This window comes from Nelumbo lutea, chromosome 1 (genome assembly GCF_056320005.1).
Source record: "Nelumbo lutea isolate HS-2025 chromosome 1, American lotus-T2T, whole genome shotgun sequence".
In the NCBI taxonomy this organism is placed as follows: Eukaryota; Viridiplantae; Streptophyta; class Magnoliopsida; order Proteales; family Nelumbonaceae; genus Nelumbo; species Nelumbo lutea.
Window position 1 is genome coordinate 85,695,417 of NC_142684.1, and position 72,089 is coordinate 85,767,505.

Here is a 72,089-nt window from a genome sequence, read left to right on the forward strand (position 1 = left end):
TGGTTCCCTTGGATGATTTTCAGGTTGTTCTTGGAGTGGAGTTCCTCACGCAGGTGGAAGCAGCACTTATGCCACACATCAGCAGCTTGCTTATTCTGGACGAACACTCCTCTTGTATGATTCCTATCTTGTCAGCCTTGCAGATACTTGGGAAGCAGCTTTTAGCCTTACAGTTGTACCAAGAAACCAGCAACCATGAAGACAGCGCCGCATCAACAAGGAAAAACCCCTGTCAAGTACCTCACAACGACAATGGAACTGGTTGGGAAGTCGTCACTAGGAAGAAGTCACCCCCAAGATAGTTCCATTTCCAACGCCAACGCCAATGCCAGCGCCCAAGTCAGCACCAACATCAGCATCAGCATCAACTTCAACACCAACCACATCAACAGAAGTCGACTTCACAGCAGAAGCCACAAGCGCCCGCAAGTGATGGGCCCAACAGAAGACCCAAGGCCGTGTCAAACCTTGCCCACATCTACTACCACAACCCCCAGGGAGAGTGAGTGCCACCCAAGCCATCTAGGGATCACATTCACATCATCCCTCAGGCTAATTCCCGTAGTAGCCTTGTGAGTTACCCTTGGGGAAAAATGTATGGGAACCCACACCTTAATAATCCAAAACACCATTTTGATCCTTACCTGGCCCAAACCTACCCCTTAGCCAAATTGAACCAACCACTAACATACCTTGAGGCTGCCAGGAAAAGACTTAGCCATAGGAAACCCCAACAGAATGAGCCAACCCAACCATGCCACCAAAATATACACCTCGACCTTGGACAACAGCTGGTTCGGGGAGCAACAGAAGAACCTTCCTTCCGCAACAGTGACTCTAAGGGACCAGCCGAAGCCGATCTCCGAGGACATAGATCGAATTGAGTGGGGGAAAATGCCATAGGTGACTCCTTTGTCGCGCCATCAAGCACCTACCGTAAGCCATCAGAGTGCCAACCGCGTGCCTTCATGGTGTCAACATGTGTGTCATGGGTGGGCTTTGCATGTATTTTGTAAGGGGGGGCCGCCAATGGTGTTATTGTAATTACTTAGTATGAATTTTCATCCTTTTGATGTTTCCTATTGTCACTCCCCCAAAAGCTTAACGTACTCTTTGAGGGGAGGTAGGTAGTCGAGTGAGTTATGAGCATGTAAAGGTTAAGCATGAGATCCCCTCGACACCGAACTGTGTGCTTTTGCCTGCCATCCATTAATGCAATATAAGTAGCCTTTTTCTAATTCGTATGCCACCTCTGTTGCCTTTTCTTGTGTTGTTGCTTGTTGTTTAGGCTTACTCGTCGCATTTGAGTGTCGCATGGGGTCCCAATGATTAGCCCCGTGACAGCTTGTCATCCATCAAGTTAATCTCTCACCGGGCTGTATAACTGACGTGGGGTGTTATTATTGGTTAAACAACCACTAAATACAATCATCAAGTGCATCTAATTCGGCCTGACACTACGAATGCAAATGGATCCAATCCGATCTGAGATCTGAGATCCCATCTAGACCTGTTCATGGGCCGGTCGGCCCTACGGGCCAGCCCGGCTTGGCCCAGCTTGAACACGCAAATGAGCCCGCGGGCTTCACCTAGAGCCAAAAAGCCCGACCCGCAATAAATTCAAGCTGGGCTCAGAATTTGCCAAAATAGCCAGGGTTGGCTCGACCTATATACTAAACCCAAAAACCCTAATATCCTAAGTAACCCTTCTTATTCATCTCTTTCCACTTTTCCAGTTAGCCGAACTGCCTAGTGTCGAACCTCTCTTCTCTTCACATCCTCCTCACACTCTCAAGCAACCACAGAACCGGTGAACATTCACCGGTGCAACAACTTCGGCAGACCGACGGTGAGTCTTCTCTCTCTCTCTCTCTCTCTCTCTCTGACGTGAACTCTGCACCGGCGAACACAGTCACTAGCAGTTAGTTCTTTCTTCTGTTAGGTTGAGCTTCAGGCTTTTTATTAGGGTTGGGCTCGGGCCTAACAAAATAATGTTTATGAAGAGTAAAAGCCCAGCCCGGTCCAGCCCATGAACAAGTCTAATCCCATCCTATTTGGTCGATCACCCCTATACGGATCTTCGGATCGGATAAGATAATAGCATCCAATCAGAAATTTGATCGGATTCAGATCACTTCCTTATCTGATCCGATATATATTATATTTATAAATATAAATATATAATACATATATGTTGTTTATTTATTTAAATATATTTTTATAAATTTTTTATATTATTTATTTTTTTATAAAAATGTATATATCATGAAAATAATTAAAAAATATATTTATTTTTTTTGTTTTTATTTTATTTAAATTAGTATATTTTATTTTTCTTTAAATAATTTATTAATTTTTAAAGAAACACAAGTCGGATTGGATCAAATTTGACTTAGTGATAGAATTCAAATTTAAATCGAGTCTTATCAGATCCGATCGAATCCGATTTAACATGAACAATGTCAAATCTGATTTGAGTATACCTGATTCGAATATGATCCAATCCGTTTGTATCCTTACCTAACACTATGGCAAGTACAACGATGTAACGACTATAGAAGATATTGAATATAGACCCTTACGATGTATGAACTTAATTATGATAATTCGAATATAATAATGGATTGAATTTGGATATTCTATTCAAGTATATAGTTATATACTTTATATATTTTATATTTTTACTACCAGAAACCCATGCAATGCACGAGATTTGTTAAGAGAAGGTTAAACAATAGAAACACATACTTTTAATTTTTAAATAATTAATAATTATTTATATTCTGTGTTCGACTATGATATGGAAAAGATATGATATCTAAAATTTTTTTGACCAATGAACAGGTATCATAGACGTGGTAGCCAATCAGGTGTTATTTATCAAAATTCATGGGTGGATTTTGATTAATCAAAACTCTTCTTATACCATATCTTTCCCGCATCATAGATTTTTCTTTATATTTTATGTACTACTTTTAGTAATCATTTTACAATACAAAAATAATAATAATTAATTTCAGCTAGGGTTGTTCATCAAACTGATGAAACCAACCAACCTAACCAACTTAAACCAAGTTGGTTGATTTTCTAGTATTTCTTGTCAGCTTTAATTCAACAATTTTCTAACATAACCAGGTTGGATCAGTTTCACTTTGGCCATTTATATCAAATAACATGGCCATATATATATAGTGGAAAAATTCTCATATTTCATAGTCTAAAATATTTTATATCATAAATTTAATTTATAAATTTATTTTTTTAATAAAAACATTGTAACTTTTTAAATTTAAATTTAAATTTTTAAGTTTAAATCTTTTGAACTGATTAACCAAACCGAAAAACGACCCAAACTGGTACAACCCAAGTTAGTATGGTTTTCACTAATTGTCAGTCAACTTCGGGTGACCAACTCCCCAACTTGACTAGGTTGATTTGGTTGGCCAACCAGCCTATAACCAAACAAAACCAACCCATGAACACTCATAATTTTAGCTAAATTAATAATTTAATATGTATCTAATAAATAATAATAGTTTAATCTACAATAATAATTGAAAATTTATTTAAAAAATACATAATTATTGAAAATATATTGATAATGAAAATACAATAATTACAAAATATAATAAATACTAAAAATATATTAAATTAGTCAATAAATAGTGTAATATCAAATAATAGTTTAATATATAATACATATTAATCAATAAATTATAACAAAATTACAATAAATACAATAAGTACAATAAATTAAACTTAAAAAGTTAAACATGGTAGTTTAATCTCAAAAAATTATTGAAAAAATTCTATTAAATAAAAAACAAAATAGATTTATACATAATTATTTAAAATAAATTTATCACAAAAATAAATAAATAATTAAAATATAATAAATGTTAATTTTAGTATATATTAATATATAATAAATATAGATTATGATTTTAAAATTATTATCAATAAACATTAATTTTTTTGGAAGTTATTTTTCTAGAATTGTTAATTAATATAAGTGAAATTAGTCATTTTGCAATATTATTTAGTTATTTAAATAATCTCATTATTTAAATTTGAAAATATTAATTATTTATTAAATTTAATAATTCAATAAACAAATTTCAGATCGATTTTCAGACGCAACATCAAACGGGTTTAGTGCCTGAAAAGTAAGTTTTTTAGAAAAAAGTGTTATCAAACGCCACCTAAGTCCAAAAGTGTCATGTTTTGGTTATGTTTAACTAACCTTATGACAATATTAATTAGCCAAAAAACGAACAAACTAAGACAAGACTAACTAACTTTAAAACATTACCCTAGTTCTAGGTTCTCTTATTTGCTTTAGCAAAATGATTGTCTCCTTTATCTAAGGGATGATCATTTTCAGCTTGGCCCAACAAAAGCATGGCCTGAGTTGGGCTTGGGTTCAATACTTCAAGCATGACCCACACATATTTATGTATAAATAAAAGTCATATGCCATAATCAAGCTTGGCCCAATGCTTATCACGAGTGTTAAGCCCATCTCGACCCATGATTAACCATAATCCATAGTCATTTTGTTCTCATCAAACTTTGTCAATTCATAACTTAAATTCGATTTTTGTAACATTCTAAGTAGGCCTATTCATTTCAACTCCAACGGTCCAACCCCAACAATAAATTTATTAATGTTTAGATTTACTAACATTTGTGAGATTTAAATTAAATAAAAGTAATAGCTTTATAATTGTTAGATAATTTTGTATTAATTTTATAATAATTTTAAAGTAACTTTTAATGGATATTAGGATTTAATTTATTTACTATTTTATTATTTTATTAAGATAAAAAAATTTAATAAATTTTAAAAATATAGTTTTATTAATTTCAGAATTTCTATTAGTAGAAACTATTTTTTGTTAAATTTATTCAGTTTATTATAGTTTATTAATGTATTTATTCTATGAATAAAAATTTTAATTTTATCAATGATAACAATTAATAATTGCTTTATATGTTATATAAATAAATTACTAAATTGTTTAAATATTATTGATTAACTTTTATTTTTCAAAACAAATGTAAATAAATTATAATTTTTATGATTTTTTATTTGTACTAATTAAATTTAATTTTTCTTACTAAATAATATTAAAATGGATTTTTGTTATTCCTGATCAGTATCCTATACTTTGGGGTTGTTTCAAGTTAGTCCCCGAACTTGAAAACATGTCTCTACAGTACCCTAAACTTTCAGATTGTGCCTAATATGTCCCTATTGTTAGTTGATTGTCAATCAACACCGTCATGCACATTTTAATGGTGAATTAATGATGCTTCTAATCAGTGCCCTGTACTTTGGGGGTTGTGTCAAGTCAGTCCCCGAACTTCAAAACATGTCTCTACCATATCTTGAACTTTCAAATTGTTTCTAATAGGTCCCCATTGTTAGTTGACTGTCAATCAACACCGTAAGTGACATCAGGTGCACATTAAATAATTTTAAAATAACAAAATTAACCTTTATGGTATTTTTTTTACCATTTTACCCATTTCATCTAAGTGTTAAGGTCATTTACGGGACCAAGCACATTGGGATTGCACATGAGTTGATGACTATCCATACCTTACTAATCACTAATGAGCTTTTCAAAATAACGTGGAGACAAGAAAGAAATATGATAACTTGGTAAACTCAATCGAGAAATCAAGAGTGAAGGTTTGTGTATTTTTGTCATCCACATAACAAGTCATTGAGTTTGTAGGAACTCAACATTAACGAAAGCAACGATTCTCCGCTATAGTCGCCGCACCTAAAGCACTACCATTTCAAGCTATTCAGTTCTTGAATAGATTTATGTGGAAGCGGCAAATAAAGAAAATTAGATGGCACCTAATGGGTATTTCTATAATTTCACTTATAACGGATAGGGACCTGTTAGATACAATTCGAAAGTTTAGGATATTGCAACGACACATTTTGAAGTTTGGGGACTAACTTGACACACCCCCTAAGTCTCCATTTGAAAGCGATGCAAATACAAATTTGTAGTGTGCATAAATACACTCATTCCGGTTCATGAATGCAATTTGGGTTCACCTGTTTTGTACTCTTGCCGTTTGTATCATTTGAGGCAAATACTTATACAAAATTGTTAGTGTTTGGTAGAATTATGTGAGCAAACATTAAGTGCACCAATTAACGATGGCTTGGTGCATTGAAATTTGGTCAAACGCGACAAACATCTGAAATAGGATTATATAGAAACCATATCTAAACCCTGCAAAAGACAAACACCATTATTCTACAACTCAAACACACAAGCGACTACAGATGAGTTGGGCAAACGTCGGTTATCTAAGTTCCAGATCATGAAAGATCGAGGGAAAACCACTGATCTGCGTCTCCACACATAATCAACAAAATAAAAAGAAAAAAAAGAAAAGAAAAACTAAATCACTGATATGCCAACCCACTGTCTATCTATCGGCAAATGCATATGGTTTGCATATTATGTATTGGCAAACATACATCTGCAATGTCTTTGTTTGCAGATCTATATAAAGAAAAAAATGAGGTTGGATTTGATAGTAGTTGAGCCATAGAAAGAGATCGACTGTGTCTCTACTGGAGGAAGTCTGCAAAATAAAAAATACCACACCAGATGAGCGGAAGAGAAGAGAGATAGGCCATGGATGGTGATGACCATGCATCTGTCGGAGAAGAAGAGAAGTCACCGTTGGTGGAACCCTGGGAGCGGCGTCTCTCCTCTTGCTCGATTGATACAATGAATAAGTCTGTTTACTTTGGTTTTCAAAAGCATAAGTTTGTATCCAAAAAGTGGATACAGAAATACACTATCTTCACGACACAAACATGTCAGAAAAACATTTTTGCTATCTGAACTGACACGTTTGTGTATGGCAAGCAAATGCTCACAAATCTGAATCGGGGTATACATAAATGCTCTGATTCGGTTTTTGTATTGCAAACAAATGGAGCTTACAATACATATACTGAATCAGGGTATTTACGTACTGCGGTTTGTATTTGCCTGACATGTAAAAAAGTAATGATTATCATATCGAAAATGTATTTTTTGACGTTTCTATATTCTGAAAAGAGAGAATTACTGTACCTATTTTTTTGGATACAATTTTATATTCTTTTGATAATCAACTTTTTAACTGAAGTTAAGGCATTGGAGTCAGAAATTCAGAAATTTCTTTTTTTTTCGAAAATAATGTGAATTTTAAAAACTAAAAATTATAAAGACCCCTCCTTGTACATTTTTTTTGCAACAAAGACCCCCCTGAACTTTAGCCATTAGACAAAGATCCCCTTGACCGTTTAAGTCAAATGACGAAAAGCATTAAATTATCAAAATACTTCACTAAACTTTTTAAAATTTCTTTTTTTTGCTCTTTTTTTTTTTCTTAAAACCTATTTAACCTAGTAAATGGATATCTGGTCCTGCAAAAGAAATTGTTTATGAAGAAAACAGAAGTGCATTGTAAAGATAATTATAGAAGAAAATGGATCTATGGTCTAGGAATAATAAAACAGTAAGGTAAATCGTCGTACCCAGCCTTTTTGAAGAAATTGTTCAGTTCATCCCATGAAGCCAAACAACTCAGAACTGTTTTTAACGAACTGGGTGCAGGGTTGTGGAGGGCTTCCTGTGTCATATATGACCTTATCTTGCAAGGTGCCTTCTAATCTAAGTTTCAAAGGTGAAAAGGCTGCAAAAAGATTGGAAGAGTTCTACTTCAGATTTTCATAAAGAACGAGGAACAAAATTAATAAATTCAATCATCAGAAAGTGTTTCTTAAGTACTATCGGAATTCTGTACCTTTCATTGCATTTAACAAAACTGTGTTGTTAAGATCCTGTAAAGAGCAGAAGAAATATGCAGATTTCAGAAAACCATCAAACTCAGAATTCATTTAATAACTTATATCAACTTTTTTTTTTTACTTTCACGAAAGGAAAAAGAGCAGATCATCATATTTTGAAAACCAAACCCAAGTCAAATATTATCATTTCTAACATCCTGATCCATAAAAACAGAAAAATGAGGTAGAAAAGAACAATCTTACCAGGAATAAAAACCAAAGAGGGGAGAGAAAAACGGATTGAGAAACCCATATTAAACAGGGTATGGGATTTGATAACAGGAACTATAGATTAATAAAATTTCTAACCCATTCATGAAATTTAGATGGAAGATGAAATTGATAGTCAGTAGATAGAACTTGCCGGATTTAGCATAGAAGCATGACTCCAACTGCAAGTCTCATAGTCACATTTCTCTGGTGGTCACCAGTCCATTGTGGGACAAATAAAAACATTGTCTATCCTCCCAATGGAAGCGCTTCCATTAATTAAGACACTACCTTCAATAGTTCCACCTCCTGATACATTCTATGACACCACTGTTATCGAACTGCGAATACAAAAAACCAACCAGAAGCTGAAACGGAGAACCCATTACGGGATTCGGAGTTTCAATCAATGCTGAGGATTCTAATCCTTCTCAATGGGCGAAAACCCCCATGAAAGCGCAAAACTAGTTGAGTCTAAAGCTGCCCATTGGAGGGAAGGAAGAATGGTAACTAATTAGTTTCAAGATATTGATTTGTACACAGTACACACTATACTCAACAATAACATATTGATCTCCCTTGCAACTGAAGCTCGTGAGGGAGAAATCTCGTGCGACTGAAACTTGTGAGGGAGATGACCCTTGCTACTGTAATTCGGAATTTGCGACTGAAACTCGTGAAGGAGAAATCCGTGTGGCTGAAACTCGTGAAGGAGATATCCTTTGCTATCGTAACTCCCGGCTTGATAATGGAGGAGAAAAATGGAGGGAAGCTTCAGGTAAAAGAGTGGAAAATAAAACAGTACGCGCTTTGTTCGATTTTTAAGTTGTTTCTTATTTCCCATCCCCACTCTCTTTCTCTGATATTTCAATACGAAATTTGAGATGGGTGTTGATGTGATTTGTTTTTCCTAGACTGGGGGAAGGGTTAATGGAGGAATTGTCATTATCTTTGATGTTATTTTTCTTGCTAGTATTAGGGAATGCCATGCATTGTATAAAATGAGTGAATGCCATTCCTTAGATTTAGGGTTTGTTTTACTTCAAAAAACTTTTCATGTAAAGGGTTTCTTTTCTGGAGGTATTTATTACTGTTTCTTTCATTTAGTGGGTAGGTGTCTCCTATGGCGCTCGTTTAAATAATTATTTGGCGTTCAGTTTATAGAGTGTCAAAGGACATTTAATTTATTCTGATTTCTTGAATACCATGGTGTGACTGAATGCCTGTGTTGATGAAGTTAAAGTTAATAGACGATTGCCTGCTATGATTCAGTTATTTCGAAGTGAAAATGGAAAAAAGATTAGGAGAGGGCTAGACTTTTACATTTCTAAGGTTTTTTATGACATATATGAGATTTATGAGCCTGTTAATCCTATGAATGACACGGAGCCCACAGCAGAATCCTCCTTTTAGTAGCAGATTTTGGCTCTCCTATCGTATATATTATCACGATTCATGGAAAACATTATACAAATGTTGCAATGTTGCATTGACACAGCATGTCATGCCTGACTTACAGAATTTTGATTTGGTCAAGTCTTACATCTAAGGATTGCATTGGGCTCAAAATTGTCTTGGGAAGTTTGTCCAGATTGGAGATGATTGTGCATGCTTGCTTTATAGTACATATAAGGATGACATCTGGCCTAGGATTGAGTTAGGGAGTTTGTATGGAGGGTCACTATGCATGTTGTCAAGTCTTAGGATAAGCAGAGCTACACGTAGAATAGTTTGGTAACATATGGTTGTTCCAAGTAATCGCATTTATTGTAAATTATTTTACAGTTTATTAACCTCTTTTCTTTCACTCTTTTTTGTGTATGTGTGTGAAAGAAAAAGAGTGTAAACACATTTATTATAACACACACGCGTGTTAAATGTTAACAATTCTAGATCATATAGGTATGGTACTCTTGGCCAGAAAATATTCTTTGTCTGATCTTACAGTGTAATTTCAGGGAGATTTCAAAGTTAAAGAGGATAAAAAACATAGAGCAACATATCAGGCTCTTGCTGATCCTGAAAAAAAGCTCCAATTCTTCACAGCTCGACAGATAGCATGTCGTTTACTTGGAAGTAGGGGTTATCTTTGTCAGAAGGTATACATCTATTCTAACATTAAGATAAAATATATAATGGGCCTCTTATTTTTTTTATCCTTGGTTAAGTGTTTCTTGCTAACATAATGAAGAATTGGTGTTGAAGTGTCATTATATGAAAAATAATAGTAATATTAATACCAGTAGCATTGTTATTGACTTTAGTTATATTAACTATGTTGTAGTGTTGGCTTGCTATGGAAGATTGTATGTGTTCAAAAGTCACACCCTGCTCTCTGTGTAATGGAATTCGGTTCTGGTTGTATATGCATCCAAAGGTTTGAATCTTTTACCCATTTCTTAAACATGTTCCATATATGCATATAATTTTCAGGTAACATCAACTGTCCTACAGGATTTTCTACGGCAAAACAATACTGGAAAGCTGTTGTGGCAAATATTTGGTGTTCATGCTGCAACACTTTGCCTATTTGGCATTGCTGAACAGGAAGAAGTGATGTGGAATGCATTCAAAGTTGCAGGTTTGATGAATCTAGTTATATGCTATATTTGTCATGTTAAAATAATTTACTTTATAGAAGGAAAACACAACAATGCAATGGTATTACTGTTTCACAGATACTTGTTCTGTGGACCTATTTTAAATGGAAATCCTCCTTTTCTACTGGTATTTGTTCACTCGAAGAGTTGTCCTACTCATGTTTATCATGAATTAAATGTCTTTCAGCCACTCTTCAACATGTTCATGCTGCTATGGCTTGAACTTGGATGCATGATGCAACTAATCTTCATGCCTTCATTTACTATCTGAATAATTTTTATGATGCATTCATTTGATATTTTAAGGTGAGGTTTTTCAAAAAGCTGAATTTAGAAAATACAATGAAGAAATTCAAACGGATAACTGAGCAGATGAATGTAATTATACAATGGGTGGGAAGGGAGGCAAATGCTTTTGCTGATTCTCTAGCTAAGCAAGGAGTAACTAGGGATCAGTTGTACTGGGCCCATTTGTAACTTTATGTTGTTTCTGTATTAATTAGTGAGGCTGTACCTCATGCCTCATACTGGGATGCTTGTAACAAACTCTTTATCCTTTGCTTCTAATGAAATCTAATGAATTTTTATCTATCAAAACAAAAAAAAGGGAAATACTCAGCATAACAAGGGAGATTGGTGCTTGTTTCAAGTGGACAAGAAGGTCTGCTAATGGGGTTAGCAGATACATGAGAAAAACAAGGGACTGTTAGGGAGAACATGTTTTGAGCTTTGTTTATAATTAAATTGTTTTCTTGGGTTCAACACCCTACTCTAGGGGTTGACAGTTGTAACTTGAATTTTCTTTAATGAAGTTTCCATTTCCAATAAAAAAAATTATTTCCTTTTTGTATTTCAATCCTCTTTTGTAGAGATATGCACATAAATAATTCAATTTCCAGTTAAATCTGATGTAACTTTTGGAGGTTCTCTTGGTCTAATGTCATTTGTCAACAATATTATAGGTTAGAATGTCAAGTGTAAAATGTATATATTAGTGGCGGAAATGATACAATACAAATACTTGGGTACTTCTTGGTAAAATCAGTCTACATTGTTGCAAATCAAGATACATTTTATGTCCATGTGAAATCGTGAAATTCCTTTCATCATATGCCATATCCATTGTTAAATTATTAGTGCTTAAATCATTTCTTGCTACTTTACCCATGTCCTTTTTGGTCTACTTCTACCCCTTCTAGTCACTTTAACTTGCAACAGATCATTCTTCTTATAGGGTCCTGTCAAAGGTCTTCTATGCATGCTATTGAACCATCTTAGTCTAGCTTCTCTTATTTTATCACCTATTGGAGCTACTCATGGATTCTTTTAAATGATCATATCACTAGCTGTCCTTTCTGGCTTTTGCATTCATTCATCTCAGAATATGCATTTCTGCTGCACTATTTTTTTGGACATGAAGTTTCTTGACTGCCCAGCATTGCTCCATACAGCATAGCTGGCTTTACAACTGTTTTATAGCATTTTCCTTTTAATCTAAGTAGTATTTGGCTATCACATAAGGTTCAGGATGCACTCCTCTATTTTGCCCATCCTGCTCTATTATCGGCAACATCCTCCTCATTCTGAGGGTGGGCCTTGGCACAAAGGCTGAGCTGCTCCATTGCGACCTGGGTGACCTGCAAATCTTGGAAATAACCTCTCTGTATGTGCAGGGGTAAGTCTGCATACATCTGTCCCTCCCCAGACCTCGCATTGGTGGGAGCCTCATGCACTGGGATGCTCTTTTTTTTTTTTTTGATCATCTACTAGGTTGCTCTTTTACGTATCACATATTCTGTTTTAGTCCTAATTATTTTAAAACCTCTTGTTTCTAAGGTATTTGTCCTTAAACTTAATTTTGCATCTAATCCTTCATTAGTTTTCATTAATTAAAAATCATAAAGTGAATAGTTGGGCAACTGGCAACAATTATTGATCTAAAAAAAAGTTGGGCAACAATGCCTCTTGCAGGCTTATGGGCTATTTGGCAATTGAGGAGTGGTTGGACTTTTGAACATTGCTTAAGAACTGGTTTTCCACTCTAAACTGCTTTAGAGGGGAGGAATTTCTTCTTCTTTTTTTTTGAGAATTAGGCTTTTTTGGGGGTCCCTAACATGTGTTTGATCTATAGAATCTCTTTGTGCAGAGGACCATTTCGTAACTTTATAGGATATTCGAAGTGGTAACTTTAGGATTGTAGACCAAATGGTAACTTTATAAAGATATTCCAAGTGAATATCCTTTCTTTCTGAAGAAGTTTTTGCTTTTCTACTCCAGTAAAGGAAATCTTCGTTCTGGGAATGGCACTTGTCAAATCCCTTAGTATGATGTTGAAGTTCGGCCTGTCCTAGAAGTCTGTTTTGTTTGTTAGCTGAAAAGTAAAGTAAACAGCAAGAAGGAAGATAGGAAAGAAGAAGGAAGAAAGAGGAAGAAGAGAAAATGTCTGGTTCGAATTAGGAAAAAGTCAACCCTAGTTTCGGCGAGACCTGTTATTATATTATTAATATAATTGGAAAAGACATAAGTGCCCTTATTTAAGTAAGAGGCACTCGAACTAACATAATAGTACACATCAACATTCTCAACAGGTACAAAGACCGAAATACCCCTTCACTAACACTCCCCCTTAAGCTGGTGAGTATATATCATATAATCCCAGCTTGTTACATATGTAGTCCACTCTCCCCCGACTCAAACCTTTTGTAAACAAGTCTACTCACTGGTTTCCCGTATTAACATATACAGTCTCTATCACTCCATTCAGCACCTTCTCTCTCACAAAATGACAGTCAACTTCGATGTGCTTGGTTCTTTCATGAAACACCGGATTTGAAGAGATATGAACCGTTGCCTGATTGTCACAGTAGAGCTTCATTAGAGTACTGATGTCATATCCTATCTCCTGTAGAAGGTTCCTTAGCCACACTAATTCACAAGCAATATGTGCCATGACCCTATATTCTGCTTCTGCACTGTTTCTTGCCACAACTGTTTGCTTCTTACTTTTCCATGTTACCAGGTTACCCCCCAGAAAGGTGCAATAGCCTGTGGTAGACCATCTATCAGACATAAAACCTGCCCAATCAGCATCGGTGTATCCTTCTACTTCTAGTTTTCCGCCACTTTTGTACAGCAAACCACGACCAGGAGCTCCTTTCAAGTACCTCACAATCCTTAGCACTGCATTCCAATGTGAGACCAAAGGTTTCTACATGAACCGACTCACCACACTAACTGCAAATGAAATATCTAGCCGAGTAATTGTTAGGTAGCTTAGTTTGCCTACAAGTCGTTGGTATTTGCCAGGGTCTTCAAATACTTCACCTATATTACTGCTCAGCCTCGTATTTGTTTCCATAGGTGTCTCAGTCGGTTTAGTACCCAACAAACCTGTTTATTCCAGTAAATCAAGCACATATTTCCTCTGACACAAATTAATGCCATGCTTAGATCTTGCTACCTCTATGCCCAAAAAGTATTTCAATTTGCCAAGGTCCTTTGTCTGAAAGTGTTCCTGTAAGAATGTCTTCAATCTATCAATGCCCATTTCATCATTCCCAGTCACAACGATATCATCTACATACACCACCAGTAGTATTTTGCCTGTCGGAGAGCCATGACTGAAGACAGAGTGATCAATTTGGCACTGTTTCATACCAAACTTCTTAACCACCTCACTGAACCTACCAAACCATGCTCGAGGGGACTGTTTAAGTCCATATATAGCCTTCTTAAGTCTGCGTACCTTACCATCCTCCCCCTGAGCAACAAACCCTGGTGGTTGCTCCATGTAGACCTCGAGCAAATTACCATGCAAAAAGGCATTTTTGATATCTAGCTGATATAGAGGCCAATCATACATAGCTGCAAGGGAGATGACAACATGAACTGACCCTATCTTAGCAACCGGGGAGAATGTCTCTATGTAGTCAATGCCATAGGTTTGGGAGTACCCTTTTGCAACCAGTCGCGCCTGCAGGCGCTCAACACGACCATCTGGCAAGTACTTAACGGTATACACCCACTTACAACTGACAACCTACTTCCCAGGAGGAAGAGCGGTGAGGTCCCAAGTGTGATTATGATGGAGGGCAGAGAGCTTTTTTTCCATAGCACGGCACCACTCTAGAGAGGTAAGGGCTTCCTGGACATCCTTAGGAACAACCACTGAGGATAACAAAGAGATGAACTAGTAATGGGAGGCGGAGAGGTGAGCAAGGGAATCAAAATTGGAAATAGGGTGAAGGGTGCAGGTGCGTTTACCTTTCCGTAAGGCAATAGGAAGATCAAAGTCGGAGGCTGGTGTCGGATCTGGAGCTGGATCTGTTGACGGTGATGAAGTCGGAGGAGTCGTAGCCGGTACACGTGGGCGATGTGTATACACGTGACGGATAGGTGGACGGTCAACGGACGGTGGCACCGGAGGCAAGGATGTAGGCACGACTGGAACCAAAGCAGGGGGATCAGCCACAGGAAGGGGAAGAGGAGGAGGTGATGTGGAGGAAGTAGCATCACCGGACCCCACGAAGAACTGAGTAGACTCGAAGAAAGTAACATCAACACATACCAAGGAACGACGAGAACTGGGATGGTAACACTTGTACCCTTTCTGAGTCCGTGAATAGCCAAGGAAGATACACTTAAGGGATCGTGCATCTAACTTGCCAGTCCCGGGACCCAGATTATGGACGAAGCAGACACACCCAAATACCCGAGGAGGAAGCGGAAACAGAGACATGTTGGGGAACAAGACACTAAAAGGAGAACGGCCATCAAGAATAGACGTGGACATCCGATTAATTAAGAAACAAGAGGTGAGCATTGCATCACTCCAAAAGGGTTTGGGAACATTCATGTGGTGCATGAGTGAGCGTGCCGTTTCTACAAGATGTCGGTTCTTTCTCTCAGTAACCCCATTTTGTTGTGGGGTGTAGGTACATGAAGTTTGGTGTATAATGCCATGTTGGTCCAAGTATTCTTGAAAAGATGAAGACAAGTATTCACGACCATTATCAGAATAGAAAATTTTGATGTGGATGCCAAATTGATTGCGGATCTCAGTATAAAATTTCTAGAAGATGACAAATAATTCACTTCTTTCTTTCATTAAATAGAGCCATGTCATTCTTGAAAAGTCATCAACAAAAATAACAAAATATCTGTATCCATTATATGACATCACTTTATAAGGACCCCAAACATTTGAATGAATTAAAGAAAAATGACTCGACACACAGTTATCAACCCTAGAACTAAAGGGAACACGATGGTGTTTCCCAAATTGACACGACTCACAATTTAGAACAGAAAGTTGACTCAATGAAGGGACCAAGGACTTCAACACTTTCAGCGAAGGATGACCAAATCTACAATGTCACTGGAGAGGAGAAATAGATGACTGAAGGGCTGTTGACGTTCTTCCACCACCATTAAAATAATACAGTCCATCGGCTTCATGCCCTCCACCAATCTTCATCCCCGTCTTGAGATCCTGAAAAACGCACATAGAGGGGTAAAATGTAATGGAGCAATTAAGGGACTTTGTCAGCTTACTAACAAACATAAGATTAAATGGAAGCTTAGGTACATATAAAACAAAGGATAGGGATACAGGGTCTAGGTCAACATTACCAACACCACAAATAGATGATGTGGAGCCATTAGCAAGGGTAACAGATTGTGATATTGAGCAATGAGTGAGAGATGAAAACACACTTGGAGTTCCTGTCATGTGATCGGAGGCTCCAGAGTCAATAATCCAGAGGTTGGTGTGGATGCCAAACAAGCCATACCTGAGTGTGCAAAGGTAGTTGTGTTCTGCTGCGACGTGGATTGAACAAACCATTCATACTCATCACGAGGAACACTCACCATCTCCTTGCCTGGACCATATGAAGAGGTAGAAGGCATCTGGTCAGCTGACCGGTTCTCCTGTCTAAAGCTGGAACTAGTGTCACTAGTCATGGCATGGTTGGCCCACATCGAGGGTGGACCATGTAAGTCATAGCAGTAGTTAATAGTATGTCCATCCAAACCACAATGAGTACACCTCCGTGGATCCAAGCGACGTCCTCTACCACGAGCTCCCCCTGAATCTCTACCTCCAGTACGACCACCACCACGGATATGTGTAGATCCACCACTACCACTTCGGCCATACACTGGACCATTACTGCCACCATGGCCAGGCTGGGCTCCTCGAGCCCCACTTCTGCCACCTCGACCTCTCGACACTGCAAATGCTGATTTATCTAAGATATTAGAGTTTTCCATAGATCCAATCGAAGTCCTCCGAAGACGAGCAAACAACTCCTCTAAAGATGGAAGGGCAGATCCTCCTAGTATTTGGGCTCATACTGGTTCATACTCAGACTTCAGCCCCACCAGAAATTGAGTCACATCAAGTTGCTCTCTCTGTTGCTGTTGAACCTTGACATCAGAGGTGAGAGGATGATAGACATTTAACTCATTACGGATATTTCTCTACTGGCATAGTACTCCTCAAGGCTCTGATTTCCCTACTGCAGATTGAAGTATTCTTGATGTAGTTGATATACTCTAGTTGTATTATTCTAACCAGAATACAATTTCTTAGCATGATCCCACACCTGTTTGGCTGTGTCAAGAAACATGAAGTTCACACTGATTTTGTGTTCCATACTGTTCCACAACCATGTGATGATCTGTGCATCTTCCTGTTCCCAGTCTTTGTACTCCTGAGAATTAGTGGGGGGTTTCTCCTCTCTTATGTGTTTTACCTTCTTCTTCGCCTTCAGAAAAACCTATACAGACTTGGCCCAAGGGACATAATTCTCTCCATTCAGTTTAATAGAGGTCATTTGGACATTCAGGTAGTCAATAGATATCATCACACTAAGTTTACTATCCCTGTTATCTACCATTGCCGAATTCCCTTATCACTGAATCCTGAGCACTACACACTGCACACTGCACACAGACACTTCACCGAAATCTGCACACTGATTTCAACAATAATAAAGGCTGAAAGCCATACTTGTAACACCACAAACCCTACTCTACAGCTACCGGAAGTTTCACCATTAAGTAAACACTACTTCCCTTCGAATCACACACAAACCAGCATAAACCCTAGCATACTGCAATTTGAAAACCCATTATACGATCTGTACCACACCTCTCATGTGTTCCATAACAGATATTATTCATAAAAAAAACTCATTACTTCATCGCCTAAAGGCCAACCACACGAAGGAATGAAACACCACTGCACCACACGCACCAGCCCTACATTAATTAGGGGAGGGCTTAGAAACCACAGCAACCAATCACCAACGACACCACCGGAGGCATAGAAACCTCCAAGGGAAGAGGGCGATCACTCCTTTTCAGCCCTTTTCCCAGTCTCCAACCAATGACTGAGAAATCCAAGAGAAACCCTAGTTCGAATGCACAGAAAACAGAATTCTAGCAAGTCTGATTTGATTAATGTGGCTTTGATACCATGTTGAAGTTCGGCCTATCCTAGAAGTCTGTTTTGTTTGTTAGCTGAAAAGTAAAGTAAACAGCAAGAAGGAAGAGAGGAAAGAAGAAGGAAGAAAGAGGAATAAGAGAAAAGGTCTGGTTCGAATTAGGAAAAAGTCAACCCTAGTTTTGGCCAGACCTGTTATTATATTATTAATATAATTGGAAAAGACATAAGTGCCCTTATTTAAGTAAAAGGCACTCGAACTAACATAATAGTACACATCAGCATTCTCAATAGGTACAAAGACCGAAATACCCCTTCACTAACATATGAGAATGTCCTTTTGTTTCTTAAATTACTATTGCTGGTTAATACAATTTAAAATGCAAATTGGCAGTTTAGCAAATTGATTATTTTGATTTTCTTTCTGGAGCTTTCAAGTCGGTGTGTCTTTATTGTTGTTCACTTTATGGTTTTTGTCATTTAATTTAGTTTCTTTATAATTTTATGTTTTCCATACTAAAAGTCTACATTGGGAGACCTTGATTGACAACTGATTATTCTTCAGGTAAAAGAAGGGTTTGGTGTCTTTATCCTAACAAGAATGCAGCTACCAAATCAGTTCATGATATCTTTTCTCATAGTTCAGCAAATTTAGAAGGCCAGTCACCACTGGTACGTTATGATATGTTGAGTCGTGCTAGTTTTCTCATCATAAAGTCATGGTACCGAATGCCATTTTTTTCAACTTCCATGTTTTTAGTGATATATTATTTGAACTTATAAATTTTGTATTTTTTTTTTTTTGTGGGGAAAGAAAGAGCATAGCATAAGATTGAGAACTGAATACATCAATGCATAACAGTCTTACTGCTGCACTCTAGATCCTGGAGGTGAAAAATTTGTTTTTTATATCAGTGTTTGTTGAGGCAGGGTAGTCTTTATGAGTTGTATACATCACTGGATATTAAAATGATTATGTATGAATATGCATATTTTATCTTAACAGAAGGTTTTTGGGAAGTAATGTATGATGGCATTTCTTCTGATGCTCAACTTAACTAAATAAAACCTAATCTCAACCATATGGGGTCAGCCACATGGATCCTGTTTTACCATCACACTTTTTCTAGGGCTGTATCCGTTGTTAAATTGTGAGCCCTGAAATCATTTATTACAACCTCAACCCATGTAAGATTGAGAACTGAATACATCAATGCATAACAGTCTTACTGCTGCACTCTAGATCCTGGAGGTGAAAAATTTGTTTTTTATATCAGTGTTTGTTGAGGCAGGGTAGTCTTTATGAGTTGTATACATCACTGGATATTAAAATGATTATGTATGAATATGCATATTTTATCTTAACAGAAGGTTTTTGGGAAGTAATGTATGATGGCATTTCTTCTGATGCTCAACTTAACTAAATAAAGCCTAATCTCAACCATATGGGGTCAGCCACATGGATCCTGCTTTACCATCACACTTTTTCTAGGGCTGTATCCGTTGTTAAATTGTGAGCCCTGAAATCATTTATTACAACCTCAACCCATGTTCTTTGGGCATGCCTCTATCCTTTTTAGACCCTTTGTCCCGCATAAAACCCTTTCTTCTTTGGTTGATATGGACATGAATTAATAGGCCCGACAATGGGTCCTTGGCCTAGGATACAGTGATTTGTTATTCCTGCTAGGATCTGAAGTTAACTTTAGTAGGTCACCTTAACAACATAAATAAAAAGTGAAATGAACCTTTGTTTTGAATTCATGAAATCTCTTTGTGCAAGTGCCTTTTGCCTTTTCTTACTTTGATATCTCTTACTTCTTTCAGTTCCATGGCGTAGTAACTTTCATGTTGGTTCCAAGCACAGATGAAAGAAGATGAGCCTTTGAACTTTGTGCTTATAGATGGTACATGGAGCAACTCAGCTGCAATGTTCAGCCGTTTGAAGGTACGATGTAAACACTTCTGCTAGTGTATTAAAAGGCAAAGTCATTAGGCCCAGCATCAAGAATAAACCTTGATGCAATAAATTCATTTAATATTTCTTATATTCATAAAAAAAAACCTTGATGCATCATTTCCTCATATGTCAATTATCAAAATAAACATTTTATTCCAATGGGATAAGCTGAAAAGGCGTAGAGAAAGCTTGAAGAAGTTACTGAAATATTCTATTACATATATTTCTTTGTGCATGCTTGAAGAAATGCATCACTTATTTTCCAATGCAAATATTTATTTAAAAAAGGACATTGTAGAAAGTTTTGAAGAATTGCAGGTCATTAATAAATATCAAATGATAATCACATATCATTATGTTGATATAAATTATAAACAAGCTGTTGTGGAAAAGCCATAGAAAACCATATGGCAGATCAGCAACTCTTCAGCTTCAAGGCCTTGAAATAAGGTAAAGTGCAGTCTAAAAGAGTCGAACTTTTTGTTTTTATACATGACAATTGAAGTAATTCAAACAAACCATATGGCAGATCAGCAACTCTTCAGCTTCAAGGCCTTGAAATAAGGTAAAGTGCAGTCTAAAAGAGTCGAACTTTTTGTTTTTATACATGACAATTGAAGTAATTCAAACAAGTAAGTGAAGGAGAGGAAAAATTTGAATAGAAAATACTCACGAAAGGAAAGAAAAACTCTCCACTGAAATACTTAGCCCCCAAACTGCAACAAGGATGGAGCCGCAATGTGCTCCTTCCTGGCTAACAGACCATCAGCTAGCTGATTGGCTGATCTCAAGATCAAGCAGAATGAGGTGTTCCCACCAGCCAATTGTACTCCTCAACCAACTTGCAACCACTTGTAGATCTCTCTCCCTCCCCCTAGACACTATAAAATCCAAGATGGAGATGTGAACCACTAAAATTGACATCCACTCAACTTTAATGGAATCACCATTACCAGCAGGACCAAGGCAAACCTGTAAAACCTTTCTTCATAGTCCTGAAAACACCACCTACTCTTGAAAGTCCTGGATTACTCAAGAAAAGTTTTAAGTTCCAAACCAGGTCTTTGAAGATCTCTCAAACCTTTATAAGGATTGACAAGGTATTAATTTCCAATCTAAAGATCCTCTATGGGCTGTATATGCTATTTATACATCATACATACAAAGGGCGGACCATGTAGGCCTTGTAAATGGGATTTTCGTCCATCTTATTTGATTATGTAATAGAAGTACATTGTCTATCAAGGAAAAAATACTAGAGAAATAAATGTCAGAAAAGAAAAGCCTGACATGAAGGCCTCTTTCATGTGTAGTTCACCAAACTTCACACGGGGCATGGATTTCTAATGGTGTACCTTATGACATTTTTCTTGCCCCTCACCATGAGGCAAGCCTTGGATGCCTATTAAAATGCTGAGGAACCTAATATACATCAAAGAGAAACTCCATGGCTAGGCAGTAATGGCAGGAGATAGGATTTTTTGGATCCTGCATCCTGATTCTAGATCCTCATCACATTCTTATTCTTTATTCATAAAAAATGTCCATCCCCAATAAAAGGACTTATTTGGGCTTTGAACTAATTTTTACATGGTGGCTTTTATTAATTTTTTGATAATAAAATAAAAATTCATTAAAAACGAAAAAGAAAGTAAAGGGGGAAGGTGATGAGAAATCACCCGAGAGAAGAACGAACAACCCAACAACAGATGCAATACACTCAAATTAAACACAAGACTCACATAAACAGACATGACTTGGAGAAACAACTCTCATCCACACTAACACAGAAAGCAAACAAATCAATTCCAACAAGACCTCTCAAAGACAGGATAATTCCTCCCCGTTGAGTTCTTCCTGACCTCCTTTGGTCCACTTCTCTCCCTCTTCCTCAGAATGGACTTTTTACATGTCTCCTCCCTACTTTTCTCAAAATCTTCGAAGGCTCTTTTAGCAAAGGCCTCACTTCCCAAAATAATCCCAAACTCTTACCAATCTCCACATCCCCATCTGCAAGTATCTTCACATCCAAACCTCCTTCACGTTTTCCTTCCAAAAGCTAGCCAACCTCCACTCCCTCGTCCACAATAAAATTAATGCTCACACCACCCGACTTCCTTTCTTCCATTCCTTGAACCAAACAGCCATCTCTTCCCAAAGCCTCATTCGTTCCCTCCTTTTCCTTGTCCCCAGAAACCAAACTCCTTTACCCCTCTTCAAATTGATTCTTAGCACACGCTTTCTTGTCGCTATTTCCATGCGAGGCTAGCTCCTCCTCAGCCTCACCCCTTTGACATGAATTCTTCAATTTTCTCCCCTTTCTCTTATATAATCTCTTATATTTCTCTTCTCAAACTAAAGGTCTCAGGGTCTTGTCTTAGTTAATCCGAAAATAGGGTCTTGTCCAATCTTTTGTATATTGGTCTACGTGTCTCCATATGCAGTCAAGTTGCACAGGGACCTGAGAAAAAACATAACATGATAGATCCCTGCACTACTAAAATGAGGAAGAACAGTCAATAGTTTTTTCAGTTGATTGTTTCAGACAACCTGCCACATTTTGCTACAGAGAAATGTTGCTAGTGACAAGATTTACCCACAGAAGTAGTTTGCACACAGGAGCATGCGAAGTTAATCTGGGAAGAGGAAGACATCCTCTGCATTTCTCTGGCCTTGCCAGGCATGTCTGCGATGCATAAACTTCGGTAAGTTGCAAATCGAAATCCCTCTCTCTCCTGCAAATTTCTGTCTTCATGTTTTTTTTTTTCTTACAACTTGAAACATTCTGAAGCAGGCCCCAACCATCATGGGATCGTACCTGTACAGCAGCAGCAGCCATCGGCCTTCTATCAGAATTGCACTTGCTTAATCAGTTTAGTTCACATGGCCTAGACAAACAGGCAGCAGCACTTGAGGATGCCTTGGAGGTCTTATTGGAAGCCCTTACAACTCGGCGTCTTCGTATGGGCAGGTCCATTACTCGTAAAGATAGGCACAGCAGCAATATCAGATAGCAGATTGGCTGTAACCGCCATCTAAGGGATGATTCAATTGGGTTGATGCTCCGGTGAGTCTTGTCATCGGGGGCTTTGGTCTCCCCTGAATTGCTATGAGCAGATCCTTGAATATACCCAAATAAAATGGAAAAAAGGAAGAAAAATTCTATTCATACCACACACTGATGAGTATTAGCTTTGGCAGTTGCCCTAATTAGTTTAAACCGCAGCTAACTTGCATAAACAATTTCTTACTCCAAACTGAACATGGTCACTTTTTGAAAATATTGATATCAAGAATGGCAATATAAATGCCATTCATCATCATCATTTAAGCCTTGTCCCAACTATATGGGGTCGGCTGCATGAATCCTGTTTTGTAATCCCATTTTGTTTAGTGCCATATCCAATTGTTAATTACGGGTGCTCAAATCATTTGTTACTACTTTCTGTCTAACCCTAATTTTTTTAATCTCCGAGATTCCAACTGAAGAATACAACTCACTGGGGAGTAGTTTTATTCCATTGGTCTTCCGCTTATGATCTACTGCAAGTCTGCAACTTCTCTCCAGGCCTATGGAATAGATAACTATTATGATGTAAGTAGATTAGTCTTGCTTTAAAATCAATGCATCTGAAAATTCGTTATATATTCAATATTTCAAAGAGCGAAAAATATATTTAGGTTTAGAAGTTTTTACATGGATGAGTTCCATCTCTTGTGATAGGGTAGGACTGTAGGAGTAGGATGCGAATGGTTCACATTTACCACGTGTGAGCAATGGTTAAAAACATTCCGAAGTTCTAACTCTTGGTATTTAGCATTTTGCTAGGTTCAAAAACTGTTATGTATTGTATGACATCCATCAATCCCAAATCTACATACGAGGTTACAACCAATCGGGACTTTGGTTTAGGATTCACTTGGACAATGAGTCCCTAGAAATCTTTTGGGTGGGTTGGGAAGGGGGTTATTTAGATGTATCTATTTATGACAAACGAGCCAATTGGGGGATGGTTCACTTGGTACGTTAGCTGGTTCATACCAGTAGAGGCAGGGATTAGAATCCCTATCGAACAAAAAAATGTATGACAAATGGAGTACACCCTTATTGTCAAACAAAAATCACATGATCATAATTGATGAGTGGTGATTTGGTCCTTTAATGATATCACGACACATGGTACTATAGAACTATCCACCGATATCTCGACGCCATGCAAATAGTGCTCGGACACCTGGCATTTGCTTCAATGTCCTCAGCCCCACCTCGGTAGGATGGCCTATGGACAGCTCGGGAGATGTCAAGTCAGCATAAAGAGGCAATCTGCCTTCGCTAACTTAGCCCAGATCTAATTAGTGACTTGCCCGATGTCACGAGCAAATTCCTTCTCAAGTAGGTAACTTTCTCTGATTCCCTAGGGATCAAGAGGACATGTTGATGGGGCTGATCTTGGTCCTGCCCACCTCAGACAAGACCACATAAGCATTGTCAGCTTACACAAAGTCCGTCTTTGGGCGTGGAACCACCTCCGAATCTGATGGGTCGGAGATCTCAGACACGTTTCGTGGAGCTCACGACAGCTTGCCTATATAAAGGCGTCCCAACAACCAGAGAAGGTATTCGCGATTTAGCTCTCTAGCACTCTAGCTCTCTTGCTTTATTACAATCGAATACCGGTTCACTAACTTAAGCATTGGAGTGCCCACCTCGGGTCAAGAAACCCATACACTCTGATATCTATCTTCTTGTAGTTCGGTTGCACGACCTACCTAATCCGACGTCCAAGCTGCCCACCTGTAGGGAGTGTCAAATCACACTACATCAATTGGCACCATATGTGGGAATACATTACACAAAGCTGAGTTGTCACCTTCTTACTAAGATTTCGACCTAATGGCATCCACAAGCAACAACCCTATCAATAACGCTAACAACAACAATGCATGTGTTGACATAGCAGTCACAGGGGGTAGGACCAGTCCACCATGCACATTGAGTTCCCCTCGTTCACTATTGGGTAGTTCATTGTGCCCTGACCCTACCATGCGTTCCTGTCATGCAAAATCCCAACCTCACTCTGCCTACCATGAATGCGCCTCTTCTAGTGGTTGAGTCTTTTGCGGTTCCCATTGGGATTGGTGGCTGCCAATTTCACGAGCTGGTGTAGTTTGTTCGCAAGGTAGACCTATAGATGAGAACATGGGAGGACCGTTTCGCAGCATTGGTCGGGATGCAACAACAACAATAACAAGCCATCATATAGAACATGAACCAAAATCAGCAACCTGATGACTAGAACCAGAACTAGGTACTAAACCCACCTTGCCGTTACGATGATCAAAGTCAGGTTCCCGCCATGGAATCAACTCAAGTTGTGACGTCTAAGGCCACCAACTCCACTGAGGGGTTTAGGAGAAGACATCGCAGACATACACGCCACCATGTAGGAAGGAGCCACCTCATCCTCAATGAGAACGAGAAGGCAAAGAAGGAAGAAGAAAAGGAAGCGAGCTAGATTGCCACCTCGTCAACACAGCCAATGATCCACACTTCACCACTGGCCCCTGAGATCTTCATGGTTCCATGGCTTAAGAATTTCAAGGCCCCTAGCTTGGAGTCCTATGACAGAACAATTGACCCGGTTGACCACTTTGATAGATTCTAGGCCTTGATGTAGTTTTATGGGAATAGTGACATGAGCCTATGCATGGCCTTTTTGACCACTTTCTGGGGCACAACTCGGATGTGGTATTCGGGATTGACCACGGATTCAATGAAGAGTTGGAGCCAGTTTGCCAGTCTCTTCACCACCCACTTCGAGATGAGAAAGCAGTGTTCGAAGTCAGCGACCTACCTCCTAAATGTGGTCTAGCGACCTGATAAGAAGCTTTGGGATTTCATCAAGAGTTTCAACCTGAAGCGATTACAGATCTCGAACCTCGACCCGACCGTCCAACTCACCGCGGCAGTTAACGACGCCCACACCCCAACTTGTGTTGGGAGGTCAAGTTGAACCCTCCAGTCTCTATGGAGGAGTCCCTCAACCAAGCTGCTACGTTCACGAAGGTCGAAGAACTGCTTGGGTCTTAGTTAGAGATGAACGGAAAGTAGAAAAGATCAGAGGATGAGCTGGGGAACAACAAACAGAGAAAGAAGAGTAGGTCACTGAGGCATAGCAAGTCCCCATGCAATCGACAAAGTTCCCCATACCAAAGTAGTAGATCTTCAGGCTAACGTTCTCACACCCCTCCCATTCAGAACCGGAGCTACACCACACTAAATGCGAAGAGAGGGAAAAATCCTAATGCAGATAAAGACAACCGAGTACGTCAGATGGCCACCTTGGATGAGAGGGAACCCCGCCAATAGGAACCTTAAACAAGTTCTACCACTTCCACCGGGACATCGGCCACGATACAAAGAATTGTCGTAACCTCAAGGACGAGATCAATGAGTTGATCCACCAAGGTTACTTGAAATTCATCAAGCAGGAAGATCAAAATTGACCTTCTAAATAGCTAAGAGAAGTGCCACAGTTGAGCAGGGACCAGCCTCCACGAGACCCACCAACATCAGAGTGGCCTATCTGTGGTGTAATCAACATGATCGCGGGAGAACCTATCGAAGTATCCTCATGTGGAGGAAGTTATCTACTTCACCATCAAAGTGCCCGCATGGTGACACCCTTGTGGTCAAATTAATGATAAACGACTTCGAGGTAAAGTGGATTCTGGTTGACTCTGTCATCTTGGTAGACAACATCTTTCTAGAGGCATTTGAGCAGATGAAGCTGGAGAGGAAGGACCTACTCTCAGGCCAAATTCAATTTCTAGTGACAGCGGGCTCAGCTCCGAACTAGGTGCACTTTGACTATGACTTCTTAGTGGTCACAACTCCCTCGCCCTACAATGCCATCTTGGTCTAATTGATCCTACACTCCCTTAGAGCAGTAGTGCCAACCTACCATATGCTGATAAAATTTCTGATAGATTATGGAGTTGGAGTGGTGTGAGGTGACTAGCTCGAGTCTCGTAAGTGCTATGTTGCAGTGCTGAAAGGGAAAGGTAAGCGGGCTGTCGACGTTGACTTGGAGCTGCCCCCAGAGAATGGTGACGAGAAAGCTCACCCCATGGAGGACACCATCCTGGTGCTGGTCTCAGACACCAACCCCATGAAGACAGTGTAGATCAGAAACTGCCTCAAGGAGCCACTATGATATGAATTGGTAAGTTTTTTTAATTCAGAATTAAGATGTTTTCACTTGGTCGACAACATAAATGCCTGGAATAGACCCCTCTATCATAACTTATAGGTTGAATGTTGACCCTTTAGTTAGACCAATCTGGTAGAGGAAAATGAACCTTGCCTAGGAGTGGTGGAGGATAGTGGACAAGGAGGTAGGGAAACTCCTCGCAATAGGCTTCGTTAGAGAGATCCAATACCCAAGCTGTATTACAAACCCAGTGCTCATGAAGAAGGCCAATGGCAAGTGGCGCATGTGCGTCAACTACACAAACCTTAATAGAGCCTACTCAAAGGACAACTTCCCACTCCCTAGGATAGATCACTTGGTAGATGTGACCTCGGAGTTCAAGCTATTGAGATTTATGGATGCTTAGTCCAGCTACAACCAAATATAGATGGATCCAACCAACTAGGGTAAAACAACTTTTGTAACCAAAACGAGCTTGTATTGTTACAAAGTAATGCCTTTTGGTTTTAAAAATGCTGGGGCGACCTACTAGCGCCTTGTAAACAAAATATTTTTTGATTTGAATGAAAATAATGTAGAAGTTTATGTTGATGATATGGATGTTAAAACCCAAATTTTGATCTCTTTAATTTTTTACCTAAACTGTGCTTTTGATATTAATAAGTGCATCTTTGGAGTCACGTCGAGCAAGTTTCTTGGGTACATAGTGAACCAAAATGGCATCGAAGCCAACCTAGATAAAATCCAAGCCATCCTAGATATGAGACCCCCTAGGTTGAATAAATAAGTTCAAAGGCTAATAGGTCGGATAGCCACCCTGAACCGATTTATGTCCAAGTCAGTTGGGTGATGTCTTCCGTTCTACAAAACCATTAAAAAGAATCAAGACTTTTAATAGACCAAAGAGTGCCAGATCACGTTTGATGAGCTGAAAATGTACTTGAGTTCACCACCCTTGTTAATTAAGCCAAAACCCAAAGACAAGCTAAAACTCTACCTCTTTGTGAGTGATGAGTTAATCAACTCAGTCTTAATCTATGAAGTGGACCGAGTGCAGTGACTTATCTATTATGTTAGCAAGGTCCGATAGGCCACCGAGACTAGGTACTTTAACATTGAAAAGTTGGCTTTCTCATTGGTGCTAGCAGCTCACAAGTTGCACCCATACTTTCAGGTACACACTATCGTTGTCCTCACTGGTAGACCCTTGAGGAAAATTTTGCAAAATCCCAAGGTGTTAGGGAGGTTGACGAAGTGGGCGATTGAGCTCAACGAATACGACATTCATTTGAGTTGCATCTTGCAACAAAGGCCCAGGTCTTGGTTGACTTCGTTGTTAAGTGCACGTTTAGCAAGCCGATCCCTAGGGACGAGCCTGTCAACACCTAGGAGGCTTCAGCCAGTGTGGCACTCATCTCGACCTAGGATGAAGAGCCCTAGATCCTCCATGTGGATGGTGCATCCAACCAAAGAGGAAGTGGTGCCGGACTGATTCTTTACAGACCTAGCAAGGTCAAATTGGAGTATGACACATCCTCCAATTTTCATCCCATGGAATAATGAAGCCGAGTATGAGGCATTGGTAGTCGGGTTGTTGTTGAAAAAGGAGGTTGGTGCAAAACATCTCGTCATTTATAGCGACTCACAACTAGTGATGAACCAAGTGAACGGGCAGTATGAGGCCCGAGAGCATGTCATGTTGGTCTATTTGGCTAAAGGTTAGAGAGCTCCTGCCCAATTTTCGCTCTTGGTACATCCAACAAGTTTTGAGGTCTGAGAACATCGAGGCCGACGTGCTTTCAAAGCTGGCTAGTGCGATAGACATTATGAAGAGAATCTACATTGAAGTCTTGTCACGACCTATCATAGCAAGGGTGGTAGAAGAGGTCACTCCCATCATGGTTGCAAAATTGAGTTGGATAAATCCGCTTGTTGACTATCTATGCCATAGGACCCTACGACCAGAACACAATGTAGTTCGGAGGGAAGAGGGGCAATCAGGTCGCTATGTGATCATTGACGAGCAATTGTACCACAAATTGTTCATGCTTCCCTACTTGCGTTGCTTGTGCCCAACAGATGTGAACTAGGTGTTACGCGAAATCCACGAAAGTCTCTATGAAGAACACTTGGGGAATAGGGCATTGGCCCAAAAAGCCCTACAACAAGGCTATTACTGGCCTACAATGAATGCAAGCGCTATGGAGTTAGTTTGGAAGTGTGACAAGTGGAAACATCATGCTAACATACCACACCAACCCGTCACTGACCTGAGGTACCTTACTAGCCCGTGGCCATTCGCATAGTGGGGATAAATATCTTCAGTCCGTTCCAACCTACAACCGGATAGAGGAGGTTCTTAGTGGTCGCAATGGTCTATTTTACTAAGTGGGTGGAAGCCAAGCCACTAGTATCCATAACAGCTTGCAACGTCCAAAATTTCTTCTGAATGAACATCGTCTACATATTCAGACTCTCTAGGGTGTTGATATCGGACAATGGGAAGCAGTTCAAAGACATCAAGTTTTAGAACTGGTGTGCTGAGATGGGGATCCAACAAAATTTCATCGTAGTGACCCACCCTTAAGCGAACGACTAGGTCGAAGTGACGAATAGGGCAATCCTCCATGGACTGAAACTCGGCTCTCTCGAGCTAAGGGTTTGTGGATGGGTGAACTGCATAGTGTTCTCTGGGCCTACAAAACTACCATCAAGACAACAATCAGGCGAAACACCTTTAACTTGACGTATGGGATGGAGGTTGTCACCAACCTAGATTGAAGTGTCAACCTTGCAGTCTAAGACATATGACAAAGAGTCTAACAAGGATGAGTTGTGGATTAACCTTAACCAAGTGGAAGAAGTTCGTGATTTAGTCTACATTCAGACCTCGACATACCAGCAACAAGTAACTTGATACTATAGCACCCAAGTGAGTTAAGAAACGCCAATTTCGAGTTGGCGACTTGGTACTCAGGAAAGTTATGGTACCTGAGATCGATGAAGGAAAGATAAGTCCGAACTGGGAAGGCCCTTATAGAGTTATCAAGGTGATCAAAAAAGGCATGTACGCACTCAAAACGTTGGAGGGGAGGTAGATACACCGTGCGTGGAACATTGATAACCTAAGGAGATACTATTTATGGGGACTTCAGTGTTCCGAGTTACGTCCAAAAAGTCAAGATTCACTAAGTGTAGACTGCCTGCTACGGCAGCTTGGTCAAGTCAGCCTATGTTGTAGGTAATTCAGCTAAGCAAAAAAGGGGAACCCAAATCACTTTCAACTCTAAGGTCCCCTAGGCCGACCCCGAAAGATGTTAGTAGTTCGGTAGTGTTTTGACTTAATCAAATTCTAAGGTACCTTAGCTCTACCTCTATGGACGTTGGCATCCCAACAGCGTTTTGACTTAGAACTGTAAATGTAGTCGCTTTGGGTACCTAGATGAAATTGTAAGCCTAGTTGCTCTAGGCTCCTCGGCGTCAGGGCACCTCACCATCTTGGTTCATACCCTACATTTAGCCTTTTTTTTTTTTTTTACAACAAAGGGCGCAAAAGGAGGCAAAGCACATACAAAAGGAATTGATCTCTTCATTAAAAAAGGGGGAAGTATATGGCTACTAAAAAAAAAGAGGGAAAAGAAGAAAGAACTTTTCTAAGATAGCCAAACTCGAAGGCTCGACATACAATATGTACATGGGGGTCCAAGAAAAGAGGCAAGAAAGTCAAACATTTTGAGGCTCCTCGATGCTCATGGCATCCCCACCATCAGCGTTAGTACCAATTTTGCCGCTCGTGCCACCCTCAACATCCACTACCTCATCTTCCTCCTCGGAGTCAGGTTCCTAGTCAACTCGACCCTTGCCAAACTTCCCTTAGCCTGACCCAATAGGGAGTGTGCTAGGGTGTTCGCCAACCAAAAAGAAAAAGAGAAGAAAGAGAAATGAATGGAGAACGGGAATCATGACAAATAAAATGGGGAAGGTCGAGAACATACACCATGAGGCAATGCATGAGCTTCCCGCTGAGCTCACTAGGATGTGATTCATGGAGCTCCGCAACCTCTTCTGGAAAGACGACCTCCTTGCTCTTGACTAGGGCAGTCTGGATAACCATGATGGTGCGCTTCTCCTTGACGTCTAAAGTTGTGGTCGCCTTGGCCCCAAGTGGTGGGAGAGGCTCCTTGGAAGTCTAGGTGGCATCGGGACTTAGCGAGGTCCCCTCTGGTTAGTCTTCCTCAATGAGGTCTACCACCAGCATGACTTTGACTACACTCTGCTTGGTAGGCTCGGGAGCAATGATTAGAGGAGCCTCTAGGGGAGTCACCTTCCTCTTCTTCCTCTTCATAGCTTGGAACAACCCGAAAGTTGGCATGCCCGGCATGTTTCTTGCATGAGAAGTCCGAACATAAGTCAAATCAAAAGAGGGAAAGGAAAGTCCCCGAGCCTGGAACGATGACCTACCTAGAGGACTCAGCCAAGCTTGAATCAGCTTCTCCTTGGCCAAGAATTCACTCAGCTATGACCTCCTGTCCACTAAGACCAACACCCTTACCTGCACTTGTTCACTCAGTGTATCCTCCATGGTGCCCCTAGAGTTCCCTCTCTCTAGGTCGTTGGGATAGGCCATCTGCCACTTTGGTCAAGGAAGAAATACTTCCTCTTCTGGTCTGCTACCTTGGAGGGGAAGTCATTCAAAAGCTTACACTCGGAGCGGTAGGACAGGTAGTAGCTTTGCACCTCGGAGGGATTTCGTTTTAAATGGAATATGCCGGCGAAGGTCTTGACATTTAAAGGGATGCCAACATAATGACTGAAAGAGATGGTGTCGACCAAAGTCCTAATAGAATTGGGGTAAAGCTGGCCAATGCTGACATTGTAATAGTTCAATACCTTAGGAATGAACAGATGAAGGGGGAACCGAAGACCCACCTTCAAGGCCTCCTCGAAGACGGTAATCTCGTCCTCATCATGCTCCCAAGGGTACCGCCCAAGGGGGGAGGGAATAGCTGAACTGATATCTGATCCTATATTGGGACACTAGCTCGTAAACATCCTCAACAGTTAGCTCATTGGGACCAAACTCAGACATACTCTTAGGTGGTTGATGGGAAGATGGGGCCCTCTTATAGGAACCTCATCGTTCTTGGTCCGAGGTCCCCTCTTCGGCCTAGTAGGACAGACCCCTCTCTTCCTCAGACTCAACACTAGACATAACAAAAAAAAAAGACAAGACAAGGAAGGGTGACTCACCTAGGAACAAATAAGACCGACCTCGCTGATGACACCAACTACTTTGACAACGTCGAGCTCCTCAACCTCAAAATGCACTAGAACTTCAAATTCAGGGACAAGGGCAATGGGCCCCCAAGGGTCTTGTTTATAGATAGATGAACCGAGCTATAGACGCTTGAGATCGGTTAGATCTAACGGTTCACAAGGATGTGATGGTTCGCATTCCAAGGCGTATTTAGTTGAGCACGTTTTTGACGTTTGCGGGACTTAATGACTGTGTGGCATTCGTATGTGCCTGGATTCTACCTTATGTTCGAGCCGGACCAATCGAGCCAATCCAATCTTGAGCATTGGCTAGACCATGGTCTAAGCCAAAACTCGGGCCAAATCACCTTGGGATTAATACTACTCCCTCGCTGAGCTGGTCATGTTGGACTTGGGAGTGGGGGCAATTGATAATAGGTGATTTTGTCCTCCAATGATATCAAGACACGTGGCACTACAGAACTATCCATCAACATCTCGGCGCCACACAACCAGAGCTTAGACACTTGGCATCTGCCTCAATCTCCGTGGCCCCACTCGGTAGGACAACCTACGGACAACTCAGGAGATGTCAGGTTGGTGTAAAGAGGCGATATGCCTTAGCTGACCTAGCTCATACTAATTAGCGACTTGTCGAATGTTATGGGCGAATTCCTTCTCCAGTAGGTAATTGTCTCTGATTCCCCCGGGATGACGAGTACATGTCGATGGGGATGATCTTGATCCCGCTCACTTCAACGAGACTAGATAAGCATTATCGGCTTACACAGAGTCCATCTCTAGGCGTGGAACCACCTCGAATCCAATGGGCCAGAGATCTCGAATGCGTTTCGTGGAGCTCATGGCAGCTTGCCTATATAAAGGCGTCTCAGCAACTAGAAAAGGTATGCGTGATTTAACTCTCTAGCACTCCAACTCTCTTGCTTTATTGCAATTGAATGTCAGTTCGTTAACTTAAGCATCGAAATGCCCACTCCAGGTCAAACAATCCAAACACTTTGATATCTATCTTCTTGCAGTTCGGCCACGTAACCTACCTAATCCGACGTTTGAGTTATTCTTCAGCATGAAGCATCGGATCGTGCTACATGGACAAATTTATTATGCAATAAAAGTATGATATTGGAAAAGGTTCAACCAATCAAAACCCCCTTGTGAATTTTTGAAAAATGCTATTACCAACTGATTGGTTATAAGCCTTTTAGATAACATGCCTTTCGGATATCATAGTAAATACATGTAGTCACCATATTTAATTAATGTATTAATAAAGCCTGCACTGAGCCCGGCTAGCTAGACTTGGTCCATGGTCTCAAGTGGTATTATATGCTGCACTGGCCCACTATGAATGGGCTACGGCTTATTCTATTCCATGAACAGTTCTGGTTTGGATGTGGATTCATTTGGTTGACATGGATGGATTGACTCAGTTATGGAGCCCCCGGAATTATCATAAATGGCATCCACATCCATGATTCATGGCTCTGTCGTGTGTTCTTGAAATAGTTGACTGTGATTTAAAGCTATCCCCATGCCACCACCTTTTGCCTACCATTAGCCGCGTCAAGATAACCAGCCGCCCAGTTCCTTAATGCAAGATTGTCACTACATTGACTTTATAGTATTAATTAATTTATTATTCATTTTATACTTAGCTAATTAATTTAATATTTGATATATAAAAAACTTGTTTTTCGGATGTTGATTTAGTGGGTCTCTGATTTCTGATAACCTTCGAACCATAAGTTATAATAGGTCTGATTTAATAAGAAGTGGCTATGTGCGAAATGCACCCAACCTATTTTAGATGGTTCATAATAATTAAAGTGCTTTTTTATTTTTAAATATTACAGAGGCTTTAAAAAATAGAAAATAGAAAATAGATTGGCAGTTTTGAGATATCCGACTGTAGAAAGAACTTTTTCAAATTTTCATATATCAGAGTTCAGTTTTCCCAAATGCTACATGAGCTTCATGTTTACAGCCCACCAGTACATTTTACTTTGTGCAATTCTTCATTCTAAAGTCAATTTTTTTGTGGTTATTTATTTGCTTTGAATTTAGAGATAGGGGTGTAAATGGTATTTGAAAATTCGATTTTGAATTCGAAATTAAACATAATTGAATCGAATTTGGATATCCTATTTATACCGAATAATTAATTGAATTTAAATTTGGATATTCCCTAATTCAATTCGATAAATATCTGAAATCAACCAATTATTTAATTCTTATATACAATATATAAAATTTTAAATGGTTTATATAATTTATATATAATAATTAAATTGTATAAATAATTTATATATTTATTAATTACCTAAAGTAATTAATTAGTCGAATTCGAATCAAATCGAATATTCAAATATTTAATCAGATTCGAATTCGAATATTAATTTTCAATATCCATCAGATATTGAATTGAATTTGGATATCAAATTTTTTAATGGGATTCAAATTTTGTGAACAAATGTTTTTAATAAAAAAAAAGGGAAAAATTCTAAATTGGTATCCTAAATTTAGGGTTGGGTAGGTAGTTAAATTAGTATCCAAACTTTAAATCGTATCACTGCATACCTAATCTTCCATCAACTGTCAATTTAGTCCCTATTGCTAAATTTGGGATGATATGTGTAACTTAAAATTTTTGAAAAAAGTCAAAACTACCCTTAAAGGCACTGTTTATTGCCATCAAGGTAGAAAGTTCATTGTCTAACACGACAATCCACAGCACTCTAAAACAGAATACCCACTCACTTACAACCTACGGCACCAAAACCTGCGTAAGTGAGATGAGAGTGTGGAGTCAGCATAACATGCATGCTATACATCAAAAATGTGCAAACAATCACTGGTTTCAGAATCATTAACTAGACAATTTCTTTGAGAAGAATAAAGAAATACAAAATAAACTCCGAATACGAAGGGACTGAGTTAGCTTCGACGATTTCTCGGAAACTGGTTCAGCAGTACCCTGACCACCAGTTCCTATAGTTGCTCTACTCCATAAACTCACCCGACTGAATTTTGGCCTGGATTCAATTGAAGATTTGAAGGAATATGGGAATTTCAGACGATTTCTACCTTGGACTGTTCGCTCTTTGAACGGCAATGGTAATCAGAAATGTAGACAAAGAGACGTGCAAAGGATCGGGGCTTTATAGGCGTGAGATCTTCTTGAAAATAGTAAGAAAAGGGGGTATCAGACCATGGAGCAGTGTTCGATCACTGAAGACAGGAACTGATATGGAGAAAATGCCGCTGATGGAAGCTCTCTATTCCCATCCAGGAGATGGCGAGCGGTAGCAGAGAATCCCTCTAGCTCTATGGGAGAGAGGTTGACGGTGGGAACGAAGAGGAAGGGGAGACGGATTCACGGTGGGAACTCGTGATGCCTTCTTTCACTGAGGAAAGAACTCGTGACGCCATGATTGTTTAAGGGGAAGAAAATGATGTCGGCTGTTCTACCAAGGATGGTTCTGATTCCCGTAAGGTAAGGAGTCTTGAGAATGCTGAAGAGGCCGATTCGGCCTTGCCGACAAACAATTCCATGGAAGATCTGTCTGCTGTTCAGAGAGCAGTAGCAAGACTGGTTTGTTAATCTTTTTGTGAGCGATAGATAAAAAAAAAAAAAATAGATGGTAGGTGAAGGGCATTTTTGTCTTTTTATACAGGTACTAATATATGAAATTTTCCAAAAGAAAAATTAAGAAAACTGATAAATGTTGAGAATATATCGTTGGTATATCAGGGTTAGATTATAAAATTTTGGGTATTCAAAAAAAATCATTTTGTATTATGAACATTTCTTTTATAAGAAATTAGATAAATATTGAAAATAAATCTAGCATTGCTATAACAATAAGATAATGATCTTAGCTTCCGATTGTTAATTAAGTATGGTTTGTATATTAGGGTTAGATATAACAATATTGGGTATTCAAAAGCAAAGTATTGTAAACATTTCTTTCATGAATTTATCTTTAGTTCTTTAGCCATATATTGCAATTATATCAACACCATTTCTAAACATCACAATTGTTGCTCATTATAACAAAAGAAACCCCACACAACATTCCTTACTTTTACAATTCAAAAGTAAGATAGTAATTGAAGCATCCATTAAATTGGAAAAAAAAAAAGCTTTATCTTCATGCCTTCTCTACCATTTCAATCCATGTTCTTGTTCTCAATTAGCTTGTCTGTTGCCTTCATGTTGATTTTAATTAGAGCTAGAGATTGAAATAGGTTTCAACCATGTTAAAGGCAGAATGCTTAAGGACTCCAGCTAAAATAGATCTGATATTTGATTTTGGATGGAGACTTTTCATGGAAAAGTTGATTTGACATGTCCATTCAATCCCAACAATATTGGAATATGATAAACCATTTTCCAAGTTGTATACACCCAGCACCATTTAGGCAAATTATGTCTATTAATTGATTAAGAACAACAGACAATCACACTGGAAGTGGAAGCCAGTATAAGATTCAAAATTTCGTCACATATCAGTTAATACTATCCTATCAGTGGGACTTTTAGGGGTTTGACCTATTTCAGATGAGCCGGCATCATTTATTGCTCATCTTAAACAAAGGACAATTCTTATTCCTGTTGCCTTCCACATTCCTCAGTATATTCACTAGGACTGCATTTGGGTTGCAGAAGCAAAATTCATTAGGGCTATCCCATCCAAAGTAAGATTTGAATAAAACCCAATACTTCTATATCTAGGGCTGTTCCAGACAGCCCCTTGTACATAATAATATATGGTCATTATTTTAATCCTCAATCCATATATTTTATTTCATATTCTTGTTAAAAATAAGAATCCCAAAATGATTTGTCCTTCCATTCATGATAAAAAAAAAAACAACTTATGGACCATCTGAAACACGTTTAAATATGTACTAAATGGGCATTTTAGTCATCATGAGCCATTAGAAATACGGCTATATTTATTTTATATATATTAATTCTTATTAAATCAAACCTATTATTACTTTTTTTAAGTTATGGCTAAAATATATGATACCTTATTTAAATATTATAACCGAAGCTTCAATGATTCTAATAATACACAAATTCAAAAAGCAATCCTCTAGGGCCAAAAAATCCAGTTGGGGCAATTTCTCGATGATGGGCCACTCTATTAAGCTTATGATGCATGCCATGTCGTCACTTCCTTTAATGTCAAACTCGCACTTTCTTCACATCTTTCTCTTATTCATGAGTATAAAAGTCAGTTAAAAAATCAAACTACTCAACAGTGTATCTATGGCCAATGTTTTAAAGGCTTAGCGTAGATTGGTGCATCGGCCCTCTTGACCCTAATAACTATGGTAGTGCTGTAGGGCTGTTTTATTGGCATGCAACTATTAAGTATATACATAGGCATTTTTCACTTTTTATCAAATCAAAATTCTCTTTGGATTCAAGTACATTGGTTTGTATGGTTTACATGAAAATCACTTTTAGAATAAATATCATTTGGATGCTTCCTGTTTAAAGAGATTTTTTTTTTTTGGGCAGAGCACAATAGATCAGCAATTAACACACTAATAACTCTTCAAAGTCGATAAAAATCGTTAGCGGGACTCGCATCTCCATTGGTCCAATTAATGTACCAACTAAGCCATTAATCGGTGCCCTCTAAATAATTCATACGAAACTCATTCTGATTACATATAGTATGTGTCTGATTTCATTTACATTTTTTTCATTTAATTTTTGTACTTTATTTGTTTTTAAAATGGAGATAAATAATAATTATAACCATTTATGGCAATTAGGCATCATATCAGTGTAATAGTGAAAAAACGTTTAATCATTTGTGGGGTTAACCTTGACTGTGAGGGCCCAACAACATAGGCTGTTGAGACAGTTTCTGGGCTGGGCATGTTCTGGACAGTTCATTTATTCATACCCATGCTTTGGTATTTGGTCAAAATAAATTAAGATGTAATTACTAATTTACTCATTCTCATGGTAATCTAAAATTTCTATAAACCGTCTCAACAGCCTATGCTGTTTCTCCAACAACTAAAGTTTTTCTCTATTTATGAGAACTTTAAAAAATAATTTCCCCAAATGATAGATGTGCACAAAAACCAAAGTCCACTTTACCATTCTCAATAAGTATGAAAGAACAAAAAAAAGGAACTCCTGAAGTGGTATCTATATAACAACATTTATTAAATAAACACCCATCAAACCAAACACCTTGATGGTGGTAATAATCTAATTGTACCGACTGACGGGCCAATCAAACTGGTAGATGTCAGTGAGTCAATTAGGACAAGCCATAGTGCTCAACCCTAAGCCGATATCTCAACTCATTGAAGTCTTGATAGGCAAGAAAGATACATAGAAGACGGACCTAATTAACGAGGGTTTATTGATTTCCACTGTTTCAATGCTAATCTAAGCAAAAGTCATATTGAGTGGTGCAACATTGATAGCATGCCTGAGGGGTTGTTTGTGGGCTTGGGATTGGCTTTATCATCCTTCCACGTCACTGAAAATGGAAGATTTGAGTAATGAAAGCATCAAGATGACTCACCACCAAAAATTGCTACTTAAATATTTGAATTCACCTTCGAAGATTGAAGCAGTCCGTAGCCCTCTCGGTGGCATGCCCCCACAATTACTTTACATCTCCATTGCTGTGTTTTCAAATGGTAGTGGCGACTGAAGTTTCAAAGGCGTCTCCAACTCAAAGCCAAATTATTATGATTTTTTAACCGTTGTCGATTCGGATGGTTGAATCATTTGACCTAAAAATCATCCAAACAATTGGTCCATTTGATTTGTACAATGACCTGAACAGTCAAATTATTGGTCCGATCCAAACAATCATTTCTAATATTTTTATTTTTAAAATTATAATAAACCATCCGTTCGAACTAAATAATTAAACCACTGACCCAGAAACCACTTGTCAAGTGATTAGGAGAAACTACATTTATAGGCCCAGCTGCTTAGGTTTCTTATTAAACAATAGATCAAAAGCCAAGTTTCAGAAGCTTCATTGATTTTAATGATAATTTGTTATACAAGTTAACTGATCAGCATCCATCACCTGAGCTCGCTCTATTAATAATATACAAATTGTTAGATTTTTTTTCAATCTTTTCTTCTGAGAATGGAGATAGCTACAAGTATAGGCATGCTTTGTATTAAAATATTAGAAATTAGAACTTGTGAGAAAAGCTCCTAAGTTTCTCTAATAAGATGGAATAATAATAATCTTTGAGTCCAACCTTTCCTCTTTAGATTAAAATAGTCCAATATTTTTCTTTGTACGTGATTTTCGTCCGTGGGAATTAGTATAGCAGCCAAAATGGACCACGTGTTAGCTTTTCCATCCCTGGTTTTTCGAAGATAAAGAATACCTATTTCATAAGGGGCTGTTTGGTTTTATTGTCGTTTATTTAATAATTATTTTGTATTTTTATTGAAAAAGAAAATCTGTTGAAAAATGTTTATTGATGCATTTTAACAATTAATCATCATAGGTATAGTTAAGCATCACATAAACTTTATAGATAATAGTGAAATATTACTCAAGTATTAAAAGAAACATTAAAATGAAAGATAGTTTTCATATATACTGAGACAAAGGCTTATTTAATAACCAATTGAATTAAATAGCGCAGGAGAAACACCTATTTAACATTGAGCTTATACCATTTTTTAAATAAACAATAATGGAATCAAACACCACCAAATTATGTTGTCTGCTTCCATTTTCTTTACAGTAGTAATTCTTGGATATAACTATGGTAAGAGATGATCTTGCATTGGGTGAAATTCCCCCTCTAATTCCATGAGTTTACAAAATTGGCAATTGCTTTGGGTAGAGACATGGGCACCAAATCAGCTTCAGCTCTTGAAAAGATCAGGAAGAGGTCAATTTTCCGTAAGAGAACATTCCTGACAAGCTAGACTAGGCCACGCCAAAGGCCCATCCCAATTATTTGGGGTTGGCTAAACTTGATGAATTTATTTCGTCATCCCCTAAATATTTAGATTCTGGATCTTCCGCTCATGGAAATTCTGCCGTGAATTGGGAACATATCTCTTTGCATAATATTAAGCAGAGGATGATTCCAAATTTTCATGGGTGTAATAAATTTGGGCAGAATTCTCATGGGCAGGAGATCCAGACTCAAATTGATTCCAAATTTTCTGTCCAGGAAAACTCTGTCCACGCCCACCCACAATACACTACCCCTTGTGAATTGGGAATATCTCCCCCTGTATAATACTATGTAGAGGAAGAGATGTTCTCCATGTGTGACTGCGATAATCTTCGGCAGAGTTCTCGTTTTCTTACCAACTGAACTGGTTTTAACTTCTAACTCAGGTAGGGTTGGATGGAGTCCCAATCTGAACCAATTAAGGATTAACCAGAACAATGAAACAGAGGAGGTCGGTGGGTCGGGCCAGATCAAGAACTTTCACGGAATCACGGTTAGGCATTGATAGTTAGGTGCAGGGGATGTCGGTGCTGCAAATGAAAGCCACCCAACAACTATGATATACAACCACTTAACAAGAAGGGGGGATTTGAAGAGATCATCAGTATTCATGTCTGAGAATTTGGAGAGATCAAAGATTCAAATCATTCCATTAACTGTAAAACTACAGAATAAATTTTTATGTTACAATTCAGCAACTATTCTCATGCAATTCGATCCCACCTTCACCCTATTTTTCATCATCATCATCATCATCATCTCTATCTCCTAAGTAAGAATTATCCTCCTAAAATTGTTAAAAAGGGAAAAAAAAACAAAAGAAAGGAATGGATCACACATATTTTCCTGTAAAAACACTGAAATTATGAGATGATCGTCCTTATGTGGGTGTTGTTCATCGGTGAGCTGTGACCAATGTTTCAATGAATCTCAATCCGTCGAACCTCGGCGCAAATTTGTCCGCCGGAGGCTGTCTCCGTGAAGAGGAATTGTCTCGACCGTTGCTTGATACAGAGCCCTGATCATAAGAAAAAAAGAAACCGAAGTATAAGAGATTATGTAAGCTTAACTGCTTAAGAGAAGATGATCTGCATTAACTTGAAATTAATGCAAGAACGATAAGTAAACCTTCCAAAATTAAATATAGATAGGGATTCTTCGGAAACAAATTCATTCAGAAAAAGAAAATGAAAAACAAAGCTTGGGAAAAAGAAACAGAAAGATAGTGGATTACTGTGTCTTTTACAGGGGAAAAATAATAGGAAAAGCTGAAGAAACATAAGCTCAGAGACTCGGAAGAAAATCTGTACTTCGGTAAAAAAAAATCATGAATTCGCACAAGCAATTAAATGAAAATAGAACCACAAGCAAAAACAAAAGGAATTTCTGGTAAATTCAACAAAGAGCTGCATAATATGATCAGCAGAGGAGAAGATTTTCAAGGGATACTTAATTTACCTCCCGAGAAGGTTGGATCTTCGAATTGGCATAGAAATCAGAGGAGGAAGGAGTGGACGAAGCAGAGATTGCGGTAGCAGAAGCTGCAGCCATGGAAGCCATCAAAACTCCTGATTTCTTCATTGTCGTCGAGGAATCCGAGAGATTCAGCTTTTCTCTGCCTGGGAGAGAAAGTTGGAAACGGCTTCCTCTCCGTAATTTGACGAGTTGAGTTGCGTGGAGTTCGGTGACCTGTGGTAGAATATATATAGTATTCAGAGATTCTTGCTTAATGGGTAGATTCGAATAATTACGCGGCAAATAATCTCTATTTGTATAATTACCGTATTGCCCCTAAAAATTCTTTCTTTTGACTTTTTTCACAGTTCACAGTTCGGGGATTGACCAAACTACCCTTTTCACATCAACAAAGAGCCTCAAAGCGGGGATTGAATCTCCTGGAAGCAAAAATGGTACAAATATCCGGAGAGCACGACATCCATCTGTACATTGCATGGTTTTCGAATCCTCATTGACCCAATTGATCAGATCGTTTGGCCTGAAAACTGTCTAATCAATCGATTTCATTTCACACTTCACCCATTCCTTTGCCAAAAACTATTGATTTGTATGGCAACCTACTGACGCAGGCAATCAAATTATCGACCTATTTGACCCAGACAATAATTTTTACTGTTTTTATTTTGATTTATTTTTGAAGTTGTAAGAAATCATCCATTCAGATCAGACAGCCGAACCACTAACCTGAAAACTGGTGGTCAAATGGTTCTGATTCTACATTGATTTTTAAAACATTAGTACATCCAAAATATCTCTCATATTTATATGTTAAATGCCCTAAGTACCGGTGAACATAGGGTAGAGAAAATTTTGGTGATAGAGAAAGCATGTGATTCAAGGTTGAGTCTCTTGATTTAATGTTGGCAGCAAATTATGCAATGAAACTTCCCTACAGTCGCTGCCAAACTAGAAAAGAGGAAGAAGAAGCTGCATTTGTATTCAGTTTGTGCTTTGTGCCAAAAATTGAAAGTCCATGTCTGTTTCATTAATTTCTTGATGTGAATCTATTCATTTTTTAGCAAACATTTACTTAAGTTGCGTTTGATATTGTAGATGTCATGTAAGAAGCTTCTCTCTGCTTTCCTCGTGTTCCTTTTTCCCAGTTTAACAAGGTGGTCGGTTTAACCTCAAAGGCATTGGTTATCACTGAACCAAGATGGGGTCCTTTGACTCCTTTCCTGTTCAATCAGTCAGTCTAGTTGGGTTTTCAAGACATTGATTCTCGATGTAGAAATAATAATATTTGTATTCTATTCATCAGGGTTCAAAGTATTGATAGAATACATTCGATATCGGGTATATTATATTGATTTAAAAAAAATAAAAAGTAAAAAAAAAAAACAGTTTTTTATCAATTGAAACTCTTGCAGATTTCCCATACAAAGTTCTTTGAATCATTCAATGAAAAGGTTTAATGACATGATTTGAATGGAAAGAATTTAACGACTATCAATACCTTGAACCTTGTATTCCTTTTGTGCATCGAAGTTATCAATACTTTGAACCTAGTATTCACAAATTTCTCAATGCAAAGTTCCTAGAATCAATCATACGAGAGAGAATGAGAAAATCTTGTGTTCACAAATTTATTTCTTGATACACAAATTTGACATCGAGAGTATCAACGTTTTGAACCTTGTATTCACAAACTTCTCAATGCAGAGTTCCACGAATCAATCGCATGAGAGAGAATGATAAGAGTTAAAGACATGATAAAGGATTTAACTAGAGATAAGATCATGAGAGAGAAAATGGCTTAAATATTTGAATTTAAATTTAAATTTGGATATGATAAGAAATATCAATGGATATGGTGCTCATATTAGGGCCCAATTGGTTTGTAGGAATATGGGTCTGAAATCATAATGGTTCAATTGTTTTATTGGGTGGAATTGAAATCCGGTTCCCATTCCTAGTGTTATGGCATTCCCCCATTTGAAGGAATGGCTATTTTCTTCCCTTCCCATGGGAATGAGAATCCAGTTCAGTCCAGTTCTAATTCAGATTCTGATTTCAGTTTGAACCAGATAGATGGATGGATTGGTTCATATTAAAATAAGAATTTTTTTTTTAGTCTGACTTTAATACCATAAAAACTTATAACCAATCAATCAGTATTATAAAAATGATAACCAATCAGGTGGGATCTATCAAAATTCAATAGGGGGTTTTGATTGGTCAAAACCCTTCTGGTATCATTTGGCAGCATAGCTTTCCACTTTTCTTTCATGAAAAAAGGAACTCATTGAACCCTAAATTTACTAAAATTAGAGTTAAAAAGGGAGTGTTTGATCTGACCTATGCCCATGCCCTTAATTAATCTTTTCCCAATAGTCTCTAGACATGAACCAAATAACAAAAACATAAGACAAAAGTACACCAGACAGGACCGCTTTTGTCAAGTGGAAGGTCGGCTCACAAGAAACACATCATATCAAATGTAAGTTTATTTGAGCTTCTCTCTCTATAATATGGACTTGTTTGGGGCTTCAACCTTATATGGCATATATAAAAGAAACACATAACAAGTAGCAACCATACTTAAATTGGATCTCTAGGGTGAGAACCGAGAATATGATTTTTCTTTTCCACGTGGTAGATCGCAATTGGTTGCAAACTTGCCACCTGTAAAGAGGGTAAACCCACTTTAAATTGCCACTTCAGCAATCACCTCACAAAATGGCTTGAACCATGAGGGTTGTTTTGTCAATGAAGAACCTCTCGACGATACTCACAAAAGAAGAGTACAGGGGTAAACCAGGGATATTAGATTTTGAGTCGTATGACTATGAATCTCGCCGCGGCACCTCGAGAGTTTGAGATTTTTCTTGGGCGACTTTCTGCAGGACTGGGAGAGCCTCGTGCGCGTAGCCGTAGGCTGATTTTTCTGAGAATTGGTCAATATTTGTCTGCCACGTGTATGGCAACGATAATCCCACATCATTCAGCCAACCGTCACAGGTTGGGGGTCAGATGTGAGTGGAAGATAATAGGAGAGAAAGGCTCTTCATTTTCGTTCCATAAATGTCCTTTTTCCATCGAATTACGGTTGTATCCTTCTACAGTCAGGTACTCGGGTATTTAGTTTCGTTGCAGTTGGCGCCGATTTTCTCCTATAATTAAATTATTTATCAAATAAATGTTTCTCGAAGGAAATTTATTTTTAATATTTTTACAATAGTAAATTATTTTTCACCTCAATTTATCTAACATTTAATAGTGCCTAACCGTCAAAAAAACAAAAAAAAAACATTTTTAAGCATACCTTTTTTACTTTTAAAAGAAATATCATATAAAATATTTATTAAAATAAATATCATACAAAACATTTATTAGATAAACTTCAATCAAACCAAACAGCCCCTACGTGAGACCCAAGCCCAGCGGGTCTCCAAAGTCCAAACACCTTAGCGCAAGTATAGCGGTATAGCCCATTATAAACAAGTTTTCCAATTAGGGAAGTCTATCACACTTGGACGGTTCTGATGGTTCGAAAAGGTTGAACATGTCTGCCAGGTGGACAACACAAGAACAGCTAGACATGTAAAGCGATGTAGAGGGGAATTACTAGAATTTAAATTTTAAACCAATAATTGTAAGGGCAGTACCGTCATTGCATGCGTCAGTGTTGGTGTGACCCCCGATATTTCTATTCGTGGGGCCACAGTGATCCGACAGCACTCGTGAATGAATGGCGATGGTGCGGATAGACTCAACCACTCCACACTTGACACCTAGCATTCAAACGAGTTCTCAGCCACTCCTTTATTTTTTTTAATTGTAGTGTTTGGCTTTGAGCTTTTAGAGAGTGGTGTTTGGGGACGGCGATTGAAGCTGCTGCTCCACCTCTACGGGAAAGCAGAGAGCATGATGAGAGGACAACACATACACACACGAGAGGGAAAGCACATTTTGGAAGGCTTTGGCGTATCACGTTGTCATTGTCGTGATGCTCTTTAAACAGAAGATGATTTGTTGATACCAGCTTCATGTGATCCCGCCGTGATCACTGTTGCAGTGGAATAAGAATGGTTGGGATTTGTGGATTGGGATTGGTTGGCCAGCTGGCCCCCAGCTCTCTCATGTCTTCTTCTGCTGACTCGGTTCAATTTCTTTGATCGATAGGACTGTTTGGAGAGGGGATTTAGAGCCCCATTAGTTGGTGGAAACAGTGGTTTGGAATCGGAGTCAGAATGAACTGTTTGATTTGACAGAATTGAAATTCCATTCCCATCACAGTAGTTTGGAATCGGACAACACATACATACACACACGAATCGGAATGATATTTTTCTATTTGAGGGAATGATCGTTTCTTCTTTCTTTCTTGAGAATGCAAATCCATTCCAAGTAATTCTGATTTTCATTTCATTACGGTCTGAACCAGCAATAGACCTTTCTAATTCCAATTTTGAACGATTCAGATTTCAATTCCAACCGTAAATCAAATGAACCTTTACAAATGAATTTGACAAGGTGTTATTTGTCCTGCAATTAGGATTTGATACATGTACATTTGATCTGGGCCTTTTCATTGGGACCGAATCGGCGCTGTACGGTCACAATGCCCATGATGCGGCATCGCATTGCATTGGTTTTGTTTGGAGATGTTGGGTGAGGCTTTATTAATTGTCTACTTGGGTAGGTAGGAAGAGAAATAGAAAGGGGAGATAGGGGGAACCATGCACCGAGATTAGTATCAGTGTTGTCAGATTCAGACTGGACTGAGTGGTCGAACCAATGAACCGATAACCCAGTGAGCATTCTGGGTCCCAGTTTTTAACGGTTTTACACTTTTACTAGCTGGATGATTTAGGTGGCGTTTGTAACAGTGGCTCAGCCACGATATATTTCGTTTTGAAACACGATTTAAAATATTCTTATGGTTTAGTTAATTAACTAGATGTATCCTTAAAATTTTTAAAACCCAATTTTACCCTCGTCCCCTTCCTCTCGACTTGACACCCCCTTCCTCCTCCAACCTCTCTCTCTTTCCTTTATCTTCCTCCGACCGTCTCTGTTTCTGTCAACTACCGCACTGTACCCGAAGGTTGAGGACAATGACAACATTAAACCCAAATCTTCCCCCCAACCCTTGTATGCCTGATTTATGGTAGGGGTGGTCCATGGGTTTATGAATCGTTAATGAGCTTCAACCATATTATAGTGATGTCATCATCTATCTGCAACATCACCGGCTCTTGTATTAGCATCTTTCTTCAAATTCATCCACAGACGTAGAGGCCTCATCCCCTGTTGTGATCAAAGTTAAAGGAGATGAAACAAATTGACAGGGGAGAAAGAACGAAGGGGAAGAAGGAGAGGAGAGGAGAGAGAGAGAGAGAGAGAGAGAGAGAGAGAGAGAGAAGGGCGGAGGTGTTAGACAGTCTTGTATGCCCTTAGCTTCAATCGGATTTGATGTACTTTTATTATTTAGTGGAAATAAATTAAAGTGCATGTTTGATTCATGTTGTTTGGTGTAATTCTGTGTAAGACCCTAAAACTGGACACTTATGGAAACTTATGTTAGTTTTAAATGTTCACAGCCATTGGATAAGTTTGGGGAGATTTATCCTGCCAAGGTTGATATTGATGTGCCACCAAGTGTTGGGATGGCTTGTTTCGGTCATCAGGGTAAGACCCAAGGCACATGCAGTATGGGATTGCTTGAACCCTTGAACCGGACCAAATTTCCAGTATTGCCCTAGACCTTGGAGACAGATGGGCAAAATTGGAAAGTTACACCTGACCCCTAGACTCGATTATGACACATCACTAGGTGTCGGATCGGGCTGTCTTTGATGTGTCAATCAGTGAGATCCTTAGTGGGAGTCAAAACCTGGACATGTTGGGGCAGTCTGAGAATTCATCTGAGTGAGTGGTCATAGTGACAGGATCAATCCCTTTGTCAGACAATGGTAATGATCGGGAATGCACTCTCTCTGATGGAAACCAAACTGCCGGTAGTTGATTTCAATCGTTGGAATTTTGTTTTGCAAAATTAATATATATATATACATGTATATGTACGGTTTCAAAAGATTTGCAAAAGGTTTTAATTCCCGGGATCCATGTGAGTGGAGAGTGCGGCACTATTCCTTGCAGCCGAGAGAGAGGTCTTCTCTTGTCGGGCAGTGCATGATCATTAAGGGCTGAGAGGTTAAGTGTAAGACCATTTAGGATAATACCTGATGGGCTAATCTTGCACCTGCCCACAGTCCCTGGGTTTTTATAAGATGGCTTGGCCCAGGGACCACTTAATATAAGTGTTGGGCCCATAGGGTCCATGTGATGGGCTCAAGGGGGTCACTGAGTCTTTTAGTGAATTCAGCTGGGCCTTGTAATAAAGGTTGGGCCGAACCCATGTGGCTGGTGTGTAGATCAATGCTTGGGTCCCATGCCATACAAAGAAGCCCAATTGGGCAGCAGATTGGAAACTAGTTAAACACTGAACACTTAATGGGCCAAAAGCCCATTTCGAACTTGGCTGATATGATCACCAGTTCATGGGGCGAATCTGAGATTAATGTTAGTAAAAGGATTGGGTCTTTAACCTTATCCACTCTAAGAGACCAAAATCAAATTAGATTTGAATTTGGTAACCTCCTGATAAGATCAGGAGTTAACTAACTTAATCTGCAGATAGGATTAAGATTAACCTCTATCCAAATACTGATTTGGATTGGGATAACTCCCAAAAGTATTGGGAGGTTTCTTAATCAAGAAGAAAGAGGAGAAAACCCTAGCAGAAATATCTGATTTCGAACTAGGGGGTTTGAGCAAGCAAGAAACACATCTGCAATCTGAGATTTGATCTCTCACAGACTCCAAAGAAAAGAGACAGTTCTTCCCTCTTCGTCCCTGGACTTCTCCTCCTTCAGCCGCCGCCACTCCCTGTTGGAAGATTGGATCTTTGCAGCAACAGGAAGTCAAGAAAGCAATTATTGACAATAGTCTTGCAAGAAAGACAAAAGGATTCGGTGTTCAAGGTTTCCAAAGGGTTCTTGTGAAGAATCCAGTGTGTAGGACGCACCCTGCTGGTTCCGTTCCATCCACAGCCGTGTCATCTTCAGCAGGAGCGGATCTTGGTTTCTTCTTTGGGCGTGAACACCAACTTTGGGAGATATTGTTTCTTCGGATCAGGTATAATCCTTCATGTTTCCTTTTGGTTCAGATCTGGTTTGTTTATGGTTCAAGTAGGATCCTTGAATAATGTATTCTAAATTTAGGGAATATGATTCCCAGTTAGAAGAAGGTAGGAAATTTTTTTGAAATTCGCCCACCCATTCCGCACCCTTCTTGGCGTCCATTCGATGGATCCTACCATTCTTTCAGAAGGTGGAGGGTCCCCTGCTAATGGATGTGATGAAACAGGGGAGAGAGAACAAGGGGAAGAAGAAGAAGGAGAAGGAGAGAGAGAAAGAGAGGGCCTAGAACGGCATCTCCCGAGATATGAGAGATACTCAATTCTAAGATCTAGTTTGTTTTTCTCCTCATTTTCAGTTTTCAGGTAATAGCAGCAGTCGACGTCTAAAGCAAGGGTGTTGGGCTTGTTTGTTGCATCTCAATCTCTGAGGCAACGACAAAAGCAAGGGGGTTGGGCTCTCCGGCTGCATCCTCAATCTCTAGTCCATCAGCTTACAAAACAACTCCCCCAATCGCTAGCTGCATCCTCAATCTCTGGTCCACCTCTTGTTCTACCTTCATCACAAATAGACTTGTTCATGGGTCGGGCTCGGGTCGCGCTTTCACTCTGTATTAACAAATTTTTCTAAGGCCTGAACCCCAGCTCGACCTGATCATCGAGCCTATAACTTGGGCCTGAGCCCGACCCTCATAAAAAGCCTGAAGCCCCGGCTTGGGCCCGAGCCCGAAATTTAGCCCATGCTGTTACTACTGCTGAAGCGACTGAATAGAGAGAGAGAGAGAAGTTATAAAGAAAAAAAAATGAAAAATGTATATATTAAATTATAAATATATGTATATATATACTTCAATAAATATTATATTATTTATATATTTTATATAATATATAAAATACATATTATGTATTTTATAAAATATATAATGCTGATTCAGGTCGGGTCGGGCTTTTTTGACAAATCCCGAACCCGGCCCGAAACACAGTCAGGCTTACTGTATTAGGCCTGAGGTCAGGTCCGCGGGCCTAATTACATGACCAAGCCCGATCGGGGTGTGGGTCGGGCCATCGATCTACCTGGCCCATGAACAGGTCTAATCACAAACCACATCAGATCAACTGGCGTTGCATAAATCCCCCACCTTGCTTCACCCTAATTCACACTCTAAGAATCGGAATGTCTTATTTGGATCCTCCCCTCCCATCTCAATTGCACCTAGATCTAGGGAAGCTAAAAGAAACTGACAAATCATGGATGAGTTCTCTAGTATTTTGATGAGAGATTTTGGGTTCAGACCGCAAGGCAAATCAGCTCCAATGGTGGCTAGACCTGTTCATGGGCTAGGTTGGGCCGAGCTTGGGCTAGGCTTTTGCTCTTCATTAACAAAATTTTTTCAAGCCCGAGCCCAAGCCAGGCTCTCATAAAAATCCCAAAGCCCAGGCCTGACCTGGGAGTTTAAGTGCCGGTGACCTCTAAGATTGAGAGAATGGTGCCTGAGTTGAGTTTGTCGGTTCCTGGGAGTTTGAGAGTGAGAATGGAAACTAAAAAAGTGAGAAGATAGAAGATGAAAATAGTGCCGGCCAAAGAGAGAGAGAGAGAGAAAGAGAGAGAGCTCACCACCGGAGAGAGAGATGACCTAGTTCTAGTGGTGCTATTCGTCGGTGCCTAAGTTTGCAGAGTGAAAACGGTGCGCCTGAGTTCGCTAGTTCTAAGAGTTAGAGAGTGAGAAATTGAGAATGAGAAGAAAAAGCGAGAACTTAGAAGATAGAAGATGAAAATGGTGCCGGTTGAGAGGAGAGAGAGAGAGAGAGAGAGAGAGAGAGAGAGAGAGAGAGAGAGCTCATCACTAGAGAGGCGACCTAGTTCTGGTGGCATCGACCACCGGTGCCTGAGTTCATTGGTGCAGCTGGGTTCGCCGATTCTGAGAGTGAAAGTGAGAAATGAGAATGAAAAGAAAAGTTTTAAGAATTTAGGGTTAGGGTTAGGCGATTTAGGAATTTAGGGTTTAACTTATACAAAAGTCAGGTTGGGCCAATCTTTTTTAACAAATCCCGAGCTCAACTCATAAAATAGTTGGGCTTGAGCTTTCAGGCCCGAGGTCAAGCCCACGGGCTAAAACATATGTTCAAGCCCATCTGGGAGCCAGGTTGGCCCGTCGGGCTACCCGGCCCATGAACAGGTCTAATGGCAGCATCCAAGGGAACTAGTAATCTCGGTAGTGGTGGAACCCAAAATTTTGGTAGTGGTAGAGATCATCAGCTGGTATGCTTCCAAAGACCGGCTACAATTGATGTTGTAGTGTTTCCTTCGAGTAGAGATCGGTGGCAACTACAACAAGCAAAGATCGGTGGCCACTCATCCAAGCTAAGTGAATCCACACATATGGGTTAAAACGAGGGATAAAAAGGTAATTTTATCGATCAGTTGAATGTTTGAGGTAAAGGGTAAAACATTCATTTTAGACTTTTCGTTAATGTTTAATGACACTGGTAAGACTTAGACAATTGTCAGAAACAGTAGGGGCAGCATTAGTCAACTTTCAAACAATGAGAGTACATTTAGTCAATTATCTAAACCATAAGGATAGTTTAAGAAATTTACCCTTTCAGTATTTGGTTGCATCGTGGTGTGGGCCAAGCTACACTATATTGTAGAACAGTCCAAACCATATCTTAAAATCTTGTCCATAGTTAAATCCGGTGGACCTTTTCATAACATAGTTGCCAATTCCAAAATCGATGATTCCCTACTTCACAACTACATTTTATTATCCAAACTTAATATTTTCAAAACCAATGATTCCAAAATTATGGACTTTTCCTTTTTAATAATTTCTATAAAATTATTTGATTTTGTAAAAAATATTACTCTTGGCAATTTACTAATTTTAATATATTTTTTAATTATTATTATTTTTTATAATATTTTATTAAGTTTTTATGATTTATTATTGCATTTTTTAATAAATGGTTTTCACTAATTATCTTAATTATTCATATTATATATAAATGCCTTAATTTGTATTTTCATGGTTAAATTATATTATTTTATTTATAACGTATATTACTTAAAAAAAAAAGAATATCGTTTATTCTTGATTAACAAAGATCATTTCACACATTGTTGGTGGGTGCATAGAATCAAAACATTGAGTGTGGACTGAATTGCACCACACCTTGCAAATGCCTATGAAGGTGTGGTGTGGTTCAATTCACCCATTTTTGTCCACATTGAAAAACAACTATCTTGTTGTTACTTGTGGTGTGGTGTCGACATATCCATGCCATAGGTATCGTGTAGATGATAGCACACCATCCAATTTCTCATCTACACTATAGAACACCCCGTTAACCACTTAAACCCATAAAACCGTAATTTGGTTGAACTATTTGACCAAGTTTTAATAGCATTGTCCAGTGTTGAGTATTTACTCTCTATGATGGGTTAGTTTGAATAATCTTTTCTTTCTTCTTGTTTTTTTATGTTAGTAATATTCAGTCGAACTGAGAAAAGAGAAAGAAAAGAGAGAAGAAGAAGAAGAAGAAGAGTTACTTAGATGGAGAAGACTAACATACCCCTCTTTAGTCGAATCTAACACTCCCCCTCAAGCTAGAGAGTATATATCATATAGTCCCAGTTTGTTACATATATAGCTCATTCTTCCTGAACCCAACCCTTTTGTGAACAAATTTGCCTATTGATCACTTGTTCTCACATGCTTAGTGCTTATCTCACCATGGATGACCTTTTCCCTAACAAAATGACAATCTACCTCTATGTGTTTTGTTTTCTCGTGAAAAACTGGGTTGGATGAGATGTGAATTACATCTTGGTTGTCATAGTATAGATTCATGGATTTGCTTATTGAGAACCCAATTTCCTACATAGATTCTTCAACCATACTAGTTCATATGTAGTGTGTGCCATGGCCCTGTATTTTGCTTTTGCATTACTCATTGCTACAACAGTTTGCTTATTACTCTTTCATGTCACTAGATTTCCTCCAAGAAAGGTGCAATAACTTGTAGTGGTTCTTCTGTCTAATACAGAGCCAGCCCAGTCTGCGTCGGTGTATCTAACTATTTCAATATCACCTCCTGGCTTGTACAGTAACCCATGACCTTGAGCCCCCTTCAAATACCGCACAATCCTAAGAATTGCATACCAGTGAGGCACCCGATGACTCTGCATAAACTGGCTTATCACGCTAACAACAAATGAGATATCAGGCATAGTGATAGTTAGATAATCCAGTTTTCCCGCTAGCCTTCTATACCTTCTAGGATTATCAAACAATTCACATGTGCCACTTCCCAATTTCACATTCAATTCCATGGTCGTTTGTTTCTTCCAACATGTCAACATATTTCCACGGATAGAGGTTTATGCCTTGCTTTGATCTAGCAACTTCTATATTCAGGAATTATTTCAACTTCCCAAGATCTTTTGTTTGAAAGTGATCTTGTAGGAATGTCTTCAATCTATCAATCCCAACTCTATCACTACCAATTATGACTATGCCATCCACATACACTACTAGCAAGGTCTTCTTGGACACAGAGTTATAGCTAAATACTAAATGGTCAACTTGACATTCTCTCATTCCAAACTCTACCACTTCACTAAATTTTCCAAACCAAGCATGGAGAGACTGTTTGTGCCCATAGATTGCCTTCTTGAGCTTACACACCTCACCATGGAGAAAGACATTTTTAATATCAAGCTGAAATAGAGGCCAATCATGCATGACAGCTAAGGAAATCAACACACGTATTAAACCAATCTTTGCAACTAGAGAAAATGATTCTACATAGTCTACACCATAAAGTTGAGAGTACCCTTTTGCAACTAAACGGGCTTTCAAGAGTTCCACTCTCCCATCTAGAAGATATTTAACAGTATACACCCATTTACAACCAATAACATGCTTATCTAGGGGAAGATTGGTGACTTCCCATGTATGGTTGTGATGAAGAGTAGAGAGTTCCTCTTCCATAGTTTTTCACCACCCTGGTGAGGTAAGAGGCTCCTGAACATCCTTAGGTGTGGATATAGAGGACAACAAGGTAATAAACTCACGATGGGAAGTGGAAAGGTGAGATATAGAAACATAATTGGATATGAGGTGTAGCATGCATCTACATTTACCTTTCCGCAATGCAATAGGAAGGTCAAGATCTGAAGGCAATTCAGTTATGGAAAAAGTTGTATTAACCGCCGGAATAGAAGGTGGTGAAGGTGCTGGCCTCTGTCGATGAGTATACACTTGACGTATTGGTGGTCTTTTAGTACGCTCCTGCATTGGGGAAGGTGGAGATTTAGGCATAATGGGAACCACTGGAATGGAATTATCAACCAGAAGAGGAAGAGGAACCTCTGTAGGAGAAGGAGGGATATCAAAACTAGAGAAGTATGACACCGATTCGAAAAATGTAACATCATGACAAATTAAGGATTTCCAAGTAATAGGATTATAGAATTTATACTATTTCTGGGTCCTAGAGTATCCAAAGAAGATACATTTAATGGAGTGAGCATTCAATTTGTCAAGCCTAGGACCAAGATTCTAAAGAAAGCACACACACCCGAAGATCCTGAGAATCAGGGATATGGAGACAAAGTGAGAAATAAGATAGAGAACGGAGAACGACCATCAAGAATGAATGAGGGCATGCGATTAATGAGAAAACAAGCAATAAGGACTACATCACTTCAGAAATGTTTAGGAACATTCATATGATGAAGAAGAGACCGAGCTGTTTTATATAGATATCAACTCTTCCTTTCAGTCACCCCATTTTGTTGAATGGTGTGGGCACAAGATGTTTGATGAATAATACCATGTTGTTCTAAGTATTGCTGAAATGAAGAAAGAAAATACTCTTTGCCATTGTTGAAACAAAGAATTTTAAGTGAAACATCAAATTGTGTGTACACTTCAGTATGAAACATTTGGAAAATGGAAAATAATTCACTTCTTTTTTTTTTCATTAAATAAAGCCATGTCATTCTTGATCAATCATCAACAAAGATAACAAAATATTTGTAATCATTACAAGACAGTTCTGATTGGACCCCAAACATCTGAATGAACTAAATCAAAAGGACTCAATATACGACTGTCAACTCTAGGACTGAAGGAAGTCCGATGATATTTCCCATACTGACATGACTCACACTACAAAGACGAAAGACAATTCAATGACAGAACAATAAGCTTGAGAGCTTTAAGAGATGAATAGCCGAGTCTACAATGTCACTAAAGAGGAGTCAAAAAGGTTTGAAATGCAACTGTAGAGCCACTACCGTCAAGATAATACAATCCGCCAACTTCATGTCCTCCACCAATCTTTTTCCCCGTCATTAGATCCTAAAAAACACAAGAGGAATGGTATAATGTGATAGAACAATTGAGGGATTTGATTAGTTTACTAATAGACATAAGATTAAAAGGAAACTTGGGAACGTATAAAACAGAAGACAAAAAAGAGATGTTGTGTTAACATTACTAACACCATAAATGGGAGAAGTAGATCCATTGGCAAGGGTAGCACTATTTGATATAAAGGTTGGAGAAAGGGAGGAAAACACACCTGGAGTCCTGGTTATATGATCAGAGGCTCTAGAATCAATTATCTAGGGTGAAGGTTTGGATACTAGGAAATCTATACCTGAATGAGCAAGGGTGGCATATTCTGATGTGAAGTGGCCTAAAAAAATATCTCATACTCCTCTCTTGGAATACTCATCATTTCCTTCTTAGAAGTAGTTACGATTATAGAAGATGATGGATCAACTGGTTGAGTATCACTACACTACCACCAACAACTACATGATTAGCCCATGTGGATGGTGGGCCATGCAAATCATAATAAAAGTTAATTGTGTGTCCTCTCATACAATGTCTGCATTTCGTAGTAGTGCTCTAATACCATGTTAGTACTATTCAGTCGAACTGAGAAAAGAGAGAAAAAAGAGAAGAATAGTGTTGAACTGAGAAGACCAAGAGTCTAACCCAATCGACCATATATTTAAATTTGACAAATAAGTATACAAAGACAGAAATGCCCTTGCATATGTAAGAGATACATAATTAATGCATTATTTAAATAAAAAGACTAAAATACCCCTCTTTAGTCGACTCTAACAGGTGCAAATAGGTTTTTTGTTTTCCTTTTTGTTCAGGTGCAAATAGTTGAAATCTTGGAAAATGAGTAATGAAAAGCCATATCATTAACCAAAAGTCCAAAACCATTATTTATATCAATACAGCATCTACCCCCATCACGTTCCAAAATGTTTCTACTCTTTGGACCAAGTAATGAGCATCCCCTGTGGCTCAATCTATTAAAATATATAATGTTGGATATTAAAATGTAGATTTTGACTGATGCAATGCGCGGACTCGTGTTAAAAAAGATGTCACATATTGGGATAAGATTTTAGGGGGCGCTTAACAATATAGTTGGTTTTGTTTTGAAAACAAAAACAATTACATCAACAAAATTAAAACAAAACCGATATCCTCACAAAATTGGTATACACACACCGTCCTCAGAATTAGAGGTGACCAAGAGCCGAGATGGGGTAAGTGTTACACCGGATACATTTACTGAATAAATTTATTTACACGGATAAATGAGAAATTTATAAACGAATGGGGCCTAAATATGACAGTATGGGATCAAAGTTTCGTAACTGTGGGCTTTTGCACGTGCACCTTATTCTGTCCTCACACCTAGATCCCCGTAAAGTGTAATATGCAATATTAACACACACACAAAAAAAAAAAAGATTTACTACAGAATAATTATAGACAAGTTGGTTGATTGTTAGTTGATGGCTCATTCTTGCTTGTCGCTTCTCTGTTTGTTTCATTGTTAAATTCAAGGTTTTTAAAATCGATTCCGATAATGAATCGGTCAGGAGTTCGGTTTTTGGGTTGAATGGTTCAACCGCTTGAATTGAATGGATGGTCTGTTTTGAAAAATTAAAAATAAAAAATAAAAAATCAGTCAAACCGTTGAATGGTTCAAACAATTCGACTGATCGGTCAGCGGATTGCTGATCAAATCAACGGTTTTGGGAGAAATAATGGTTTTAGGGTAAAATGGACCTGACCGGTTCTCGGTTTTCTGGTCCGGTCTGATTTTGAAAACCATGGTTAAATTGCTGAAACCTTTTCTCAAGTTTGTGGTTGTTATTGAAAACTACCCTAAAGTTTGATAGTGGTAATTATCTCCCTTGAAATTTCTGATATAGTTATAACTTGTAAGTAGACCCTTATGTTAAAATCCTCTAGTAAGAGGTATAAAATGTTCAAAATACGCATACAGTTACTACCGAGGCTGATTTCTAAAGAAAAAAACAATATAAACTTTATGAGCGACAAAAAAAGAGTTAAAATTTGTTGTTTTACCTTTGAACAATTGATATGAAGGGTAAATTTAGAAAATAAATCAATTTTGAAAAAGAGATTGGAGAAACTTGGGATAGTGATTGATATGAAAAAAATGGAAAATAAATATTTTGATCAAAAGTAACTACATGGGTATTTTGGACATTTTTATACCTCTTATTAGAGGATTCTATCTCAGGAAATTTATTTGCAACTGTGTCAAAAAATTTGAAGAAAATGATTTCAATTACCAAACTTTAAGAGATTCAACAATTTACCCTTTATATTAATAGCGTGCTTAAAAATAGGGATGCAACATGATTGACCTGAGTTATCATTTCCATTCAAAATTTGACCAAACCCAAATAGGGGTGCGACTTGTTTGACCATTTATAATTACCCGTAGGGCTGTTCATTCGGTTGGTTTGGTTTGGTCAGAAATAGAACCTAACTGACATTTAAGTTAGGCAATTTTAATGAACTGAACTGAAAAATCGGTTCGGTTTGCTTTCATATATGTTTAGTTTATATTAACAGTTATTATTAAAATATATTAATATTTATAATTAAAATACATATTATATATTATTATTAATATAAATAGTAATATTCATATATGTTAATGCTAATATTAATATTTATAATTAAACAATAAATATATGTATTTATTTTGATTAATTCAAATTTTTATTCGGTTTGATTGATTTCTTTTTTCAAATCTAATTGAAAACCAAAAACCAGTATTTCTAAAATCATCAAACGGAATAGAACAAAAAACCAAAACAACCAAACGAATTGGCTTATTCAATTCAGTTTTTGGTTTGATAACCAAATTTGAACACCCCTAACAGGCCCATTAAATTTTGATAAAACGCAACACAAGTCCTCCTAAGTTGTAAAACGTGACCATTTATTATTACAAGCTTTACATATTGTTTCTGTCCATCTCTCTAATTGTTACTAACTTTTGCTTATTATGAGTATCAATATTTTGAATTTTGGCTCACTCTAAAACATATCGAGTACACCTGTTTATGGATCAGGTAATCCGATGGCTCAGACCGACCTGATCCGTTATTTTTTGGGTTTGAACAAAATTTCAGGCCTGCGAGTTCGAGCTCAGACTTTAAATACCAGGCCCAATCATCTTTCAGGTTGGGTTCAGGCTTTCTCAAATAAGTCCTACTTGGGCCCAAGCCCAGCCCAATACTTATATATAATAAAAAAGTACTTATGTTATAATATTTGTTTCTTTAATTATTAATAAATATTAATTTACTATTAAGAAATACAAATTAGTTTATTAATTTATTAAATTATTATAATATTAATTCATAAAAGTACACTGAAAAAAAGACATTTTGTATACAGATCAGACTCAGGCTTCAGGCTTTATATAAGAGCCAGGCTTGAGTTCAAAATCTAGGCCCGATGGTCAGACTGGTCTCAGGCTCAGACCTGCACATTTTCTATTGATAAAGAAGCAAAGCCCAGCCCAGCCCATGAACAGGTCTAACGTTGAGTGAAGTTGATATTGGACATCAGAGTTAAAAAAGGTGTTGATTTTATTTTCTTTTTATTCTCTTATTCTTCTTTTGTGTTTTTAAATTCTAATTTTCCCAAAAATTAAAAGTGCCCCATCTTGATAAAAGTACTTACCACGGAGCCCACTTTCTCCGGTGGCGTTCAATTTGAATTTTCTGTAAGTGGTGGAATCAATTTCTTTGATTTTGACTGGTGTTTATTGGGTGCTTCATTCTTTTGTGGAGAGATGATGATGCCAAGTTCTTTGTTCTGGGGCATAACGATCTAGAAGATTTATATTATATTAGCTTGTTTGTGTGTCATGCATACCCAAAGCATTTGATCCCTTTTCTGGATAGAATTGGTCTCATCACTAACTTTTATTATACCTCTAAAGAATCACATTTCAATTTAGAGTTTGACTTAAGTGCACCTCTGATGGTCCTCAATTAATTTATCCTTCCTCTTCTTATGCTATAAGCTATGGATCAATTAAGGCTCTGTTTGGTATGCAGGAATAAGGGTTTAGAATTGGAATTGAAATGAGTTATTTCAATTTCAACTATTTGATTGGGCAAAATCAGAATTTATTTTCATTTCTGTTAGAATAGTATTTCTCCAGGTCATTCTCTATCTTTTCTTTGGGAATGAAGTCTCATTCCTTCTAATTTCAATTCTTATTCCCATTTCTGTCTGAACTAAACAGACTATAGAAATAGATCATTCTAATTCTGATTCTGAAAGATTTCGATTCCGCTTCCAATTCCAACTGTAAACCGAATGGACCCTTAAATCAATTAAAACTTCAGCTGCACATTTGGGCTTGACCAAGGGACAGGCCCTGGACTAATGAAAACTGATGTTTGAAGAGATTGATGTTTACTCTCACAGCAAAGTTGAAAGCAATGTCTTCTACACTCATAAAGTAAGATAGGAATTTCTTATCTGGCTTTTGTTGTGGGGCAATAGTTCTTTAGTTGGGAATTAGTGGTGGGTTTGGATGTTTTCCGATAAAGCTGTGGTAACTGAGGAAAGCAGGTCTACATATTGTTCTTAATTAGAATAAGAATTATTATTAGAAAATCATATCTAAAAAATCTTGTATTTTTAATGCAAAAATGCCCTAAACCCATTTGATAAACAGACTTTAACATAATTGGTTGAGATTTGAATTCAACGTGCGACCAATATTAATGAATGCACTGTGGCTGAACTCATAAAATAATCTTAGGTTTGATTTGTAATTTGGAAAGTGAATTTATGAAAGAAGCTAGTGCTCTAATTTTTCATTAAAACCCTAATTTATCTTAAGAGAAGGGCTGAAACACTGAATAAAAATTATTGAACCAACTTGAACTATCAACCCTTGTTTGTAGGACCCATTTTAGGTCTCTAATCCAGAACTGACCAGTCATCAAGTTGGAAGTTTTTAATAGTGATTTACCCTGAACTGCAAGCCAGTTTGCACGAATTGCTATTGTTCCAAGACAATACAAAATGTACTTTGTCTTAGGAGACGAGCTTGAATTTTTCCTTCATTTCTATTAATTATCAGAAAGTAGATTCCGATTCTCCTGATGGATGAACTAAACTCATGGAATCAGTTTTTGTTTTTTGCTTTTTGTTTTCCTTCTTCTTTTGACTAGAGTTTGCCGGATACCTTCAATGATGATGCTAAATCCCAAATTCGTTGTTTGGGGGATATGGCAATGTTTGCATTCTGTTCCCGCTCAAGGGGAGTACTGATATTAGCACATATTCCTTTTGTAGCTCAGAAAGCCAAGTATTTGAACTCTTTTTTAGTCTGATGGTATTCTCCAACCTTATGTAAATTCTATGCTTATTGATAGTTTATGAAATAATATTCTTTGAATTAAAAATTTCATTACTTAATCTTTATTGTTGATTTGTTGTCGTTAATGGGGGAAAAGGAAATTACTTCAAAGACCAGTACTAGTTAGTTTAGGGTTATGGTTCCATAGAGAGAACAGACGTGGCAATAGAGGGTGATCATGGGCTGGGTCGAGTTTTGGGCTTACATTATTAAATTCATTATATTCAATGCATGTAATGATATATATTAAATAAAATTTATTTGTGATTTTGAACGTAACAATTTTAAATGATGATGATAACAATAATAATAGTAATAATGTATCCAAAATATTTTATATTTCAATCTTTTTTATTTTTATTATTTAATTATGATGACACTTATGACACAAAGGTTGAACTGTTGACTTACCACCAAAATGGAAAATGATTTCATTTTTGGGTTAGATTTAAATTTTATATTTCATTATCATCCTCACCAAAAAAAATAAAATCTTGTTTATCACACTTGGTTTTCTTTAATATGATTGATGCAAAATATTAGAGATGTGCCCTAATTTTTATACTTTTTTTGTGTTTATTTCTACTTTAAAATTTTTATTATTTAACTATAAGATACCCAGATGGTTGAATTGTTTACTTGCCACAGTGCCACCTAGACAAAAGAACGGATTTGTTTAGGTTGGTTTTAACAAATATGGATTCTATATGATTAAAATTATTGGATATAGATCTAATTAGTGATAAAAGAACACTTTAAATATATGATTTAATAAAAAGAAAATGAATGAAGTGAAAAGTAATACTTCAAAATACCTTTTTATCCTCACAATTAAAGAGGGATCTAAAGTAAAAAATATGGGCATTTTAGTCAAAAGAAATCTTTCACAAGCTTATTGTGAGCTGGACGGATTGGGCTAGAAATGACCACCTGGTGGAAGGACCATGAACTGATGCCCTCTGATGATCTGGTCCAACTGGCATCCATTTACAAATTAACCAGACCCAATCCAACGAAGATTATAGAAACCAAGTCCAAACTGGTCCAATTGAAATGCAAATGGACCATATGGGGTCCAATCAGATCCAAATTGAACTAAGCATAAAAATTTATATTAAAGCCCAAAAATATTAAAAAATCTACGCTTTTAAGGATAAATCTTCCAAGAGCCATGAAAATTTGACATAAAACATTGCAACAAAAAAAGAAGTCATTAGGCTATGTTTGGAAGGAGTACAAATACAAATTAAAACCTTGTATTATGTATTATTTTATATGCATTTGCACTGTTCATATTTGTATTTATATTCCTTCCAAACTGAGCATTAACAACAAATATACAAGAGTCAAATAACTAAGGGTCCGTTTGGTTTGCAGTCAAAGTCGGAATCAAAATCAGAATCGGAATCGAAATCCTCCGGAATTGAAATCAAAATGATCCATTCCCATAGTCTACTTGATTCAGACAAGAATGAAAATGGGAATTGAAATCAGCTAAAATGGGATTTCATTTCCAAGGGAGGGCTAGGGAATGGCCATTCCCTCAAACAGGGGAATGCCATTCCAGTGGGAATGAGAATAGGATTTTAATTCCATCCAACCAAATAGTTGGAATCAGAATGATCCGATTCCAGACCCCCTATTCCCACAAACCAAATGGGTCCTAAAAATGTTATGGGATCCTTTCATATGAGGACACACCTTTTGCAACAACCCTTCATCTAAGACCTTTTGCAAATAACTAAAAAAAGAATAGAAAGGGCAAAGGCAGCAACCAAACCCCCAAGCTATATAAAAAGAAAATGAACAAGCAAAGTACGATACGATTCTTGCTGAAATTGCAAGTTAATCGAAACTTGATGAGAGGCTCCATCTCCCCTGCAAGTAGTCTTCCAACCCAAATCTGGTCCATTGGCATTCTTATAATCTTGTCTTTTATTAATAGATTGGATATTGATTCGATTTGATCCAATCCAATATATTAGACCACGTCCAATTCAATCCAACAAATACTTTGGATCATTAGGTTTAGACTGATGCGTGATACGTTTAAATTGATTTTGATTTAGATGGATCCAATCTAAAATTGGTCAATTAACACCCCTAATCGTAATTATCAACCAAAAAAGGATATAACAATTGGATGGTCTTTCATCGTTAAGAATTGGCAAAGCTTGGATATAACCACCCATTTCCCATCATCTGTTGAAATGCAATATTACAGGGGAGCCCTTGCCTCCACCATTGTGGTTCTGATGATGAGATGAACAGAGATAGGATAAGTACCAGGTACGCTTGGAGCCCTTGACGATATTGGTGTGGTGATGGTCTGATGGTGGTTGGCTTTGTTTAGGGGTGATCATGAAAAACCAAAAAGTCGAACCAATTGGTGAAAACAAACTGAAGGTTCTGGTTAATCAAATTGATCAATTCGGTATTTTTGAAAAATTAAAGGTTTCGGTTCGGTTCAATTAATCAATATAAAAAATTAGTGGTTAACAGAACCGACCGACACGTGCATATGCGCGCACACACAATATATATATATATATAATTTATTATTTACAATATAATATTTTATATGTATTTCTAATTTTTATTATATATATTTATTTATATTATATATTATACAAATAAAAACCAAAAAATTGACAAACCAAACCGGTTAATGAAACCAATCAACTGGTTAGCCAATCGGCTTCAATTTAGTTTCAGTTACCGATTTTCCTAAAACTAGTTCAGTTTCAAAAATAGGCCTATAGTTTGGTCTCCTAGCTTTATTTAAATAGTTTTAGAATTGGTTGGTTGATTTGTTCATATTAGAAGTTGGAACTTTTCCTGTTCGATTATTGATGAGGATTTAACTGATTCTTTGTTACTGCACCTTGGGAGAGTTGAAGCTCAGCGGCTTCTGGCTTTTCAAGATGGGCCCAATATGGACTCTAAGCTATGTTTGATGGAAAATCAGGAGAGCCCAAATTAGTTGGCAGTTATAACTTGAAGGGCTGTCCACTTTAGCCTCTTTGATTAGTTTATGCTGGAGTGCTTCAAAGCAGCTGACCCAGCTTCACTGAACCTTCAGCTCTGCCCTCCCAAACAGGCCCTTAATTGTCTTGGGCCTGTTTGGGTCGACTGAAGCTTCGATTGAGATGCTTTCATATAGCTGCTATGAAGAAGCAACTGAAAAATACTTTCCGTTCTCGTGTGTTATTATTTGTGGGGAGATGTTTTCAATACACTGTGAGATGTACTGTGAGGTCTCGGTGTGAGGTGCGTTTTATGAGAAGTGAACCCCAATTCTTTACCAACATTGCTTATAGGCTATTAGAGCAGGCCCCGCCTTGAAAGCCAAAAACTGTAGACTGAAAGTCCTCCCAAATGCTGAGGGCCTGTTTGGTGTGTCTTTCCGCACGGTCTTTTGGCTGTTTACAAATTGGGCAGACTGATTTTTTATCTATTTTTGTTTGTCTCTCAGAAGATTTAGCCGCCAAAGCCAAAGCGTCAAAAAGACGCGAAAAACCCATTTTGGGTTGATTTTGGGAAGCTCTAAATGAAACTTTTCACGTCTTTTGCATTTTATTCTTGCGTGGAAAGACAAGGAAAGACAAACAGAAAGATGTGTGTTTACCAAACGTTCTTCAGGCTGCTCAGATCTTCATACAAAAACTCAATGCGTCTTTTGATTGTCAAAGCTACTAGAAGATCTTCCCAAAAAGATGCACCAAACAGGCCCTAAAACTTTGATTGAGCTGCTTCCACTAAACCACTTTGTAGAAGTGATAAAAAGAAGCATCAACTGATTTTTTTTGTTGGTGTTTCAAGGTATTTGCAAAACTTATAATGATGTATATCAAGTATATAATGGGGTGTTTAATTTAATTATTTAAAGGGAAAATTGTAGATTAATACCCTGTACTTTGGGCCTAACCTCAGTTTGATCCCCCAATACCTACCATAACAAGTTATTGACATGTGAAAGGATGCCAAACCAGCCGTACTGAAGTCAACTTAGTCCGTTCAATCCGTCCAAATTGATTTTGGACTGGACGGGGTCCAATACAAAATCGATCGATTGACACCCTTCAATTGGGAATCAAATTCCCTATTTAGAAAATCATATTTTCAAGGATCATTCTTGAACCATAAACTGAACCAGATCTGAACCAAAAAGATGAGAGATAGATAATACCTGATATAGAGAAATAATATCTCTCAATGGAGGTGTTCACGCCCAAGGTAGAAACCAAAATCTGCTCCCACTTAAGATGGCACAGTGGAAGGTGGAGCAGAATCAGCAGTGCCCTTCCTAAGAACTTGATTCTTCCCAAAAATTACCTGGACGGCTTGTGAATACAACTCCTACCAATCTTTTTTCCAAAAGATTGGAATCAAGATTCAATCTTGATTTCTCCCAAGCAATGGAGATCGAACTGCTGTAGGCGGCAGCTGTAGGAAGGAGGCGACTAGAGAGTATTTACAGGGTGCAGAATTCTCTCTTCTGTGATCTCAACTCTAAAGACAAGACAATTGGTTGTCTGTTGTGATGTTGTGTGTAAAGGCTGCCGCCCCCTCTTCCTTTTATAGACTTAAAGGGATCAGCTCCTAATCCCATTAGGAGTTGCTAACCCAAATCATATCTGAATTAGAAGTCCCTTTAAGATAAGGGATAATCCTTATCTTATCTGTAGATTAGATCAGCCAGCTCCTAATCTAATTAGGAAGTTTCCAAATCTAAATCTCATTTAGATCCTAGACTCTCTGAGTGGATAGGGTGTGGGCCCAATCCTATCAATTGATCTTATCTCAGAATTCGCCCCTTAAAGACTAATCAAATTAGCCATGTTCGAAATGGGCTTAAGGGCCATTTAGGGTTATGTATTCATTAAACCTTCCAAACTGCTGCCCAGTTGGGCTTCCTTGTATGGCGTGGGACCCAAACATTGATCTACACATCAGCCACATGGGTTCAGCCAAGCCTTTGTTACAAGGCCTGGCCGAATACACTGTTATGGACAGTGCACCCCCTGAAACCCATCAGATGGGCTCTATGGGTCCAATACTTACCCTAAGAGGTCCTTGGGCCAAGCTACCTTGTAACACCCAGGGACTGTGGGCAGATGCAAGATTAGCCCATCAGGTATTATCCTCAATGGCCTTACACTTAACCTCTCAGCCCATAATGATCATACACTGCCCGACAAGAGAGGACATCTCCCTCGGCTGCAAGGAACAGTGTTGCACTCTCTCAAGTATGGATCCCGGGAATTAAAACCTTTTTGCAAACATTTCAAAACCATAATATATATATATATTTTTATATCTCATATAAAATATATTTTGCAAAACAAATCTTAACGATTGAAATCGGCTGCCTGCAGTCTTGGTTTCCATCAGTGAGAATGCATCCCCGATCATTACCTTTGTCCGACAAAGGGACTGATCCTGTCACTATGATCACCCACTCATATGAATTCTCAAACTGTCCCACCATACCCAGGTTTTGACCTCCGCTAAGGATCTCACTGATTGATACATCAAACACATCACAATCCGACACCTAGTGCAGTATCATAATCGAGTCTAGGGGTTGGGTGTAACTTTCCAGTTTTGCCCATCAATCTCCAAGGTCCAGGGCAATACTGGAAATCTGGTCCAATTCAAAGATTCAATTAATCCCACACTGTATGTGCCTAGGGTCTCACCCTGGTAGCTGAGAGAAGCCACCCCAACCGACTTGGTGGCACCACAGTGTCAGCCTTGACAGGATAGGTCTCCCCAGACCGATCCACTGGCTGTGAACATTCTAAACTAACACGAGTCTCATTAAGTGTCCAGTTTAAGGGTATTACACAGAAACATACCAAGGGAACATGAATCAAATATTCACTTTTATTCATTTACAATAAATTCATAAAGTACATCATTTTGATTGAAGCTAAGGGCATACAAAACTGTTTAACAGCTCCCACTTGCACTTGGGTCCAATCAGGTACTAGCCGGAGTCTCATGCTTTCCACATGCTTCTTAAACACTTTATGTGAAAGCGGCATAGTCAATGGGTCTACCACATTCTCCGCTGATGCTACCTCTTACTATCATCCTCCCGTAGGTCCAGTGTTGTCATACAACACTGGAATGGGTGATGTGCTGAATTCCAAATTCAGGAATGAACACCTTCATTCATAAGGCAACCTCACTTACGGTAATGTGTTCGGCTTCGGTTGTGGACTTTTAATTTGCTACTTAGGACCTCTGTTTTGCTGACATTCAGAAAATAGCACATGATCCTATCGTGAAAAGATATCCAGATGTAGACTTTCTATCATCTGGATCCGACTGGAAATCGACATTTGTATACCCTTGGATCTGTAGTGAGCTACCATCGAATACTAGACAAAACTCTTTTGTCCTTCGAAGGTACTTAAGTATGTTTTTCACAGCAGTCCAGTGCTCCTGCCCTGGGTTGGCCTAAAATCTGCTTACTACACTCACTACCTGAGCAATGTCAGGGCGAGTGCACAGCATGGCATACATGGTGCTCCCTACGGCAGAGGCATAGGGAACGTCTTTCATGCCATCAATGTCCTCAGAAGTCTTGGAAGACATCTTCTTGGAGAGAGTTACTCCGTGCCTGAAAGGAACATTTCCTTTCTTGGAGTTTTCCATGTTGTATCTTTTGACTATTTTGTCAATGTAGGCAAATTAGGATAATCTTATTATCCGCTTCGATCTTTCTCTATAGAGTCGAAGACCTAGTATATAGGAGGCCTCTCCAAGATCTTTCATGGAGAATTGCTGTGAAAGCCATACTTTCACCGTAGTCAACATTCCTACATCATTCCCAATGAGTAGAATGCCATCTACATACAGAACCAAGAAGGTAGCCTTATCTCCACTATACTTCCTACAAACACAGAGTTCATCCGGATTCTGCTCGAAGTCAAACGATTTGACGGCATAGTCAAAACGGATGTTCCAACTTCTAGAAGCTTGCTTAAGTCCATAAATGGATATATTAAGTTTACATACCATGTTTTCCTGACCCGTAGCTATGACGCCTTGCGGCTGCTGCATATAGATATCTTCAGTAAGATCTCCATTTAGGAATGCAGTTTTGACATCCATTTGCCAAATCTCATAATCATGGTATGCTGCTACAGCTAGCAGGATCCTAATGGATTTAAACATGGCCACAGGCGAAAAGGTTTCCTCATAATCGATGCCCTCTTTCTGAGTGTACCCTTTCGCCACCAGATGAGCTTTGAAGGTCTCAACTCTACCACCGGGGCCTTTCTTCCTCTTGTAAATCCATTTGCAATCGATTGCTTTTACCCCGGAGGGCGGATCTACTGGAGTCTAGACTCCATTTGTATCCATTGAGTCCATCTTTGCTCTCATGGCCTCCACCCACTTCTGGGAATCTATGTCCAACATAACTTCCGCGTAAGTCACAGGATCCTCCTCACTAGTCAAGGTTTCCACCAGGCAACTATTCTGGTTATAACCATAACAGACTTGTGGCATGGATACCCAAGTGGATCTTCTAGGTTGGTCACTACCTAGAACTTGTGGGACATCTCCCACTGCTCCTGAGCTCTCCTCACCAAGAACAATTTCCTGACGATGGGTGTCCAAGATATAATTAGTCTCCAAGAACTGGGCATTTCGACTGCATAACACTTTCTGCTCACTTGGGTCATAGAAAAGATAACCTACAGAGCCTTTTGGGTAGCCTACAAATAGGCAACGACTGGTCTTGGATTCCAACTTGTCTGCACTTGTTCTTTTAACGTGTGCTGGACAACCCCAAATCTTCAAGTATCTGACACTTGGTTTCTTTTCGGTCCAAAGTTCATATAGAGTGTTTGGAACCGATTTGGTTGGAACCCGATTCAGCACGTAAATCGCAGTCTCTAATGCGTAACCCCAACAGGATGTGGGTAACTCTGAGTGTATGAGAAGTGACCGGACCATATCCAATAAGGTCCTATTCCTCCTCTCTAAAACACCGTTAAGTTGTGGTGTAGCAGGAGGAGCTAATTGTGATACTATCCCATTGTCCTTTAAGTAGTCACTGAACTTGTCAGAGAGATACTCGCCACCTCGATCAGATCGAAGGGCTTTAATTTCTCTCCCCAACTGTTTTTCGACCTCTTGTCTAAACTCTTTGAACTTTTCAAAAGATTCAGACTTGTGTCTCATTAGGTACACATAACCATATTGTGAGAAATCATCTGTGAAGGTGATGAAATACACGTGTTGATTTCATGTCCTAACACTCAAGGGACCACATACATCAGTATGTATTAGGTCAAGTGTGCATGTACATCTTTCAGGCTTACCGTTAAATGGTCGTTTCATCATCTTGCCTTGTAGGCAAGGCTCACAGGTGGGAACATCTTCTACAGTTGGAAAATCCAAAGGACCATCCTTTACCAACCTTGTGATTCGGTCAACACCGATGTGGCCAATTCGGTAATGCCATAGACACGTGGGATTAACTGTATCATGGTCTCTCTTCTTGGGGATTTCAGCCGACGTAGTTTCACTTATGTTAGTTTCTAGAGAAGGATGTAGAACATAGAGACCGTTCTCCGGTTCCCCGTATGCGATGAATCTGTTATTTCTTTTAATAGTAATCGTATTACTAAAGAAGACTGAATAACCATCTACACATAGTTTTGAAACAGAAATCAAATTTCTTCTCAAGTTTTGTACATAAAGACAATCTTTTAGTACAACTTTTCATTCTCTAAAAATTAACTCCATCGTTCATGTTGTCGCGGCTGCAACAGTTGCAGTAGTCCCCAAATAGATAGTGACTTCTCCTTCACTCAGCCTTCTCCTTACCTTGAACCACTGCAGTGAGTTACACGCATGAGTTGAAGCCCCGGAGTCAATACACTAGGACGCAGAAGCTACCAATAAATTGGTTTCTATAACACAAGTTTCGAAATTACCTTTCTTGGATTCCAGGTAGGCAGGACAATTCCGTTTCCAGTGGCCGGTCTTCTTGCAGAAGTGACAGGCATCCGATGCTTTGTCTTTCTTCTGCCTTTTGCCTTTGGTGGCTTTCTTCCGAGGCTTCTTTGCCTTCCTCTTTCTCTTGCTCGTTTTGCTAGCTTCAACAAGAATAGCTACAGGCTCATCCTTTTTAATCAGTTCTTCAGCTCTTTGCAACATATTGCTGAGCTTTTGCAAGCTAACATTCAACTTGTTCATGTTATAGTTCATGATGAACGGATTAAAGGAAGGAGGTAAAGAATTAAGGATAGCGTCTATCTGGGTTGCGAGGTCCAGCTCGGATCCAATAGCCTCCAGTTTGTTGATGTAACCCATCATCCAAAGACAATGGTCGTGAACTTGTTGGCCCTTGGACATTTGAGTGGTCATGAACTGCTTCAAGACCTTTTGCCGAGTAGAACGATTTTGCTCTTCATACATCGTCCTCAAGCTATCCAATATGTCATTGGCAAGTTCAATCTGATCGAACTGCCTCTGTATTGGGTTGTCCAAGGAGGCGATGATGTAACACCGGGCTAGGGAGTTTTTCTCCTTCCATTCCAAAAAGTCTCTCCTTCGGGCCTCAGAAGCCATGTCTCCCGAATGCTCCGGGGAGAGATTCTTTGCCACTTTGTCCAGCATTTCTGAAGGTAGGACCAGCATAAGGTTCCTGTACCAGTCGCCATAGTTTTGGGCCCTTAAGCTTGGTGTCATCAAGAAGCTTTGCAAAAGATCCGTTTGCCATTTTCTGAAAAAAGAGCAAACATCAGTCCACAACCTAATTTGATTCATGTTCATTTCATAGATATGGATTTTAATCTACGATCCATTTCCATTTATTCATCTATGAGATTTCCCTCCTTTCTCAGTGACGGAGGCTACGAGTTGTCTCTAGAAATGTGGAAAATCACATAGGGTGCATGGAACCAACAGTTTCAGCTGCATAATCCCACCACCTTTCTGTGAAGGATCATATCCACTCATCATATGAGTTTTCCCTTTGGCCTCTGTCAGACAAGGTTCAGAGCCGTTTTCAGGTAAACATTTCTGTCCAGTGAGTGCTTACCCATCATATTCGTGAACGTCAAGGTACCGTGAGAGAGTTTTCATTTTTTGGTGAAGCCCCTCCCACATCAGTCTATGACGCCCCTATCATCATATGAAACACTCAGACAAGTCCAACAGCAAATGGATAGCCCATTTTCTTGTGCGTTTCCTCATTACTGAAAGACCCATCCTCATGCTAATGATGGAAGGCCTTTAGAGAGTTCATCATATGAATCTTCGTATCACATGCACTCATATTAGCTGGAGGGAACAAATAATTACACCCTAGTTTGTTTTAGGTCAAACCAAAGTGGCTCCCACTGACTTTCATAAAGCCAGATTTCGGTGGGCCTTAAATCGGTTGGGGTTCCGCACGTAACCTCTTGATGAGGGATCCAATGACCATAAGGGACGCCATGGAAATTATGTGCATTCAGCCATGGTATGCGCAAGAGCCACTGTCGAATGAGCATGGGCCAAGTACTTATGGCCCATGTACGCAGCACATCACACATCCATACATCTCATGTAGGGATAAATTGATCCAATCAATTAATTATCTGTAAGGCCCATTGGAAGCCCATTAAAATTCCATAATATTAACCATTAATATTATCTAGATATATGGGCTGAATTAGGGTTACCCAATTCGGCCCATATAGCTTTATCCTTTAAAATGGGCTTTTGCAGTTTTAACTATTTAAAACTAGGCCTTTATAGGCTAAGCCGAATTAACCATTTAATTAAATATTAATCCTTAGGCCCATTAGTGGAAAAATTAGGGCTGACTTTCAGCCTTGATTAAACCCTAGAATTGGTCCAAACAGTTTGAACCAATCTTGGTTCGAATGGGTCTAGGGTTTGATTTTTAATTAAATCCTTAATTCAAGAAAATAATCTTAAATTAAATAACTGATAAAAGAAAAACAAAAATCAGTTAATCAGGGTTGTTCGCACACTCCATCCTGCAAAACAAAGGTTAGATCACAGATTGCAGTTTCTCAAACTACAAATCGCAGATAGCGAATCTCCCATCTGCGAAATCTCCTTCTC

At 38.5% G+C, this 72,089-nt stretch overlaps 3 protein-coding genes and 1 long non-coding RNA gene across 4 annotated transcripts; 1 reads left to right on the forward strand and 3 right to left on the reverse strand.

The window, feature by feature from the left end:
- Positions 1-6,224: 6,224 nt before the first annotated feature.
- Positions 6,225-8,830, reverse strand: LOC148875862 (uncharacterized). The gene is made up of 4 exons (XR_016105447.1): positions 8,241-8,830; positions 7,834-7,870; positions 7,565-7,722; positions 6,225-6,618 (listed from the first exon to the last, which is right to left on the reverse strand). It is a non-coding gene; the product is annotated as an uncharacterized LOC148875862 (long non-coding RNA).
- Positions 8,831-8,834: 4 nt separating this feature from the next.
- On the forward strand, positions 8,835-23,524 carry LOC148875863 (DTW domain-containing protein). The gene is made up of 8 exons (XM_088965860.1): positions 8,835-8,864; positions 10,045-10,185; positions 10,371-10,463; positions 10,541-10,667; positions 18,702-18,808; positions 20,004-20,084; positions 22,716-22,801; positions 22,891-23,524. Exons 1-8 carry the CDS (start codon positions 8,835-8,837, stop codon positions 23,108-23,110), a joined length of 885 nt encoding a protein of 294 aa, XP_088821986.1. The 3' UTR covers positions 23,111-23,524.
- Positions 23,525-41,191: 17,667 nt separating this feature from the next.
- LOC148875864 (uncharacterized) lies at positions 41,192-42,265 on the reverse strand. The gene is made up of 2 exons (XM_088965754.1): positions 42,029-42,265; positions 41,192-41,588 (listed from the first exon to the last, which is right to left on the reverse strand). Exons 1-2 carry the CDS (start codon positions 42,149-42,151, stop codon positions 41,466-41,468), a joined length of 246 nt encoding a protein of 81 aa, XP_088821880.1. The 5' UTR covers positions 42,152-42,265; the 3' UTR covers positions 41,192-41,465.
- A 27,400-nt stretch (positions 42,266-69,665) lies between these two features.
- Positions 69,666-70,731, reverse strand: LOC148875865 (uncharacterized). Its single transcript, XM_088965536.1, has 2 exons — positions 69,947-70,731; positions 69,666-69,845 (listed from the first exon to the last, which is right to left on the reverse strand). Exons 1-2 carry the CDS (start codon positions 70,701-70,703, stop codon positions 69,817-69,819), a joined length of 786 nt encoding a protein of 261 aa, XP_088821662.1. The 5' UTR covers positions 70,704-70,731; the 3' UTR covers positions 69,666-69,816.
- Between the last annotated feature and the right edge of the window lie 1,358 nt (positions 70,732-72,089).

What these genes read in the sequence shown, in the direction of transcription:
- LOC148875864 (XM_088965754.1), bottom strand. Translation starts at nt 42,151, where the DNA reads ATGAAGAAATCAGGAGTTTTGATGGCTTCCATGGCTGCAGCTTCTGCT. An exon ending in AGATCCAACCTTCTCGGGAG is followed by an intron (nt 41,589 to 42,028) that starts GTAAATTAAGTA and finishes TCTTATGATCAG; the next exon opens with GGCTCTGTATCAAGCAACGG.
- LOC148875863 (XM_088965860.1), top strand. Translation starts at nt 8,835, where the DNA reads ATGGAGGAGAAAAATGGAGGGAAGCTTCAG. An exon ending in AAAATGGAGGGAAGCTTCAG is followed by an intron (nt 8,865 to 10,044) that starts GTAAAAGAGTGG and finishes GTGTAATTTCAG; the next exon opens with GGAGATTTCAAAGTTAAAGA. An exon ending in CAATGTTCAGCCGTTTGAAG is followed by an intron (nt 20,085 to 22,715) that starts GTACGATGTAAA and finishes GTTTGCACACAG; the next exon opens with GAGCATGCGAAGTTAATCTG.
- LOC148875865 (XM_088965536.1), bottom strand. Translation starts at nt 70,703, where the DNA reads ATGACACCAAGCTTAAGGGCCCAAAACTATGGCGACTGGTACAGGAAC. An exon ending in CTACCTGGAATCCAAGAAAG is followed by an intron (nt 69,846 to 69,946) that starts GTAATTTCGAAA and finishes AACTCACTGCAG; the next exon opens with TGGTTCAAGGTAAGGAGAAG.